Source organism: Cynocephalus volans, chromosome 14, assembly GCF_027409185.1.
Source record: "Cynocephalus volans isolate mCynVol1 chromosome 14, mCynVol1.pri, whole genome shotgun sequence".
NCBI classification, from domain to species: domain Eukaryota; kingdom Metazoa; phylum Chordata; class Mammalia; order Dermoptera; family Cynocephalidae; genus Cynocephalus; species Cynocephalus volans.
In genome coordinates this window covers 79,656,081-79,728,169 of record NC_084473.1, presented here as the reverse complement: position 1 = coordinate 79,728,169, position 72,089 = coordinate 79,656,081, and positions in this window count along the sequence as shown.

The window sequence follows — 72,089 nt, the reverse complement described above, 5'->3', positions numbered from 1 at the left end:
TATATGTGTGTGCATGTTTCATATGAATACACACATATACACAGACACACATTGCTTAGCCTAGTATTTGGATCATGCTAAAAATTTAATATATTTTAGATAGAATTGTTTTTCTTGTTATCATTGCATATGATATTAGTTCAAACAAGATTTCACTAAAATTTCAACATGACCCAGAATGTTATCTTACCAGAATAATTGGTGAATGCTTCAAGACAGAATTTTGGGGAAAACAAAATGAATTCACAAATATCAGAGATGGCATGCCAAGCAGATGGAGTCAAAATATATTAAAATAAATGTTGATGCAGAAAATGGTGAAGCTTCCAATTTGGAGAGATCACGCATTTGGCAAAGCAGAGTAAAGAAGTAGGAAATGAGATGTTTGTTATGGGAAATTTATGAAAGGACTTTGAATACAGGCTATGCTGTAGTCATTTTTGTGCTGAACAGTGAAATGCTGAAGTCCTTTCTTTTACAATCAGATACATAATAATGCAGCTATGAGTTGGAATAAATTAGTTACTAGCTGTCTGTGGTTGGGTTAGTGTTTAGGAAGAAAATAGATACAATGAATAAAATGTGGATTGAGTGTCAGATCTTTCAATGAAGGCTCTCAAAGAACAGGTTGCCCTGTTTAAGATAAGTTGGAGAATATGGTCCTAAGCCAAAGTCAGGACATCTTACTGTCTCATTGTGAATCAACATCTTGACACATACCTATGGGGATATCTAGGTTGTAATGCAGTCTTAATATACTTACCAGCCAGTAGCACAGATATTAGGATCTGCTTTACAGACCCTTGCTCTAGCATAGCAACGACTACAGACTTCTTAATGCAGTGAACCTGTCTTCTAGGAAACACGGTCCAAAGCATATGAAGGTCTTACTGTTTTCCTCAACTGCTAAGTTATCGCTCTCAGAAGAAACTATAAGAGTACAGAGGTACCTTGATTTTGTAAAAAAACAGAAGCTCCCACTTCTAGGGGAAAAGTCTAGTATGATAATATTACAGTTCTTCTTTCAAGCATTATAAAGCATCTACATTTAACATCGTTGTTGTTGAAATTCTGACCCATGTGGTTATGATAGAGAAACAAGAATAGAATACAATTATAATTATTTTACATGAAAAGACTTAGTAAAGTGATTGGAAGTGGCAGCATACAACGGAGTTATACAAAAAAGTGTGACTCTATGCCAGAAATCAGAAGATAGAAAATAAAATTGAATGAAATCCTATTCTCAACAGCAATAAGAAACATAAAGACATAAAAAATACCTAAAATATTATCCCAGTGAAATATGGGCAGACACTTTGTTGAGAGAAAACATGCATATTCAGATAAAAGGGGAGCCATACTGGTGTTGAATACTTGAACAGGTTGATTAAAAAGTTTAAATATGGAGTTTATTCAAATGTATTTATTTGTGGTTAATACTTTTATAATTACAGTTAAATTCATTTTATTCTAGAATAAGACAAAAGCAATGTATGGTTTGTCTGGAATAATTATCAAAAGAGCGTATGCACAGTACCATAGCATCGACTGTCCCATGGGAAATGGTTGCTAAACTTGAAGTTCAAACTAAATAGAATAATAAAGGGACTATTCAAGAGGTGTGGGCAAGATTAAGGGTGTTCACGTAAGGTAGAAGAGCCCCCAGAGATTAGCAAGAACAGAAAGCCACTTACTAGCCCTAGGCCTGAAAGGACAGGAGAGGAACTGGGTCATCGGAACCCAGAGAGAGCCCATTGCCTTGGAAGAGGCCTGGCCATGTGAGAGGATTTGTCTTGTACTATGATGCAGCCACTGTCAGAATAGTGGGGAAGAGGGCTGGGGAGGGGATGCCTACCTGATCTCTTTCTCCTCCTGTCCTTCTGACTACTGCTGCCTCCACCCACTGTTCAAGCCCCACAAATAACCACAGGGCAGAAGTGAGTGGGTTGGGCTGAAAAGTACGGATGGGAAAAGTTATGACTTAATGTATCTCCTCCAAAACTCAGGTGTTGACAACATGACAGGATTAAGATGTGGGGCCTTTATGAGGTAATTAGGCCATGAGGGCTGCTCCCTCATGAATAGGATTCAGGCCCTTATAATAGGATTCAGGGTTCACATAGCTTTCAGCTCAACTGCCCTTCTACCTTCTGCCATGTGAGGACACAACATTCCCCTTCTGAGGAGGATGCAGCCCTCACCACACAACAGAGCCTGCCAGCACCTTGATCTTGGGCATCCCAGCCTCCGGAACTGTGAAAAAATAAATTTCTTTCATTTATAAATGGCCCAGTCTCACATATTTTGTTATAGTAGCACAAACGGACTAAGACAGAAGGAGGTGGACAAAATAAAAAATTTACATACGTGTGTGTACATATGTGTGTGTGTATATATATTCCATATATATACACAGGTAACAGATATTTCTAAATATAAGAAAAATGGTTAACTTTAACATACGAATAATACATTTGTTGAAATAGTGGTATGTCTTTGTAATCTGAGACAAACAGAATATGTAAAATAATGTTTAGAAACATACTATCATAAATTAGTGGGCTTACATTAGGTTATGCAATCGAAAAAAAATGATACCAAAATTCTAATGGTTTGCAATGACAAAGGTTTATTTCTTGCTTTTATCACATGCACTTTGTGGATCAGATGTGGCTTTACTTGATGTCATCTTCACTATAGTCCTAGGCTGAGGAAACATCCCCCATCTGGAAGGACTTGTCTCTTGGCAGAAGAAAAAGGTACATGGATACTATATGCTTGCTTTTAAAGCTTTTAAAAAAGCTTCCATGAAATGAAAGAAAAAAAGAAAGAAAGAAAGAAAGAAAGAAAGAAAGAAAGAAAGAAAGAAAGAAAGAAAGAAAGAAAGAAAGAAAGAAAGAAAGAAGAGACTACAATAATATGTTGATCTTTCTGAAGGAGAGAACAAATCTGTGGTTACTAGAGATGGGGGTGGGGAGGGATTGGGTAAGGGGCATAAAGAATAACTACAATTTGTAATAATGATTGTGCTAATAGTATTGATTTAATCAACACATGTTATACAAAGGTTTTGGTAGTCAATATTGTAGCCTCAAAATTATGTATAATCAAACATGCTTCAATTAAAAAAAATATAAAAAGCTTCCACGTGGAAAGCACAAATGTTATCTCTGCTCACATTCAGTGGCTAAGAGAAGTCACATGGCCAAGCCCGATGTTACAATGGTAGGGGAGTATAAGCATTTTTAGGGTGGGAGAAGACCTTTGAACGTTTACATTCCTTTACATTCCTTTGTTTATGGGTTAACAAGATATCATATAAGAATAATATCATAATACATGAATCATAAATCTGTCTAACATTTGCTTACATAATTATATAAATATGGTGAGTTGAAGACATGAGAAAGAGGAAATAATGTGTCCAAGGTCATAGTACCTTGGTTTTAGCCAGATCCTTTCCCACACTGGTCCGTTCATGACCAGGCTTTGTGAGTGCTCTGTCAAGCAGGAAGGTACTCAGTGTCTGTGAACTTGACAGTACCTACTGAGGTTAGGGTCAATATGATCTCATTTTTAGGTATAAGGTATAATGCATTCACAGGGACCTGAAGAGGAATTTCTGTCAATTCATTTCTCCTCAAATCTCTCTTTCTTATTTGCTCCTACATGTAAGAGACTGAGTATGAGAGAGAAAGAGCACTTGGTCTTTGGTTAGGATAAAGAATGCAGGCACCAGATTCAGATTTTCAAAAGTCATATGCTTTTCCCATAAAATTGTCGTGATTAACTCTGGGTAAGCAAATAATTTCTGTGCCATGATTTTTTAAAATGGAGAATAATAAATAAGACAAAAATAAATGGGTCCATTTGTGTAGTGAGGGGGCCAAAATCTTTAACAAAGTTTTTAACCACTTGGTTATGGAAGTTGACTAGAAACCCATGGTTTCAGTCATACTGTAAAACCATGGAGAATGCGTTGACTGCCTTGGTTGAAGGGACAGGACAAATTACATCTCTAGAAAAGAAGTAACCGAAATGGCAGCCCTCCTTTCATCACCTGAGGGGGACAAACATGACACTAATTGTATACTGCCTTCATCCTTCACAAAGATGAGAATGCAGTTTTCAGATTAGACTCCTAGGAGTAACTACCCTTTATGAAATAATCAGATATGATGTGTTATTTATCAGGTGGATATTACCAGGTTTGAGAAGCTCATAACACAAAGTTGTAGGTTGTGTTCTAATTTATTAGCATTTTCTCATCTGACAAAACAAAAGTAACTCAAAAGTAACAGTAACCACTCTAATATTTGTGTGTCTGGGGTGTGTGTGTTTGTGTATATATGTAAACACATTTGGAACTTGCAAGTATACTTAAACTTGTAATGATTTCTTGAGTCTGTGACATTTATTCTTAGCTGCCCCTCATAAAAGAAGTCTCAAAACTGCCTCTAAACTCTGCCTCAGCTTGTGTGGCATTATCAAAATTTTGATAGAACAGAGGTTTCAGGATTTTAATGAGGTCATGCAGTTCAATAAACAATGATTAATTTATAGGAAGGTTACCTGGAAGGCACAGTGAACACAGTATTGTAATACAGCAAGAAAGATGATTCAAAAGAATGGATTTTTTGTTTGTTTTTGTTTTTTATTTTGCTTTCTTATTTTACTTGCTCAAGATCAATGAGGATTTTCTGTTTAATTACCACTAATTTGACAAGGCAAAGGGGATATTTTATTTACTGTCTTTAGATACAAGTTGGTTTCTACTGTGCTGGGACAATTAAAGTGAGACTAACTCATCTGAGCCCACTAGGGTGGCAGAATGTCATTTTTGCTTATTTTTGTGTTTATTTTTCACTCTTTAAATACTACCCGAATGCTGTTCTTAGAGAGAGGAAGGATTTGCTTGTGACTTGCCTGTGACTTTCTTGTTATCAAAATCCTGCCTGTGACCTTTGGTATTCTTTCTGTTGGGCCATATCAGCTCTTATACTTGTATGGGCACTCTTATGTCCTTTGAGAAAAACTCCACATCCAGTAGGAGCTCTCTACCAGATAGTGAAATATGTAAAACCAAACATGTGTCTTAATTCCTGACAGGCCTCACTGACATGCCTCCAACATTTTATGTGGTGGTTTTTAGGTCAGTAGGTGCTTGTCCAGAGATTGCAAACCAGCTTAAAAATGTAATGGGGGAGGGTGTAATACTAAAGAGAAACATGTTGTTAGACACAGCAAAAGTATTCATATGCTAAAAAGAAAACTGTTCTTTTATTATCCACTGTTTCTCTTTTTTAGATTTTAGTGTAATCCAATTGAGATTTGACTCCATTTATACAAAACATTTATCCTTTCCAGAGGACAATACTTTGCCTAAAATAACCCAGGAGAACATTTGGAAATGTCCCAAATTGTAGTTGCTACGTCAAATAAATCACATCTACTATTCTGTAATTTTAACTATTAAAATATATTAGGAAATATAGCCTGTCACTCTTTTGGAAGCAGCACATGATTAAGCAGCTTGGTGAATAGAATGAACAGGTGCTGGGATAAAAATCAGAAAGCCCATCCATCTTCGTGCTTCCAGAAGAAATTAAACCCTTGGGAGTTTCAACAAGTAGAACATTGTTTTCTTGTTTTGATAGTTTAATGTGTTTTGGGTTTTTCAGAGCTTTCTCTGATAATTTTACGTTAATTGATGTGGGAGACAATCACATACTGAATTGCTTACAGTGTGCTTGTTGCCTTATTATTAAATCATGCCAAGTGTCAGTGGGGCAGAGAGTTCCTTCCTACCATTTGGGCACTACTGAACTTTATCTATCATTTGTGGACTGAGTGATAAATTAGACTGTGGACTTTGAACGCAGAAGCACGTCTAAATCCTTAATATCACATGTTCCTTACATATAATAGTTATCAGAAATATTTGAATGATTAAATGGAACAACACAGTCAATTCAATTAGTATGTGTCATCCTCTCTCCCTGAAATGTCCTTTCTATCCCCTGTCCTGTACAATGGTCCGTGCCAATTCATCCTTTAAATTTTATATCAGACATCTCTTCTGAAAGGTTTCCTTCTCTAGCCCTACCCCCGACCAGAGGAAATCACTCTCTCCTCTGAGCTATCTTCATGTCAAGTACATGTTTTTTGCTTTGCATACATATACTTTTTAAATGTTTGTTTCTACTTGTCTTTTCTTCTGTAATCAGAGAGAATCTCTTTCAGGCATCGAGTACATAATTCTTTACTTCGATATGTTCTTTATCTAGCACAGGATATGTAATAAGCTTTTCATAATATTAGACAAATGCAAAGATGGTAGATGGGTTGAAGAAGATACGGTGCCCCTGCACCAAAATTCCTAGACAAATATCTTTAAATAAATAGGTTTTATTCTTAAAATATCAATTGAATGTGATATTTCAGCTATTAACTCACTCTCCAGTTGCTAAGGAAGAATTCATTGAAGATAAACTTTTTTTCCTGAAAAATGAATACAAGTGTGCTACATATATGAATAAAGAACAACATTTTGGGCAAATGTCATTGCAAATGCAAAGTTATGGAGCTGAAATTTGGTCTGATTTATCCAAAGTAATGGAAAGAAATTCAGTGTTTTACTAGTAGTGAGAAATGAGAATGGAAATGTAGACAGAAATAAGGCATAAAGGTTTTATCCCATGGCTGTGGAAAGTGAAAAGCCAAAAAGATGTATTCATTTGTTTCTTTATTTGCTTTTTAAGCAGAAGACTGATGTGATAAGCCTTTGATTTAAAAAATAATGGCAGCAACACGGCAGATGGACTGGAATGATCATAAACGCATTAGCATGGAGAGCAGTTAAAACTTTCAAAGGAAACACAACGAGAACCCCCAGATGAATAAGTGGCAGAATGGAGAGATTTTAAAAAATCAGACTTAAAGCTACATCAAAATTTTATAGACAGAATATGGTGACCATTTGTATAGGGTTGAGAGGCGTATTGGTGTCCATCAAGTATTTTTGTTTTTGCTTTTGTTTTTACTTTAAGGGATTTGTTGGGATGTGGTATGTGAGAATCAAGTCAGGAATGGAGCATGCATTGTAACACAGAGAGTAACCTCTGATGCAGCCATGTGAATACCACTGGATTTGCAGATGGAAATGTCCAGTTGGTGCTATGAATCATGTTTATTGCATGGGAGTATTATCAGATAAGAATTACAAGTTTTGTTCTTAATGACATAGATATACTCTTAGTAGTGGAAGAACTGGAAAGAAATAAGGTCACTCAGTGAATATGAAGTAGAGAACAAAAAAAAGATCAAGTTTGGAATTCTGGGGATGATGTACTCTTGAGGATTGAATAGGACACAAAATACCAGCAAATTCAAACAACTCCAGAATAAAAAAGAGATAAAAACCTTAATCAAAATGTGTTTGGCTGATAGCAGAATGTATGACACTGAGAAAGTGCTTACATCTTTACTAGGCTATGCTGTAGATTGGATGACCTCCAACGTCACTGAGGCTTAACCCCACTGTTAACTGTTGAGCATGGGAAATGCTATCACAGTAATTGGAAGGGGGGGACTTGAAGAAGTAATTAGATTGCAGGACCATGATGTAGTGAATGGATTAATAATGGTGGTCACGGGCATGGTTCTGAGAACTTTAAAAGGGAAGAATGAAGAGTCTGTCTCTCTCTCTGTTTTGCCATTTTCTGCCATGTGAGACCCTTGGGTCACTGTCACCACCACCAAGATCCTCACCAGATGTTTTCCCTAGACTTTGGACTTCCCAGCCTCAGAAACTGTAGGCAATAAATTTCATTTTCTTACAGATTACCCAGTTCCATACATTTTGATATAAGCAATAGAAACAGACTAATATAGTTTACAAGAGAGAGATGCTGAAAGAATGCTCCATGCAGAATTACTTTACTTTTTGCCATGAGCCATTTGCCCCAGGCCATAATCTGGTCTCTAGATAACTGTGTTTAATCATAGACTTTTCTCTGGATAGACCTAGATTTAGATCCATAAAAGCATGGTAAATCTATTTCTTGGTATGTTTGCTTGGGCTGGTACCTTTATTTAGAGTCTCCAGAATTTATTAATACAATGGTGAGAAAAGGGAAATATGATAAAATGCAAACCAAGGAAAATAATGGAGCACAAGAGAAGGTTTTTCCCAAAGGCCCAATGCAGGTCTTTTCAAATTAGCTAATCAAAGTATCTCCACTGGAGACATATAATCATAAAGTGGCTCAAGCAAATCTTACCATCCAGAAGATAGATCTAAAATAGGAATTCAAATTCCCATCAGAGAACATACCCCAAACACAATAAATTCCCTTGCCCTCATCCTTGGTCAGAGTGGAGTTGAGTACAATGTTGAGTTTCTCCTTAATGGCAGTATCAAAGAAGAACAATGGAATTGGACATGAAGAGGATAGTGTTGTAAGGAGTGAGATTCACTCAATAGTGACAATAAACACACACACACACACGCACACACACGCACACACACACACACGTACACAAATTACCAATGAGCAGTGATTACCAGTTTGGGATTAAGAAGTTAGGTAGTAACTGATGGCTTAAGAGGAGTTATACATTCACAGGAGATGTAAAGCAAAAATGAAAAAATGTTAATTGTTCATTTTAGGTTCTACAATGGTTCATTCTGACATGTGTGTGTATGTATGTGTGTATATATATATATTTATATATATATATACTTGCATATGTGTGTGTGTGTGTGTATGTGTGTATAGTTATGGTAGTCTTATAAATTTTATGTAGACTTTGGACATTGTCAAAATAAAACACTGGAGTGAAAAGGCAGGGATACTCGTTTCCTTACCTCAAGGAGGAGCCCCGAAGAGTGAAGAATGAAAGAGCACACAGGATCATAGTGTAGTGTGGTGTGGCCTCTTTATGATGTTAAGAAGAAGAAAATAAGTAATATAGACTTAAAAAACATGAATGGGAGGATGGTAAGTGTGAATTGATAATAAAACCATGTAGAATAACAAAAATGAATGATAGAATTAATCTTATAACAAGAGTTCAGGAAAAGCTAGAGGAAATTTATAGTTTAATAAGAAAAATAGGCAGAGATGTTGGATGGGTCATTACCTCTGAGAATTCCAGAAACATAAACTAGGAAAAATATCAGATTAGAGAAATCATAAAAATAGGTGACGGTGCATAAGATTTCTCCCTGAACAGAAAAATATTTCACTTACTCTTTAGTCATTTCTTTACATGAAACTTTCCGAATTTATTTTAGAAAGATTTTTAAATTGATATCCAAACAAAAGTGATGAATGGGAAACTCACTACATTTAGATATATTTTGTGTATCATTACTGATAAATGTTCTTTGAAGGGAAATTTAAAATTCCTCAAAGGTTTTCTTTGAATATATTTCCATAGAATATACTACAAAGATGAGCCTGCATAAAACTCATCCCTTTTACTATAAAATAAAACATCTTGGATGCAAATGTAATACAATTATGTTTTTGGCAAGTTAAACAAGTTTGCATCATAAGTCTGCCCAATTCAAGGTGCCTGGCTAATGTAGTAGGGGAGAGCTGTGCTATACTTAGAGAAGTCTCTCAATGTAAGGAGCATATCTTCAGCTAGATATCCAGCTGATTTATTTGTTTCTGTTGGTATTATAAGCACTTATACATTTTACAAACACTGATTCATCTAAGGTCAAATAATTCCTGCTGCCCAAAGGAGAAAAACAAACAAACACACAAAATAACATGAGCAAGGAACACAGTGTATTATAAGTAGAGATCTCTTTTAACCGTCCTCATTTTATGTATGAGCAAACTGAGGCCCCAAGTCACTTATTGAGTTGGTGGCAAAATTAGGATAAGAACACATGGCTTCACAGTCCTAGTCTACTATCTCTGCAGTATGAAATAGAAATAAAAAAAAAGGTATTGGAGGAATAAGTTCAAGACATCTATTGTACATCATGGTGACTATAGTTAATAGCAATATATTGTATTCTTGAAAATCGCTAAGAATAGACTTTGTGTTCTCACAAAAAAATTAAGTATGTGAGATAATGTGTAAGTTACTTAGCTCCATTTATCCATTCCACAGTGGATACATATATCAAAATATTGTGTTGTACACCATAACCACATACAATTTTTATTTGTCAATTAAAAAATAAATTTTAAAGAAGTAAAAGTGTTGAGAAAAACAAAAAAAAACAAGGGAGTTATCTCCTCCTCTTGGAGTCCTAAGGAAGAGTATCACGGTGGACTCCTACAAGATTAAATGAGCTCAGTTCCTGTAGTCTTTGAATCTTGTTGCATTAGCTTGATGTTGTGCGGCAACCTTAATGAGCAAGACAAGTCAGCCAGCACTTTCACCATGTTTTTGGTCTTTTATTCATCTTCGCAGTACCTTCTGTGTGTCAATAAATGCAGAAATAAATGAACAAACGAATCCCTACTTGCTAATTCAGTAGAACTGAGATAGAAAGAGCTCAGTTTCCATGGGTTTGGATGACAGGTCACTCTCCTGGGTCTTGGACCACTCCCTTGGGACTTGGGCCCCACCTCTGAGTCCTGAGCTGAGGTGGCCTGTGGCACCTGTTTTTGGTTCTGGCACATGGAGATTGAGGCCACAGGGGGCAGACTTGTGTAATCTCCATTGCTGAGCATGCCCTAAAAGGGACTAACTGAGCATGTGCTAGTCTAGGTTACATGGCTGGAAACCACCCCCTTAGTTAAATATCCACTTGATATCATGAATATGTATTAGATTACAAAACTATAAAAGTTGAAGGTGGGTTGTTGCTCATTTTCCTTGGGGCCAACCCACACTTTGCCTATGAGGTGTGTATACTTTACTTTTATAAACTTACTTCTAATTGACAGATTCTCACTCTCTAGAGCCAGACTATACTTTGTACTAAACTTTAAGTATGTATATCTTACTTTTGAGTTTAACTTGATGCTGCCCCTGCTCAGTCTCTGAAGCTAGGCCACACCACCTGTGAAGTCTGTAGCTCTTATTCATTACAGTAAACCTGTTTTCACTTTCTGTTGTGAATCAGCTCTTGAATCTTTCCTATTGATGGATCTTGGATGTGACTGGCACCATTTTACACACAGTGAGCACAAAATGGATGCCAGCCTTTCCCTTAGGAGAAACCTCGTGGTTTCTGGGAAATAGAAACTCCTCTACTTACTCATGGGTGCAACATTCCACCTAATTGCATCCGCCAGCCTTATCTTGCACACCAGCACCAAACCCCTTCCTGATTATGTCAGCCTCCCTTACAGCCTATATAAGCCCTCCCACCCTGATGCCGGCTGCTGTTCTCCATTTTTAGTGCAGCCCGGCAGATTCTTTTCCTTTTATAAAGCTTGATCAGTACCTGGCATTTCGGTTCACTTTCTTTCACCTATGTTGGAGTCAAGAACCTGGTAAAGGACGGGGTGTGTTGAGGCTGGCCATTGGTCTTCCCTAGATTCTGTCCTCCAGCACCAGAATGTTTCTGCTTAACCCTCCTACTCTTAAAACTGATTCCTTGTAAAATATTAGACTCATGTGCTCTAGTTGGTAGGCATTAGAATGTAGCCTGGATATGAAATAACATCTAGCATTAATTGATTCATCTATTATTTGAAATCATTAACTTAATGTCATTAGGACAAATAAGCTACGGCAATTGTACCAGCCAGTGTTAAAACTAAAAAAAGAGAATTTCCTCTACATATTTTAAACAGATGGAATTTAGTACAGGGCGTTGGTTAAAAATATGAGGGAATAGCCAAGAAGCCAAAAAGAGAAGGGTGTGATAACCCAAAAATTAGCAAAAGTAGGAAAACACTTTCACTCCTAGGGATGTAAAAACAAAGAGAGATTGTGATGTTCCTAAAACCCAGGGTCCAAAGGTCAACTGGTGAAGTATGGAACCTAGGTGAATTTCTCAGGTGAGAGCTGGAGCCATGGAGGAGACTATCCCCCATCATATAGTCTGACTGAGACCCAGCCTGAGATGAGGGAGGGGGACCCTGAATTTTCTCTTCTTTTCACTCTGTAATCTCCCATCAGTGTCTATAACATTAAGCAGAGCAGGGCCAGAATTCACGTAAAATAGGATGAAAACCAGAATAGCTGTATTTCTTAAAATGTAATCCAAATTAACTACTGCAGCCACTTAACAATTGTTGAAAACACAAATTTCTGGGACAGAAATAGGCTTCTTATTCACAACCCAGTGTTGGTTAAGTATAATTAAAACCTGTATATTTAATGAGTTAAAAAGTTCTTTTGAGGTCTAAAATCAGAAAACCCATAAACTATGGCTGACCAAAATCTGCTTAGAATCTCTTTTCTTTCCCTAAGTTATAGTTTCTAATAAGTCATGGAACCATACAAGTATCTTAATTAAAAATGAATATTTACTATTTTTTTTTAGCTATTCTGAAGTGAGCAAATAAAAAGAAAGACTGATATATGAATTTATTGTTAAATAGAGAAATTATAAATCTCCTAAACAGCTGTAAGATAATATTGCAAGTTTTTCAATCTTTAACTGCTGAAGATGATAAGAGCCTCGGTTTTGCACTACCACAAATATGGTGAATGGAGATAAAAGGAAGCAACATTTGCCAATTGTTTATTATGTGGCAGGAATAATACATATTCTGTGTCTTTCAATCATTAAAACCTTTCACAGAACTATTAAATCTCCAATTCCACAGTTACAGCAACTGAGGCACTGATAGTTGACATGTTATACTCCATGTCCCATGGCTGTGACTGGGTCAGGCCAAGATTTGAACTCATGCAGTTTATTCAGTTCCATAAAAAAACATGGAAACTTTTATCAGGTTGTATTTTTTTCTCTTTCTTTCCATTTTTTCCCCTTCTTTCTTTCTTTCACTAATTACACAAAGTCTATGAGAAAAGGTAAAAAAATTATAAGTGTATAGTTTGACGAATTTTGGTGAAGTGAACACACACATACATGAAAAAACAGAATATGACAAACATTCAAAAATCCCTCCTCATATCACTGTGCAGGCATTATCTACCCAAGGCAAAATAATCTATTATGAATACTACAATGATATATTTTGTCTGTTTTTGAATGTAAATGTTATTACATTATATATAGTCTCTTGTGTAGAGCTGCTTCTTTTCAGTGTTATTTTTGTGACTTTCATCCATTTTTCTTTATGTTGCAGTAGTTAGCTCATTCTCATTGTTGCTGCTCATTCATCATTTATCATGGTACATCCACAATATTTTTATGTTGGCTATTAAAATTTCACAAATTTATGATGAGTATATACCTAAGGGAAGAATTTCTGTGTTGCGAAAATTACTGCTGTGCTGGTTTGAATTGGAATCAAATGATATATATGTGTGTATACTACATATATAGTTTTATACATTTAGTTACACATATGTATATATTATATGTTACATATATATAATATGATGAACATAAGGTAGTGTTAGACATGTTGAGTATTAAAATATCTATGAACTACTACTTCGCACCTATTAGGACAGCAATAATAGAAAAATGGAAATTAGCAAGTATTGGTGAGGATATAGAGAAATGAAAACCCTCCTACATTGCTGGTGGGATTGTAAAATGGTGCAGTGGCTGTAGAAAACAGTTTGGTGTTTTCTCAAAAAATAAAACAGATTACCCCTAATAGTTCTTCTTCGAGGTATATAGCCAAAAGAATTGAAAAGAGGGACTCAAAGACATTTTTTAAAAAAAAATTTTAATGTCCATTGCAACATGATTAACAATAGTCAGTAGGTGGAAACAACCCAAGTATCTATAAATGGATGAGTGAATGAACAAATTATGGCATATCCATACCATGGAATATTATTCAGCCATAGAAGGAATGAGGTTCTGATGCATGCTAGAACACTGTTGAATCTTGAAAACATTACGCTAAGTGAAATAAGCTACGCAGAAAAGTACAAAATAATATAATTATACTTATATGAAACATCTAGATTAGCCAAATTCATAGAGATAGAATGTAGATTAGAAGTTATCAAGGGCTAGGGGAAGGGAAAATAGAGTTATTGCTTAATGGTTACAGAGGTTTTGTTGGTGGTGATAAAAAGGTTTTGGAAATTGACATGAAAATGGTTAAATGCATATTTTGTTACATATAGTTTACCACAATTTTTAAAAATGTATGAGAATAAAATCTTACTTCACAATTCTCCCATAGTGTACAGTGCGTGCACACTCACACAAGCAACAAATACACACAGATACATACCTACATTTCAGGTCAACAAGTCTTTTTTCATTATATGACCTTACTGAAATTGCTTATTAAATTTTGCCATCGTAGGTCTGTTCCACATTTTCTTTTGTCTGGTTTATTTAGTCTCTGAATTGAATCCCCTGTCTCCAGGCTTGAAGCCACTCTGAACAGATGTCTGATTGAAATTCTATTCATAGTATTCATCTACTTGAGACCTTCATCAGAACTCCATTGCCATTTTGTTTTGTCTACACTTTCAGGTTGTAGAATTTATTATAAGAAATATCTGGGTATGGCATACATCTGCACCTCTGGCCTTTTTCTCATTGTGCAGAGCTACAAATTGCTTACTTTTCCCATTAGAAATATATTTCCTTGAGCTTGTAGATACTGTTCCCTCTATCTGGAACACACTATATAATGTATTCCTTTAGAAAAAACAATTAACTTTTTTTCCCCTTTGAGCCATCCATACCATATTCAGTTAAAACAATTGCACTTAGAAAATACATAAATTTGCCCCAATTCTTTTCATATCTGTTTTCTAATGAACTATACAAACTTTGAGAATAAAGCAAGTCTCATTCGTCTTTGAAACCTTGATACAGAATAAACTTGTGTTGGATAAACGCATGAAAAAATTGATAGATAAAAGAAGGGGAAATTATTTTCAGCGAAAGGGAAAGACTTGGTAGAAAAAGACAACTTTTTTTCCAAAATCACATAATAATCAGATTGCTTAGGAGCTGTTTCCAAGGAGTGACCTTTTTAATGTATCTACAGGTGGCATCAGCAGCAGAATCTATCTGCATACAGATAGCTAATATGTTAGAGCCATTAGATACTTTTGTTCTCTTAAATAGGCTAAACATTTTCTCCAGAATCTTATCTACAAATGGGATCATTCATTATGTTTTCTTGCAATAAATTGTACACCAGACATTAATTCTTCAATATACTGAATCCTCACAAATTTGTGTATTTCAAATTGAGTTAACAACAGTGAGGGTCACACACTTCCCGAACAAATCAGATGAATTGCTACTATGGTGACATGTTCAACAAATGTAAAGCTAGTGAATCAGTGAAGCTAGATGCCTAAAATGAAGCCCAGAAATCAGTCTATAGCAATTGATTGGTAAATCATAGGTTTATGATTGATTGGTCTGTCTTGTTCTTTAACATTCAAAATAATCAACTGGTCAAATTTTTTAAATTATCATTCTTCAGAGAAGAAAGTGCAATTTGAAAGGCCCAACTAGAGGGCAGAAATAGCCTCAAACATAATCCTATTCCTAATTCTGTTAGCACAATTTATTTCCCAGGAGGAAAACTATTTGCTATGAAGTACAGCACATTCAGCTAAAAATCTCAAGCCACAAAACCCTGCTGAAATTCTTGAAATTTGTCATTAAAAAAGGCCAACATACTCATAATAAATTAACAGGAAACTATACAGACAATAAAGAAACAAGTTATTATATAGTACAGCAAAGCAGTTCTTAGAGTTTTTAAAAGGGAGCAGATGAACAGTTTCCCAAAAGTCATTAGTGAAATGGGAGATTATTGGGCAGCTGTAAAGACAGAGAGAAAGAGGGAGGGGCGGGAGAAGAAGACACAGAAAGTAAGAGAGCAAGTGAGAGAGAGAGAGAGAGAGAGAGAGAGAGAGAGAGAGAGAAAGAGAGAGAGAGAGATGAACAAAAGACCCAATTGGGTTGCATACACACTTCGGAATCTGTGATGAGGAATCTGCAGCCTGCATGCTAGAATAACACAGAGGCTGATTACAAAAAGAGAAGTAGCAATTACCATTCTATTTCCTTTTTTATCCAATCTCTGCTTATCTCTCTCCACAAGTTTTCTCAGGTTTCTTTATCGACACTGTGCATTATGAGAGAAAGCATGTAACTCCCTCTAAAGCTCAACTCTAGAAAGCCAGTCTGAATCAACAGCTTCCGAAATAATGCCTAGTATCCTACTTTATGTTTCAATAGAAGAGCACGCATAATTTATTATAACAAATATTAGAATAAGGCTTAGAATGAAGCATAGCAATTCCCTCCCAAAATCTACTAGAAGGTCAAATTCAGTTCACCCCCAAAATAATACACACAAATACACACAAAATCAATAGTCTGTTTACATTACCATGAGAGTGGACTACTGTGACCTTCTGAATCATGTTATGAACTAGGCTTACATTTTTTCTCAAGGATTTTTTCACCTGTAATTAATAATTGCCTCATTTTTAAAATTGAATTTCCCATATATTTATCATTATTTCATGCTCAACCTCTTTGAAAGAAGTCTAAATCAATTATCTACACATGCAAACACATAGGACAGTTAATCATCTCCAGTTTGTCATTGTTCTTTGGCCCTGGAGCCTGAGTACCCCAGCACTATTTTGGACTCACTACTCTCTAGATCTGCTGCAGAGCTGTGGGTCTACTGATTCAACTCACTCCACTTCTACATTTGGTTCTTTGTTTGGTACATCACACAAGTTCTTCCTTCTTGGTTTATTTCTTTGATTTTGAAGGACTACATCTAGCTTCCTACTTTTCCGAGAGAAAAAAACTCCAGGGTTTTGTTTTTGTTTTTGTGTATTTATGTGTTTACTAACATCTTTCCTTGCTCTCCTGTTTGATTTTTTAACTGGATATAGAATTTAAGATTCAAAATAATTTTCTCCCATAATGTTGAAGACATTGCACACATTGTGAGGTATTGATCAAAGTGTGAGGTTATTTTCATTTCTAATTTTTTTGTGTGTGACTTGTTTATATTTGGTAATTTCAAAGCAAGCCTTGTTTCAAGTTTTCAAGGATTTTCCTTGTTTGGTTGTTATTCTATAATCTGATTGAATTTTTTGAAAATAAGATTAACATATGCTTTCCGGTGGTGGCATAGTCAATGTCGAATTTTTCATGGACTTCCAGTTGATGTCAGAGGTAGGGTCTGGGGAACTAGATAGTCGGCCTCGACCCACCCAGTCCTCTTATCAGGTTTTTCACTACACCACAGGACAAAATTCAAGAGCAGAGTCACTGTGGAAAGTGAGAACAGGTTTATATAATGAATAAGAGATACGGATTTCACAGAGAGAGTAGAGCATAGCTCTAGAGACAGAGAAGGGCCCACACCAAATTTAACACAAAAGTAAATATATACTGAAAGGTCAGTACAGATTGCAGGCTGCCTCAAGAGAATGAGCAGCTCCTTGCTGAAAATAAGTTTCATACAAAAAGAAAGAAATACACACTCCACAGGCAGAGTGTGGGCTGGCTCCAGGACTGTGAGCAGCAATGCCATCTTCTGCTGGGATTCAGCTTTCATAGTTTTTCTACATAATGAATATTCAGTTCAGGGGGTGGTTCCCAGCTACGTAACATTCATTAATCTTGCACGTGATCAGTTGGTCTCTTCCCAGAGCATGTTCATTGGTCAAATGCTGTCACGGGCACTAGGCATATTCAAGAATATTCAGTGTTCTCTAGCACCCCTAGTGGAAGGTCATTCAGAGGATAAACTCCTCTTTACTGAGCATGCTAGGCTGCTAGGGTTATATAACCCTTCTCTACTGAGGTCCTCCAGCCACTGTATTTGCATAAGCCAGCCCCCTGAGGTCTCATTTCCCTTGTTGATGCTGAAAATAGCTCTCATCTAAGGAGGGCCCAGAAGAGGAGCCTGAGACCTTGGGGAGTGGCTTAAAACCCAGATGTGTGTCCTGAAACCCGAGCCCAGGGAAACTGAGCACATCCTATAGTACAGTCACTGAAGAAAATGCACTGGACAATTAAGAACATATTAGAAGCTGTTGTGATGGACTTATTGCTGGTTGCCTCTTTTCAGCATCAGGTGGGCTAAGGATATTCACTGCTTTGCTTTTACTACAGATAATGTCATTTATAAACTCATTTGTTTATGAAAAAATAAGGAAAACAAGGTTGTTTTCGTGTCTGTTTTCTGGTAGTTCTGATGCTTTGCTTTGGTTCTGATTTTTAATTTTTTTTTTTTTTTTTTTTTTTGTCGTCTAGACTAGTGACCTTCCTGATCATGTAATCCCATTTAGAGAACAAGAACCAGGGGAATAGTATAGTGCAACACAGCCTGTTTAACAGAGGCCTGACCCCATGGAATGGGTCTCATTAGAACTCTACACTTGCTTTAACTGTCTGAGTTTTTAGCAGTCACAGACCGAAAAGCCCTTATAAATACCATGAGTATGGTTCAGACTACAGGGGAGATAATAAAGCAGAACAAACCAAAACACACAAGCAAAGCAACACTCAGTGAACAACCTATCCCTGAAGCATCTGGCTCAGACATCTCAGGTGTGTGCAGCTCTCATCTTGCTCTGTGGCTGTCTCTGCGGACATAGCTTGTTCTTCCTGTGAGAGTCTTTTGCTTATGGGATTCTTCAGGAACCAGAGTTGCTGCTGTGCAGATGAGTAACTGAAACCCACCCCCGAATTTCTCTTCCAGATGTTAGGTAGGCTCCTAAGGGAAGGAGAGGCATAAGGGACAAACACACACAGTTTGGATGACTTCCCTCATTTGTGACAGAATGCCATCCCAAGGCACAAAACAGCTGCACAATTTTGTTTCTTAAAATCCATGTTTCTCCTAAGAGGGTATGTTGTTCTTCCTCCTCAAAATTTCTACATCAAAACTTCTTTAGTCTTTATTTTATGCCTATAAATGGATTCATCCATTCCCGAGTCATGCTTTTAATGAACACTCCTGTTATTTTTGTAAACATTATAACATCACAGCATCTCCAACTGTGAATGATAAGGGATACTCACTTTCTGCCAGACGAGTCCCCGCTGAGGCTGGGACCCAAGAATATTGCTGTGAAAATAATGCCCTCTGAACGATGACCTGTGGAGTTGGGCATGGGATCACACCAACTCCAAAATATCATATCAAATTTGAACATAAGAATTTCCTTGTTCTGTTATTAAAGATTCTCAGGTTTTTTCCCAAAGATTCATATTCACTTGGGCTGATAGTTCACTAACAAATTGTTTTTTAAGAATTGCACTAGGTGATATTTCATACAATTTTTTAAAAAATCAGGAAAAACTCCACTGGTACAAGAAAGCCAAGAGGTTGTACTGTCCAGGGCTATTTATATCATAGATAAAGGAGGTGGGTTGGCAGGAAGAGCCATACCCAAGACAGCCTTCCAGCCAGCCTGCCACAATGACTCCAGGTACTTAGCTTTGAGTCAGGAGGCACCTGTTACAACATGCTAATGCAGTAACCAGTGGAGGCCATATATTGATTTTTTTTGTCTTTATTCTAATGTGCCCTTGAGCATATTTTTCTCTTAGACTAGAAGTTATTTCTCTTTATATGGTTTGACACAAACATCCTTTTTATCAATATTATGAACTCCATGAGGCCCCTAATTGTCCCCAACATTACCTCACCCCCAGCAGAGCTGTTCCTCCATGTTCTCAGTCAGAAATCCATGTCTGTACTTTATTGTACGGTGCTACATTGTTTGTTTGAATGTGTGTCTCTACACGGATTGTGACTCTTAAGTGCTTTATATCCTCTCAATCTTTTCATAAACAAATAAAACTGTCATCATATATGGATATTTGAGTTCAAATAAGTTTATAAAATTCACTAGTTTTTGAACAGTACTCTGAAGGAATGGGCCTCAGGATATGAAAGATTTGGTAAGAAAGTGGCAGATCATGATATTCAATGATAGTTTTTCAACTTTATTATTATAGTTTGGCAGCATTATTTTTCTCAGTTAAAATTGATATCAAACCCTGCATATCAAATAGATGAAAGAAGAATGGGCAAGAGAATCGCCAACTGTTTGACCCTTTTACTTTTACCGTAGGAGCTGGGAATATCACTAAGTAACTCTAAGGTTATGCAATTCAGTTCTTGAACCATTGAACAAACTTGTACTAAAGATTCTAAGCTCATAGGACATCCAACCAGAGGAGTAGAAAACTTCAATGGCTCTCCTAACTCTCTTCCCACACACACTTAAATTGACATTGCTGAGGACTCTTAGCCCCTCTGCAAGTTCATATGTGCCCCCACTTTAGCAACTTACTCTTAAAATCTGCAGAAATGTAAAGGACCTGAGGCTCTTTGAGGCTCAACATTGTCAGTCTGTTAGCTAGTCCTACTGTGATCCTATGCCCTGGTTCTAATAACTGGGTTCTCATTTTAATTCTTGTTCTCACAACTTCATACTATTCTATGTGTCTAGGAAGGGGTAACCCTCTTGCACTTTATTCACGATTCAATACAGAAATTCTTCAGGGCTGTGCTTCTGCTCAGACCTCTACAGCATCATGCTGGAGTACAGATTGTGTAGTACTCTCATGCTGGGCCCCACTGGCTGTGCCAGTAACTGGTTTGCCTGATGGACTTGCTGTTCCACATGGAAGGCTCATCTCCTGGGATTCCTGACTATCATCCTATCCCCTGGATACTGCAGACGGGTTGCAGAATATGCGACCTCAAAATATGCCACTTTGTCATAAGGATTATTTTGAGGTATAAGAACTTGAAAAACAGCAGATGCAAGAAGGACATTCTAATCTCCCCTTTCTTCCTGAAAATAGAAGATTAAAAACTCCTGTATAAAAGATGTCTTTCCTATAACAGGAGAAAAAAAACGCTCTATGGCAATGGGAATCATATCTGAGACAATTCTGTACAAACAGACATTGTTAAAATAATCCTTATCTTCTTTTAGCATCCTAACATAATTTAGTTATTTTTTCACAATTGTCTGTCTTTATCCAACCTAATAGAAAAGTATTTAGGTTTTGCCACTTCTTTGGGTCTTCATTTTTTTATGAGAACTTTTATATCATGTAAAACTTATACTAAATTTGTATGTTTTTCTCCTGTCAATCTATTATATGTCAATTTAATTATTAGGCCTAGCTGGGGACCAGATAGGGTAGAGGTAAAGTTTTGCCCCCCTAACCCTACCTAGTCCCACTCTTGACACCTGCTTTGGTCCTTTCTATAAAACTGAAATTCAGACTGTTGGGTCAGGTTAGGGATACTAAAGAAGTAGGAAACTAACGTGTGAAATAAACTACGGTTGCCTATGCCAGTTTGGTTAGGATCAGCTCTGCTTACCTGAGTTCTTTAGTCTAGGAGCCAAAACTGTGGGTTCTCTTCCAATTCTTCTATGATGTAATATGTGGTCTTGATAGAATTATTTTCCTGGATACTAGGTTCTATATCTGTAAAATGGGCCAGCTGGACTAAAGATTTCTAATAAACTTCTAATGATCACTAACATACTTGATATTTTAGGGTTTCATTATTGTACTACAGAAAATGAGGACATTATGTTTTTCCCCTTTCTTCCATTTTTGCTACAAATGCTTTTTAAATGTTTCTTTACATATCTCCAGATTGTAGTCCTGTACCCACACACGTCTGTGAGACTGATTTTCTAGTGACACAGAGGAACGTATACTGCACAATCCATCCCTTACCTCAGAACTCCTAATTTATATGTTGAACAGTAAGTCTCTAAGGTCTTCATCATTCAAGCTTTACTCTTCAACAATTTCTAACTCTCCATCGAATTCAGGACAGGCACAGTCCTCCTGGAGGTCATTGCCACAGTAATTAAGAGTTAGTACAACTCAAGGATTAAGACATGCTATGCCTCACCTCTAAAATGTATGAACACATTTAATCTGCACAGGAATTTATGAGATAGTCTATTGTTTTCCTGCTTTTTTCAACTGGAGTATCTGAGACAGAGTTTAAGTACATAGATGAAGGTCACATAGCCAGCAAGAAGCTGAACTGGGTTTCAAAGCTGAACAACTTCTGTATCTGTCCTGCTAATTACTGTGCTCTGTTATTTCACTCATGGACAGAGGATTCCTTGTAAATAACTTCTAATGGGCACATCACACACACCACCCAATCCTTTCTCTGTTGCTTCCCTCCTAATTTCTCTTACTCTCCTTTCTTTTTTTTTTTTTTTTTTTTTTTTTTTTTTTGTCGTTTTTTCGTGACCGGCACTCAGCCAGTGAGTGCACTGGTCAGTCCTATATAGGATCCGAACCCGCGGCGGGAGCGTCGCCGCGCTGCCAGCGCAGCACTCTATCAAGTGCGCCACGGGCTCGGCCCTCTTACTCTCCTTTCTGAAGCTTTTCCCCCCATCAGTAAAATCTCCACCCTGTCGGGTTATTCGTTTGATTTTTGCAAAAATCCGTTTCTCAAAGAAACTCACCGAAGCAAAACTTAAATTCTAAATGTCATGGCTGCCAATTAGCAGTGTGACCTTTACCAAGTTACTCTCCCTCTCTGGGTCTCACTTTTGCTTTTCTACAGCCTTTAAGATTTGTTACAGCCCAGTGATTTTTTATGATGATTTGAGCAAAGGAGTTTGACTTTTAGCACTGAACAAGAAAGGTTTGAGTGTTAGCAGTGTATGAAATTGTTATAAATATTTTATTGTCTTCAAATAACTAAAGTTAGGCATGTAGAGAAGCATGAACTTGAATAAGTTTTAAACATGTGTAGTTGATATAACAATTATAGAGAAAATGTTTTCTTACTTAAGAAAGAATGAACGCATGCATTTTGATAGAATGTTGTGTTAATAAAGCAAGTGTTGTCAAGTTTAACAAAATCCCTGATTTTATAAAGTCATTATATCCTATTCTAAACAAAATTAGTGCAAGGACTCCTGGCATTGCACTCCAAGCAAGCCAGATTCTAATAGAGGATGTCCCTGCCACTAACTTCAACTTTCCCATCTACAGCTCTAAAGCAAGTGCTTTTTTAACTGGTTATTGCGGAAGATTTGGAAGAGCAGAGTTCTCTTTGCTGCCTATATCACATAATCTACAAGTTGTCCTTTATCTCAATTGATTCAGACAGAATGACTCTCCCAGAGTGTGCCCCTCTTGTCCCTGGAAGCACCCCTATTAAAGTAGTTGTCTTGCTGAATCATGATTATCTGTTATCCCTCTAGACAGTGAGCATGTTGATGTTCGGGATGTGTCTTGTTTCTTTCTCCTTCCACTTCTCACGCACTTCTCCTACCATGCCTGGTGTATATTAATCAAGAGAGAAATATTGCTTGAACTTTATAACAAAGAAGGCAATCGAGGTTGTAAAATGATAACTATACATGCTCCCCGTTCTGTTATGAATTACACACGTTTGAAAGCAATGAATGTTCTGGAGGCACGGTATTTTCTGAAGCGTGAGCTAGAATGCCACAAGGGAGACACCTCACCCCAGCGTCCCTTCTTCCAGATGTCCCTCTTTGCAATCGGCTTCACTCCTGAGGCTATCTCTTCCCAAGCAGCTGTCTGCTGTCAGAAAGTCACATACTTGGGAGCATAAAGTGGGTTCTGGAACTGCCTATCATTATCTTGGCCACATCCCTTTGCTACCTGTACACAATTATCCAAACTAAATTTTTACTACTACTTTCCCAGGGTCTTTGCATGCCTTACTTGCTGTTTCCACAACTACTATCTTAGTAGAATTTGAATCAGTACAAATTTGGGCCCTCCATTCTTTCCAAAGATAATTGCTTCCTTGCCAGGAGTATTAGAATTTGTTTGTCCTGTGTGTTACTAAGCTATATAATTCATATTCTGACTGTAAGTTATTTGCAAACTAATCGCAGAAATTAAGTTGGACATAGATTAGAATTTAAATTTTCTGTATTGTATCAAATAAAACTTGACAAGCGTAGTGTAATGATGCAGAAAGGCACTATGAAATAAGAGCCTGAAGAGAGAAAGAAACAGATGTGGAGGTGCTTCACTCTCTCCCGAATGAGCAGTCCTGCATACTCATGTTCAAAATCATCCAGAACTTCCATCACCATCACTGTGCTTCTTGCTTATAACCTCCAGAAGTTTATAAAGTTGCTGCTCAAAGTCTGGTCCATCAACCAATGGCATCAACAGCACCTGAGAACACACTAGAAATGCAGACATTTAGGCCACTCCAAACCTACTGAAGCTGTGTCTGCATTTTAACAAGACCCCTGATGATTGACACTATAGGTTGAGAAGCACAGCTCTGAAACTCCAGTGCTGTACAGTAGGGCTGGGAAACAATTTTGGGGCACAAATTTTGGGCATGTCTTAAAAAAAATGTATATGTATGTATATATACACACACACACACACACACACACACACACACTAAATTTATTTTTACTCTGTATTTAAAGTATTTGCTAGATACCCTGAGGAAACTATGCATATCTTTTACAGCCAAGGTATGAATTCATTCAGGTATGAATTTTTCAGAGGTGATTTTAAACTTCGTATGTTGATTACCAGCAAAGTCTTATTTGTAGTTGATATCTCAAACAGCATATCTCAATAGAAATAAAGTAGCATATATATATATATATATATATGTTACATATATAAGTAATATATACAAGTAACATATATATATGTTACAGCCAAGAGGCAGCATAGTGAAGTATTTAAAAGCCATGAATGGATTTAAATCCAGGCTCTATGAATCATGGTGTGAACCCAGGCAACTTATCTGTGCCTCAGTTTTCTCAACTATAAAATACTGATAATAGAACCCAACTCATAGGGTAATCAAGCAGATTCAGTTTGTTAAAATTTATGAAGTACTTAAAATCATATCTGGTACATCATGAGTACAATATAAGTGTTCGTAAAGTAATTAAAAATAATTAAGTGACTATGTAAATGAGAAAAATAGCAATGACATTTAGCCATAGAATATTGATATCTGGATATATTTTAGAAGTACGACAGAAGAAAAAATTAGAATTCGGAATACAGGTTTCTGTTGATTATCTCAGTTAACCTAAGCAAAAAAACTGCAAAAAAATAAGATTTATCACTACCTATGCTTTGAAGATGTGAAAACTGAGGCTAAGCGGGATAATGTAATTATTTAAGGTCATCAATGAGTTAACACAAGCTGAGACTAAAGTACATTGCTTTCATTCAGTCCAACATTTTCCATATATTATCTGCCAACCACTTACTAGGCCCTGGGATTACAGAGAAGGTGTTCTAAATTTAATTAAAGGAAAATATGTTTGAGAGATATTATTTAGAAAATAATGCCAGATGAAAAAAACAATGGGAGTGAAAAATAACAAATACATTTTGATGTATAGCTAAGGAAATATATCTATTCATGGGAAAAACAAAACAAAACAAAACAAAACAAAAACAGAACGACTATTTCTTAAAAGTGATGCTGGTAGTTTTAGTTTTAATTTTTTGAGGAAACTTATACTGTTTTCTGTACTCTCTGCACCATTCTGCATTTCAACAATAGTGTATATGGTTCCTAATTTCTCCATATTCTTGCCAATACTAACCTTTTTTTAAAAATAATATTAATCATCCTAAGAGATGTGAGGTAATACTCATTGTGGTTTTTTTCATCTGTTTTTCCCTGATGATTAGTGAGGTTGAAAAACTTTTTCTATACCTGGCAGCAATTTATATGTCTTCTTTGGAGAAATGCTTATTGAGGTCTTTTGCCCTTTTCTTAAATTGGATTATTTGTACATAGGTTACCTTTGCACTCTGTTGATTGTCTTTTTTGCTGTTTAGTTTGATGTAGTCCCACTTGTGCAAGTTTGCTTTTGTTCCCTGTGTTTTTAACATCCGATCAGATCAAAAATTATTACCAACTTTATTTATTTATTTATTTATTGGTCAGGATTGCTTTGGCTATGCGTGGTCTTTTGTTATTACACATAAATGTCTGGATAGATTTTTCCATTTCTGAGAAAAATGTCATTGGAATTTTGATGGGTATTGCATTGAATCTGTACATCACTTTTGGTAATATGGACATTTTCACAATGTTAATTATTCTGATCCAAAAGCATGATATATCTTTCCATCTTCTTGTGTCCTCTTTAATTTCTCTCAACAGTGGTTTGTAGTTCACTTCGTAGAGGTTTTTCACATCTTTAAACTATACTACAAGGCTATAATAACCAAAACAGCATGGTACTGGCATTAAAACAGACACAAGGATCAATGGAACAGAATAGTGAACTCAGAAATCAACCCATGCACCTACAGCCATCTGATCTTTGACAAAGACACCAAGTCTACACACTGGGGAAGAGACTGCTTCTTCAGAAAATGGTGCTGGGACAACTGGTTATTCATATGCAGGAGAATGAAACTAGACCCATGCCTCTCACCATATACCAAAATAATCTCAAAATGGATTATAGAATTAAATATACATCTTGAAACAATAAAACTCCTTAAAGAAAACATATGGGAAACACTCCCATACGAATAGGACCCAAAAAGCACAGGTAACTATTAGAAAAATAAACAAATGGGATTATATCAAACTAAAAAGCTTCTATACAGCAAAAGAAACAATCAACAGAGTGAAAAGATAACCAACAGAGTGGGAGAAAATATTTTCAAAATATACATCTGACAAAGGATTAATATCCAGAATATATAAGGAACTCAAACAACTTTACAGCAAAAAGCAAATAACCCAATTAAAAAATGGGCAAAGGAACTGAATAAGCATTTCTCAAAGGAAGATATATGAATGGCCAACATACACATGAAAAAATGCTCAACCTTACTCAGCATTGGAGAAATGCAAATCAAGACTACTTTGAGATACCATCTCATTCCAGTTAGGCTGGCTAACATCCAAAAGACTGAGAAGGATAAGTGCTGGAGAGGTTGCAGAGAAAAGGGAACTCTCATACACTGTTGGTGGGACTGCAAAATAGTGCAGTCTTTATGGAAAATGGTATGGAGGTTCCTCAAACAATTACAGAGAGATCTACCATGTGACCCAGCTGTTCCATTGCTGGAAATATACCCAGAGGAATGGAAATCATCAAGTTGAAGGTATACCTGTTCTCCAATGTTTATTGCAGCACTATTTACAATAGCCAAGAGTTGGAACCAGCCCGAATGTCCATCATCAGATGAGTGGACAAGGAAACTGTGGTATATCTGCACAATGGAATACTACTCTACTATAAAAAACAATGAAATATTACCATTCACAACAACATGGATGGACTTAGAGAAAATTATATTAAGTGAAACAAGTCAGGCACAGAAAGAGAAATACTACATGTTCTCACTTATTTGTGGGAGGTAAAAATAAATAAATAAATAAATATACAAACAAATAAGGGGGGGTGCAAGAAGACACAACAATCATAACAATTCCTTGAACTTGTAAAGATAAGTGAACAGATACATTGTAGTGAGGGAGGCGGGGAGAGGGAGGGCGGAAAGACGAACAGGCAAAGGGACATGAAAATCAACTACAATGTATATAGAGAAGTTAAAATAAAAAAAAAATTACCAAGACCAATGTCAAAAAACTTTTCTACTATTTTTTTTTTCTTTTATGGTTTCAGGTCTTACATTTAAGTGTTTAATCTACTTTAAGTTCATTTTTGTGTTTATTGTAATGTAAGAATCCAATTTAATTATTTTGCAAGGGGGTATTCAGTTTTCCTAACACCATTTGATGAAGAGACTGTTCCTTTTCCTCTGTGTAGTCTTGAAACCCTTCTTGAAGGTCAATTGGCTGTATATATGTGGATTTATTTCTGGGCTCTATATTCTGTCCCATTGGTCTAAATGTCTGTCTTTAAGCCAGTATCATATTGTTTTAAATACTATACCTTTTTAATATTTTGAAATCAAGAAGTGTGATATCTCTAGCTTTGAATTTCTCAAGATCACTTTTGATATATGGGGTCTTTTGTGGTTCCATTTCAATTTTAAGATTGTTTTTTCTCTTTCTGTGAAAAAATAATATTGGAATTTTGATAGGGATTGCACTGAATCTGTGATGTGTGGATTGCTTTGGGTAGTATGGTGATTTTAAAAACGTTAATTCATTTAATCTATGAGCATAGAATGTCTTTCCATTTACTTGTGTCTGTTTTATTTTCTTTCATCTATGTCTTACAGTTTTCAGTTTACAAGACTTTTACCTCCTTGGTCAAGTTTATTATGGAGTATTTTACTCTTTGTGATGAGCAATCCACTTCTGGGTATATATCCAAAGGAATGAAAATCAAAATCCTGAAGAAATAGCAGCATCCTCATGTATATTACAGCATTATTCACAATATTCAGGATATGGAAACAACTTAAATACCCACCAACAGACAAAGAAGTGTACTATATTCATGTAATGGCATATAATTCAGACTTAAAAATAAAGTCCTACCATTTGTGACAATGTGGTTGATAATAGAGGACATTATGCTAAGTGAAATAAGCCAGTCACAGAAGGACAAATATTGCATGATTCCACTTATATAAGGTATCCAAAATAGTCAAAGTCATAGAAGCAGAGAATAGAATGGTAGCTGCTAGGGGCTGGGGGAAAGAGGAAATAAGGGATTCTTGCTTATTGGGTATACAATCTCAGTTATGCAAGAAGAATAAGTTCTACAGATTTTCTGTACAACATAGTGCGTGTAGTTAACTATAAGATATTGTATATTGTAAAATATGTTAAGAGGATAGATCTCATTTGAAATATTCTTACTACAGACACACACACACACACACACACACACACACACACACACACAACAAGAACATAGAAATTTTTAGAGCTAATGGTTATACGTATTTCCAAACTCATCAATATATATATATATATAAAATATGTTCAATTATTTTGTATATCAATTATATCTCAATAAAGCTAAAAAAAGTGTTGCTGAGAGTGAGGAAGTGGAAGGGTGAGTAAAAATTATTTTTTTGTTAATTTTTTTGTTTTGTTTTTGTTGTATTGTTTTTTAACAGCTTTACTGAGATATAAATCATATACCATGAAGTTTATCTTATAAAGTATATGATTTCTTATAAAGTATGCAAATGGAGGGGTTTTTTTGTATATTCAAAGATTTGTGCAACCATCACTATTATGTATCTTTAGATATTTTCATAATCTCTTCAAAAAACAAACAAACAAACAAACAAACAAACCCAATACCCATTTGCAGTCATTTCTGACCCTATTTTCAGCCCATGGGAAACACTAATCTACTTTCTGTTTCTATGAATTTGCCTATCTGAACATTCTATATAAATAAAATTGTACAATATGTGGTCTTTTGTGTCTGGCTTCTTTCACTTAGCATAGTATTTTCAGGGTTTATTCATGTTTTACCACATATCAGAACAGAACTTCACTCCTTTTTATAGCAGAATAATATGCCATTACATAGCTAGGTCACATTTTATTTATTCTTTCATCAGTTTATGGACATTGGGTTGTTTCCACTTTTTTTATTATAAATAAAGCTATTATATACATTCATATAAAGTTTTGGCACACATATATTTTCAATTCTCTGGTATATATACCTAGGGGTGGAATTGCTGGGCCATGTGGTAACTCTCTAACTTTCTGAATAACTGGGAAACTCTTTTCCACAGCAGCTGAATCATTTTACATTCTCACCAGCAATGTAGAAAGGTTGCAGTTTTTCACCAACACTTGTTATTTTCCTTTTGTTATTTTTTTATTATAGCCATCCTAGTGAATGTGAGCTGGTTGTTTTTGATTTGTGGCTTTCATTTGCATTTACCTAATGACTAATGATGTTTTGCAAATTCCATGTAGTTATGTGACATTTTTGGGAAAAATGTGTTTCCAAATCATCTTTGTTTTTTAATTTCATGACTATCATTTTATTATTGAATTGTAAGAAATCTTTATGTAATCTGTATATAACCTTTTTCAGATATATGATTTGCAAATATTTTCTCCCATTTCATGGGCTGCCTTTTCACATTCTTGATGATGTCCTTCAAATCACAAAAGATTTTAATTTTAATAAAATCCAACTTACCTATTTATATTTGGTCACATGTGCATTTGATGTTGGGTCTAAGAAACTACTGCCTAATCCAAGGTCATGAAGATTTACTCCTACATATTCTTCTGAGTGCTTTATAATTTTATAACTTATATTTAGGTCTTTGATTCATTTTGTGTTAGTAACTTATATGTGATGTGAGAGATCTGACTTTATTATGTTTGTGTGAGTATCCAATTGTCCCAGTACCATTTAAAAAGGCTATCCTTCCCTGCTGAATTGACTTGCACCTTTGAATAAATAATTTAACCAAAAATGCAAAGGTTTATTTTTAAATTCTCAACTTTTCCCCCTTGATCTCCATGTATATCTACAAGTGCTCAGAGGCAGTACCACACTGACTTGATTGTTATGGCCAACGTCCGACGTGTAAAATAAATTTGCCCATGAGAACCGGGTGATAGGAAAAGGAAAAGAGTTTATTTCTGGCAGCCAGGGCTACGCAGGCCAATCGAGGAGCGCAGCCCCGAGTTGAACCTCTTGCAGCTTTTATTTTTAGCTGGACAGGAATTTTTCACACCTGACACAATCTAGCCAATGCAAGCAAGCCAGAGGTACATAAGCTAATTTTGCAGTCAGCCCTGTAGCCCCTCCCCACCCTGGCTTCCCCATAGGGACTTCCCAGCCTAAAATGGCAGAGCAGCCTAAAATGGCATTGGTTATGCTACTTTGTTTATTCCCCCATTTATTTTAGCGAGCGATTTGTACAGAAGCAGAATGCATATGTTAAGGTCAGTAGGGGTTGGGGCGTCCCTTAACATTCCCCCCTGTTGTTGTAGCTATAGCAAATCATTGCTATCTTAGGGGTTGAATTTTAAAAAGCATGTTAAAGTCTCTTTAGTCTAATCTTAGTTGGGCGGTCGGTGGTCTGGACGCTCCAGCAGTCGATGCTGGGGTTTGAGTTCGGTGCTGGTTTGACGTGAGTCCAGTGTATCCAAGCGTCCTTTCTGGCAACCTTTACAGCTGTGGGCATGCTGAGGATCAGTGGGTATGGCCCAGTCCAGCAGGGCTGGAGGGACGAGGCAGTTAACTTCTTTATGTACACCACGTCCCCGGGTTGAGGGATGGGTGCAGGTGGCCCCTCTTCGGAAGGGAAGCGTTAGCATTTAGTTTGTTTCTGATTTGTGAAAAATCTGTTGTGGGTTTGAAGTTCCCCCAAAATAGGGGCAGGCAGCTTTTGGGGGTCAGCCTCCATTGGCACCCTGGGTAATAGGGGCGGAGGGTGACCAAAAAGAATTTCATAAGGTGTATATCCCTGTTTATATTGGGAATTTCATACCCTTAATACTGCAAAGGGAAGGAGGTCTACCCAGTTTTCACCAGTTTCTAAATGAAGCTTAGTCAAGGTTTCTTTTAAAGTTCTGTTCATGCGCTCAACCTGTCCTGAACTTTGAGGGCAGTAGGCGCAATGTAACTTCCATTCTATTCCCAAGCATTTGGCCAACTGTTGGGATATTTGTGCCATAAAGGCAGGTCCATTATCTGACCCGAGGGTTGTGGGTAGCCAAAACTGGGGTAAAATTTAATTGATTAATTTTTTACTACTATAGAGGATGTTTCAGACATGGTAGGAAATGCCCTGACCCATCCAGAATATGTGTCTACTAATACAAGCAGGTATTTGTATCCATACCTTCCAGGCGTAACTTCAGTGAAATCAACTTCCCAATGTTCTCCTGGAGTATTACCTGTTTTTCGAACTCCAGACCATAGATGACTGATCTGTTTAGAGTTTACTTGAGTACATGCAAGGCATTGGTTGGTTAATGATTCAACAATTTTTGATGCTTTATTAAAATTAAATGATTGTCTAATTAATTCTAATAGCTTTGTTTTCCCTAAATGGGTAGCTTGGTGAATTTCATGAGCCAAGCATTGACCCATTTTTTCTGGTAGCCATACAGCTTTGTCCTTTGATTCATACCACCCAGTGGTTATGATTTTTTGGTATCCCAATGTTTCAGCCTTTTTTTTATCTTCTGGAGAGTACTCAGGTTTTAGTGGCAAATGAGGTTGTGGTAGCAAATGTGCTATGATTGATGTCCTGGTTGGTTGGAGTGCCACTGTTTTAGCAGTCTTATCAGTGAAGTTATTTCCTTGAGTTTCTACAGTTGTTCCCTTTTGGTGTGCCTTGTAATGAATAACTGCAACCTTGGTTGGAAGCCAAATAGCTTCTAACAGTGCCAGAATTTCAGGAACATTTTTAATTGTCTTTCCTTTTGAAGGGAGTAACCCTCTTTTTTTGTAGAGGGCCCCATGTACATGTACAGTAGCAAAGGCATATCTACTGTCAGTGTAGATATTTACAATCTTACCTTCACTAAGCTGAAGGGCCTTTGTGAGAGCGACAAGTTCTGCCCACTGGGCTGAGTTCTGGAACCTGAGAGCTTCTTCCCATAGTACTTGTTCAGGAGTAACCACCGCGGCACCTGCATACCTGACTCCGTCAACCATGTAGCTGCTGCCATCTGTGAAAAGATTTAGCTCCGCCTCCTTGAGAGGAGTGTCTTGTAACCCTGGTCAGGTGCCCTGGAAGGCGGCTAAGATTTCAGGCAATCGTGTGTGACTTTGCAGTGGTCAGGCTCACTGTCAGGGAGCAAGGTGGCTGGATTTAGGGCAACTGGGTTGGAGAATGTAATATGTTCGGGTCCAAGTAGTTGGGTCTGGTAATGAGTTAACCTTGCATCTGAAATCCATTTTCCTGGTGGGGTTTTTAGTATAGTCTCTACACCATGAGAGGTAACAATATTTAGGGGCTGGCCCAAGGTTAACTTATTAGTTTCTTTTACTAGGAGTGCAGTTGCAGCTGTAGCTCATAAGCATGTGGGCCAGCTGGTGGCCACTGGGTCCAGCTTGCATGACAGGTAAACCACCAGTCATTTCCATGGCCCTAGATCTTGGGTTAGCACCCCCTTTGCGATTCCCTTGTTTTCAGCTACAAATAAGGTAAAAGGCTTTTTTAGATTGGGCAGTGCCAGGGCTGGGGCCTGCATAAGAGCAGCCTTTATGTTGTTGAATGCCAATTGGAGTCTCTCAGTCCAAGTAATTTGATCCCCTGTTCCCTTAGTAGCCTCATAGAGGGGCTGGGCCATTTCAGCCAAGTTGAGAATCCATAAGCGACAGTATCCTGCGGCTCCTCAGAATTCTTGATTTTGCCTTTTAGTCTTTGGCTCTGGTATATTTAAGATGGCTGTTATGCGGTCAGGGGACAATTTCCTTTCCCCCGTGCTTAAGATATATCCCAAATATGTCACCATCAGGGAGCAAAATTGGGCCTTTTTAGCTGATACCCGGTATCCTAGGTATTGTAAGGTCTTTAATAAATCCCCTGTGGCTTGTTTACAAATCTCCAGGGTGGGTGCAGCCAATAGCAAGTCATTGACATATTGTAACAGTGTTATATTTGATCCCCACTTTACCTTGAGATCTTGGAGGTCTCAGCTCAGTGCTTCATCAAACAGCATAGGTGAGTCTTTAAATCCTTGGGGCAGTCTAGTCCATGTTAGTTGACCAGAGTAGCTTCCATATGGGGCTTCCCATTCGAAGGCAAACAGAGGCCGGCTGATTTTGGCTAGGGGCAGACTGAAGAAGGCATCCTTTAAATCCAACACTGTATAAACCTGATGGAGGGGATTAACCAGGCTCAACAACGTATAGGGATTTGGTACAGTTGCATGGATAGTTTCCACCCTCTTATTGACTTCCCGGAGGTCCTGGACAGGCCTGCAGTCATTTGTCCCTGGCTTTTGGACCAGTAACAGGAGAGTATTCCAGCTAGACTTGCAAGGCACTAGTATCCCTTCTTGTTTTAATTTATTGATGTGAGGTTCTATCCCTTGTCATGCCTTTAATGGAAGAGAGTATTGTTTCACTCTGATGGGGGTGGCAGTTGCCATGAGCTGGACCACTATTGGAGGTTGGTGCCTTGCTAGCCCAGGGGGATTAGACTCAGCCCACACCTGGGGCACAAGTTTCATGTAATAATCTAGCAATTCTTGGTGGTTGGAGGTTTTATCCTCCCGCAATTGTTCTGGCAAGAGCTTATATTCTTCGGACAAAGGCAGTGTTACCAAAAGGGTGGCAGGTTGCTCCAAGCTTAGTGGAGCAGCCTGTGACTTAAAAGTGATAGTTGCTCCCAGTTTGTGGAGTAAATCTCTGCCCAATAAAGGCACTGGGCAGTCAGGCATTAAAATGAACGAATGAGTGACTGTGTTCTTGCCTAAGTTGGTGAGTCGCCCTTCTGTCCATGAACAAAATTTAGTTTTTCCTGTGGCCCCTTGAATGGCAATGGGGGGCTTATTACTAGGAAATTCTGTTTTTTTCAGTACAGAGTAGGTACCCCCCATGTCCACCAGAAATGATACTGGTTTGCCCTCGTGTTGACTGCTCCTTTAGGGGCCTGAGGTTTCTTGGGTTGGCCTTGTATGGCCAGCAGAACCCTAGTTAGTCTTTTAAGCTACTTATCTTCAGGTGGGTCATGATTTGGGAAAACCTTTTGGGCTATTTCTACGAACTCTGAAAGAACCTTGCCCTCAAATCCCTCTAATCTCTGCAACTTCTGTTTTATATCGGGTGCAGACTGAGTTACAAAGGCCAAATTAATTGCCCTTTGATTTTCAGGTGCTTCCAGGTCTACGGGTGTATAGATCCGGTACACCTCTAGGAGGCGCTCTAAGAATTCACCTGGAGATTGGGCGGGCTGTTGGCTTACTTCACTAACCTAGATAGGTTTGTGGGTTTTCAGGCTGCAGCTCAAACCCCTTGTAACAGGACCTGGCGAAACTGATCGAGAGCCTCCTTACCTCTATTACTATTTGGGTCCCAATCGGGGAGAATAGCAGCCAATCTCTCAGGGTCATCCTTGGGGAGACCATTGGGGCCCAGGACAGCCCATTGGGCCTCTCGGCGGATTCGTTCACGTTCCTCAGAAGTGAACAGTCTGTAACAATTGTTGGCGATCATCCCAGTTGGGCTGGTGAATATAAAAGACAGACTCAGCAGAGAAATGAAACCGTGTGGATCGGCGGAAAAGGAAGGGTTCTGGTTTTTCCAGTTGTAAAGATCACTGGTGGTAAAGGGAACATATGCCATAAAAGGGCCATTTGCCCCTGCGGCCTCATGCAAGGGGAAACGTCCAGGAGGGGGACCAGTTGAGGAAGGTGAAGAAGGGGAAGCAGAGGAAGGAGGGGACACTGGTGGGGCAGGACTCTGGAAACAATAAGAGGCCCCAGAGCGGGTGTGGGGGAGAGATAAGCGGGTTAGACACTTGGGTGGGGTCCTCTGCATAAGCTGGAGGGCGGCAGGTCAGGTCTGGCTCCTCTGGAGCGGTTGATAAAACTTGCTTAGGGGCAGAATCAGGGCACATCTTTGTCAGGAGAATGGCAGTGGTCTCTCGGTGGTGAGCATTTTTCTTTAAACCTGGAAAACATCTTTTTAACCAAGGAGGAGAGTAAGACAGAATTTCAATCCAAATGAGAATATAAGGTATCTGATCGGGGTGTCCAGGTTTTCTGAAGATAACCCATCTGACAGCCTGAGCTAAGGGGGCCTAAGAGAGCCCTCTGATGGCCAGCGACATTGAAGGCCGGCCATCAATTTCACAAAGGACTCACAAGACTTTGGGGTCCACAGAGGCCCCAAAGTCTGCAGCCTTCTCTTGGAAGGTGTTAAAATTCATAAGAAAACATTGGAGGACAGTTGGTCTGGAGGATCCTTGTCCCAAGATGTCCTGTGGAGCTGAAATGGCCAAGCTACACTTCTAGCAGATGACACAAAACGAAACTAGACGAATAAAAGGACTTAAACACAGACCAAAACTAACAAACGATACGCATATAATAAAAGATTTTAAAATCAAAATGAAAGTCCCAATCACCTAAAAAAAGTCCCAACGGATCAGAACATCTCGTTTGATCCAGGAAAAGAGGCATCTCTGGCTGCGTCCAGCCGAGCCTTTTTCCCAACCAAGGAGTCAACTCACCAAATTTGATGGCGCCTGCCATGGGTTTGTCTCTCTGGGGCTGAAGAACGTCTTTTCAGGAATTCCCCCCTAGAGATCCAAAAAGTCGCAGAGCCAAAAGGACAGTTCTCGAGAGGCTTAAGGGATCCTGGATGAGCCCCCAAATGTTATGGCCAATGTCCGACGGGTAAAAGAAATTTGCCCACGAGAACCAGGTGATAGGAAAAGGAAAAGAGTTTATTTCTGGCAGCCAGGGCTACGCAGGCCAATCGAGAGGGCAGCCCTGAGTTGAAACCTCTCGCAGCTTTTATTTTTAGCTGGGTGGGAATTTTTCATGCCTGACACAATCTAGCCAATGCAAGCAAGCCAGCAGTACATAAGCTAATTTTGCAGTCAGCCCTGTAGCCCCTCCCTGTCCTGGCTTCCCCATAGGGACTTCCCAGCCTAAAATGGCAGAGCAGCCTAAAATGGCATTGGTTATGCTACTTTGTTTATTCCCCCATTTATTTTAGCAAGCAATTCGTACAGAAGCGGAATGCATATGTTTAGGTCAGTAGGGGGTGGGGTGTCCCTTAACAGGTTACTGTAGCTTTGTAGTAAATTTTGAAATCAAGAAGTATGAGTGCTCTAAATTTGTTCTTTATGAAGACTGCTTTATGTATTTTGGGTCCCTTGCGTTTCCACATGAAATTTAGAAACAGCCTGTCAATTTCTGCTAAAAATAGCAGCTGGGATTTTGAGAAGGATCACTTTGAATATCTAGGTAATTTGGGGGATTATTTCATTCTTAATGATATAAGTGTTTCAGCCCATAGGCATAGGTTAGATTTTCCATTTATTTAGGTCTAATGTCTTTCAACAACATTTTGTAGTTTTGCACTTAATGTGATAAAGTTATTCCTATTTTATTTGCTGTTATAATTTTATTTTTTAGTTTAATTAAAAAAAATTATTAAAACATTGATGGTACATATTTATGAGGTACAGAGTCGTATTTCAATACATGCATACAACGTGTATTGATCTATTTATATTTGCAGAAGATATTAATTTGAATACAGAAACCATAATTAATCCACCCAAAAAATTAACATTATTGAATGTTTTCAGCAAAATTGCAAGATATTTGATGAATTTACAAAAATCCATTGAAGATTCATACACAGGCAATGAGATGGGAAAGGAGAGAGGGGAGGAGAGATAGTAAAAGGCTGACTAATGGACACAAAAGTTCAATGAGATACAAAAATTAAGCCCTATGGGTGTACAAGTGACCCATAATTCTATAATCAATAATGTTTTACTGCATGTAAGCAAACATCTACAAGAGAGGACCTCAAATGTATACCTACTGAGATGATCATGTAGTTTTTGTAATTTACTCTATTAATATAGGATATTATGTTGATTTTTATAGTAAACCAACTTTGCATCCCTGGTATATATCCCATTTGGTCATAGTGTATAATCCTTTTTATATGCTGCTTTTATAGATTTAGTTTTCTTTTATTGAGAATTGTGTATATACTATTAAGGGATTTGCCTTTGTGAGAAAAATGGCATATTTTCCTGTCTTTAAGTGCTTTACAATTTCTTTTAAAATTTTATTTATTATTTATTTTTTGGTCAAAAACTGGGCATTTAAATATTGTAGTGTGGTAACTCTGGAATTCATATTTTCATACTTCCTCAAGGTTTGTCTCCCTCTTTTTTTTAAATTGTTGAAGCCTGTTTAGTGACTTTTCCCAATTATTTTTACAGAGACTATATTCCTTTTTGTGTGTTGTTGACGAAGTTTCTGCTCCTTAGGTTGTATTCAGGTAGTGTTTTGACACATATTACTTTGAATACTAGAAGCTAAATTAAATAAACAAAGAAACAACAACAAAAAAAACTCTTTGTCATTATATTTCAACAGTTTAACTATTTTGATTATGATGTGTTTCACTGTGGTTCTCTTTGAATTTATCTATTTGGATTTTACCGAGGTTCTTAAATGTGCAGATTTGTCTTTCATCAAATTTGGGAAGTTTTCAGGCATTATTTTTTCAAATATTTCTTTTTCTCCCCTTTTCTCTACCTTTCCTCTCTTTCTGAGACACCCATTTTGCATATGCTGCTATGCTTGGTGGTTCCTACAGGTCTCTGAGGCTTTGTTCATTTTTTCCACTTTTTTTGTTCTTAAGACTGAAATATTTAATGTTCAAGTTTACTTATTCTTTCATCTTCAAGTTTAAATCTGCTTCTAAAACCCACTATAGAATTTTTAAATTAAGTTACTGTAAATTTCCACTCCCGACTTTTATTTGGTTCTCTTTCTATAATCTTTACTTTTTTATTGGTATTCTCTATGTAGTGAGGCATCATCCTCATACTCTGTCATAATTCTGTAAACACTGCTTCATTTAGTTCATTGTACATATTTATAATTGCAGCTTTCATATCTTTGTCTAGTAAATTCAATGTCTGGGTCTCCTCAGGGATAGTTTCTAGTGACAATTTCCTCCCACCCCCACTCCCTTCTACATTAGCCATACTACCCTGTTTCTTTGAAATTATCATAAATTTTTGTTTAAATAATATATGCCAATCCTGGAAATCAGATCCCCAAGTTTTGTTGCTTCTGTTATTTGTTGTTGTTTGTTGCTGTTCAGTTGGTTAGTGACTTTAATGGACTAATCTGTACATTTTTATTTATTCTGCACAGCCACTAAAATCTCTACTTTGCATAACTTATTGGATTACCTAATGATTCCTTAAATATTTTGGAGAAATAATTTTCTCAGCCTGTGTGTGTGTGTTGTGGTACCTCTTCAATCCTTCTGCAGGCTGCTAAAATCTGTTTTGGTCTTCTCTTCCTGCTTGTGCAGAGACGTGAGACATTAGCACCTTTTTCAGTCTTTTTTGTACATATACATAACCCTGGACATGTATGTAGTCTCACCGATTTTCAAGAATATGTCAGTGCTATTTAAAGCCTTTTATGAATATTGTATTCTATAGATTTTCTTTTAAGTTTTTTGGTATGTCTTTTGCAGACACAATTGATATCATCATCCCAGGTAGCTGTAATCTTTAACTATTGCTGCTGATTGTTTTTGAAAAATGCTTGCATGATGGGGCTGTTTGAAAAGAGTGCATTCTGGGCCAGATGAAGTAAAGACAAGATCTGGGAAATGAGCTTTTCAGTTGTCTGTCAATCAGATCAAATAGTGAATAATTTCTGGTGATAGGGCTCCGAAGGAGGATCAGACCCATTCTGCCTCCTCCAGTGATTGTGAGTCTGTTGATTTTCAAGGGCACTAAAAAGCTGGGGAGAGGGTGATGAGATTAGGGCAAGTTAAAATTGTACAATGCTAGCTAACAGAGATACAGTGATTTTGTAAAAATAAAAATTCTTCACACATTTGTAAGCATTTATTAAATGTGTGCTCAGGATTCTATAAAAAGTTGATTTTGACAGTTTTTGCCATTATTCCCATTCTCCTTAAGAAAAATGGGGTTTTAGAGGATTTTACTCTGCCATTCCAGAAGTTCCCTCTGTTGTTGATGTTCTTTTAGCTCATACTTATTTTATAAAGTTTTCCTATTTAAGGAAATACTACTTGTATGCTAAAAAGATATATATTAGTATCTATATCTGCATATCTCTATATTATATATGCATATATATATATATATATACATCTATTTACAAAAGGGATAGAACATAGACTTGGGAATGAGAATTAATCATCATAATTAATCTAAACCTTTTGTTTACCATTCTGTGAGATTGCCAGATGGTTTAGCCAATATATTTAATCTTTCTGTATTTCATTTTAAATAAGCATCTCAGTATTGCTATATGATTTAAATGGTAAGATATATAAAATGTACTGATTATCATGCATGAGTAGTAATTTAATAAATATATATTATTAACTGACTTAAGTGTGCCATGCTATATTTAAGATCTGCTGGACATGGATTCAAAATATTTTCTTAAAGTACATTCTGCTGTTTTGTTTCTATAGGTCTTATTTCTTTTAGTGACAACAATGGGTGCCTATAGAATGGACAGCCTGTGATAAGTACAGTCAGGCTCAGAGTGGCTTCTGGTTCATTAAAATATAAGGAGACTTGAGGTGAGCAGAAATGCAATTATTATCAAGAGCCTTCAACTTCTAAAAACTGTCTATCAAATTGTAAAGAATGAAAGAAGGAATAACCAGAAGACCTGAACACATGGTCTTTAGCAGAAATGTCTGAGATGTGTGCAAGAGATCGTGTAGAGCCCTTCAGAAACTAAGACCACGTGTGCATATGCACAGGCACTCTCTTTCCCATGGGGCTCAGTGCATGCTGGCATGGCAGACCCAGTGCTGGAAAGGAGTCACGTATGCCTTGAGGTTGTATTCTCACAGATTTAAAGTAATTAGTTAATGGACACAAAGAATGATTACATTTTGTAGTGATAAATATGCTAATTATCCTGATTTGATCATTACATATTGTACACAAGTATTGATAGTCAATTCTGTACCCCACAAATACGTACAATTATTCATATTTTACTAAAAAATAATAATAAAATAAAATTATAAAAATAAAAAAATAAAGTATTTCAGGCAAATAAAAATAATGAAAATAAACAAAAAGAGTACACTTTAAATATATACATTTTTATTTATAAATTAACCTCAATAAAACTTAAAAACAAAACAAAACAAAACAGAGAACAAGACAATAAAACCTGTATATTTTGTGGGATGAATGAACATGGTGGTAAATGATGCACAAACAAAACAAAGCAAAAGTTTGAACTCCTCCCTTTGACTACTTGATCTTTACCTTGTGAACTTAATCCAGTGAGGCAGGGCAGGAGACAGGAGACGTGAAACATAAGTGGCTGACCATCAGAAGACAGGGAGGTGGCTTGAAGAAGACGTATGACACGTAAAGCAAAGCTGGGTTTCTTCTGAAATAACTATTTTAGAACATAAATTTCTCTTTCAATTCTAAATTTTATTTTCTAATCAATTCTGCTTGTTTCCTGCCTTTAAGTATCAGGCCATTGACTTTAAACCAGTGTACTAAACCTTGGAAATATAACAGATAACTTGAATAGATTGATAGTTAACAGTAAATCTAATCAATTGCTTCATAGATACACATAGAGGTTATGTCCTAAAAATTCTTTGTAGCAGTGTGAGAATCATGGGTTAACCAGAATAAATCTATTATTACATCTACATTTCAAACTCCTTACAGATTTGGTTCAACCAAAAAAGTGTTTTGCCTGCAATGCTTCCTGTACTTCTTTTTAGTCATTTAATCGTGAAAGTAATGTTTACTAAGGTTTGTTTGAATTCTTTTTTAAAAAATATAATTACCTAGAAAATAATATTTTTTATTATTGAATAAGGTTTAATTATTTTTAATATAAAGCAATAAAATGTGAATAATAAGCCTGGTCTAAACTCCACTGCAGGATTTAGAATGAATACCAAATTTGAAAGAAAATAAGACAAAATGGAGTTCCATGTACTATTAGAGCTAACAGATATAAAAAGTAAAGCTTAGGGGGGAAAAAAAGACCTTAAATCTATTTATAATCACATGTTTTGCACGGAAGCTAATGCCCCCAGGATATTCTTATATTGTCTAAACTACTTAGAATTTTCAAACTTTGGCACTACTTCTATTAAATATGCACATCTAGAATAAATGTTAGATGCCCAAGGTTATAAAACAGTTGGTGGCAAAGCCAAGATGCAGACAGGATTCCCCTGTCTCATTGACCAGGGCTTATTCGATCCAATTTCCTCCTGGGGCCCAGGGGGATTTATATACTTTTGCCTTCTCTAGAGAAGTTTACTCTTGTACACATACTCAGTTTTGTCCACAACATCCTTACTTTGTCAATGTCTTGCTATCAAAGGGAAAGAAAAATATGGTATTTTATTCTAATATAAAAATGATTAGAAACTTAATGTGTTAAGTTTGTCAGAATATTTTCAAATCGGACACTTGTTTTTCCTTGAGGGATAATGTCAACCCCAAAATATAGGCTCCTATGGCAACTTGTTGAGAATAATGTTACAAAATGATTCATTCCCAGTGCCAACAAAATTAACAAGGGACTTACTGCTTGCTTGTTTGATCTGAAGCATCACACTTGTTCATGAATAATGCAGTGCGAAAACTAATATGTGATCTACAACTTTCAGAGTGCTTCCAAATGAATTATCCCATTTAATCTTATGTCACAGGATATCACATATTCCATCCAGCCTGAAAAAACCAACAGAGGAAGGGTGTGGGGAAAAAAAAAAAAAAAAACAGTGGAATCAGACTGTTTTGACCAGTTTCGAAATATGTAAAGCAGGTTGTCTTACTGCTCAAATTTAGCTTATCATTATTAAGGTGACACATACCTACTGATTTTTCATACAGCTAAGTGAAGAATCCATCATATTATTCAAGATATACATGATGAATATAACTGTCTAAAGGCCTTGTTGCCCATTCTTATCCTCAGTCATGCACTCCAAAATTACAAATTGTACTGATGACTGACATGTACAACTCACCTGTGAAAACCCCTCAGGTTTAGTATAGCTTTGCATAAAACGACCCTTCAACTCATTAATGATGCCACTTACAAAAAAGATAAAGTAAATTTTCTCCTGGATTTTATTCAATTTTCCTTCTACATACAAGCTGGAATAGTAGTCTGATTCAGACTTTCTTCCATGGCCTCCCAACCCACAGGGCTAGAGCCATTTAGCAAACTACCTACACAAATGAATCACTTCTCTTCTTTCCCAAATTCTTTATTACTTTTCTAGTGCTGATTTTTTTGTCATTATTTGAGAAATAAAGCCATAGAACAAACAACAGCAAACAAACAAACAAACAAACAAACAAACCAACAAAGTATCTGGGTGTGTATCTGAGTTCTTTTTACATTTCTCCTGGCTTGAGCTTCTGTCTTGCTATCTTGATACTGTCTTTACTGCACAAAGAATGGACTATTGAAAATGCGTCCCAGAACCCATGACTCATTTCTCTAAACATTCAGCTAGAGAATATTTGTTATTGTTAAGATATTTGCCCATTCTTTGACACCAAATGGCAATCATATTGTAAACTCTGTCTTATTATAAAGAGAACATGTGGTAGTCATTACTCTACTATCAACTCCTAGATCTAAAAATAGAAGTTACAATGAATATTTGTTTAATTGTGGATGAATAATCAAGTAAATTAATAGAGAATGTCCTTGATTATTTAACCTGAAGTTCACATCTCCAATTATAGTTGTATGTATTCGTATATTATATAGGTATTTTTTTGATCAACTGATGACTGACATGTACAACTCACCTATGAAAATTCAGTTGAGATATTTTATGTAGTCTTGTCATCCTGAAATTTCTTTCTCTTTTTATGTCCTCAACAAATGTAGTTTGTGTCTAAGATGAAACATAAGATTAAGAAAATTGCCTTCCTTTAAATCATACCAAGTGGACTAAATTTATTTTTTGGTTTTTGGTAGAAATTAAGAAATTGAAAGTAAATGCACGATAAGTAAGTAAAAACTAAATTGCTTCCTGGGAAACTGAGTAACTTCAGCAAAGCAGTTGGCCAGATGATTATACTAGCTTGAATTTGCCTTTTATCTAAAACATTTATTCAGAGGTTACTTATGATAGATACTATGCATTTTACACACATAGAGTATGTTGTCTAAAAGTTTGAGATAGAAGTCAACAATAACAATTTTAAATAAGAATGCCTGATCTTCAAATCTCGAAATGATAGTAGTAGATATATGTATAATAAATTTGGAATGTATGGTTTAACCTGGTCTTTGTGAAGAATAATGTACTCCTCATAAGATAAGAAAGTTTCATTGAGAGGTTCTTAACCAGAAGTGAGCATAGACACACAACGTTCATTATGCACTGACCAGCAACTTATTTTGACTGGGCTAGATGCTCTTTTTTCCTAAAGTTTTCCATGTAAATCTGGTACACATCTGCAAAAGAGTAGGATGGATACTCAATGTCTATTCTGATAATGACAAGTAAAAAGCTGCATTAGTCTGGATAATAATGGAAAATGCTGAAATAACCATCCCACGAAATATCAGTGGCTTAGTCAATACAGGCTTCTTAGTTAAATCAAAATATATTATGGGTCATTCAGGAACAAGTATCCTTTTATGTAGTGGCTTCAAATATCTCCAGATCCTTCACTTAATACTATATGTCCAGGCTTAAGGGAAGAGAAGTCAGACTGGATGTAATTGAGATAGCAGAATAGAACTTTCCAGTGCTCATACCTCCCTGTCCCACAGAAACATCAATTCAAACAGCTATCCACGGGCAAAAAAATACCTTCAAAATAGCTATTGAAATACAGTTTCACTAGTGTAGCACAGAAATAAGAAAAGATGCATTAAAGAGGGTAGGAAGGAGAGTTTTATATCACCTGTGTTACCCATCCCCCACTCCAGACAGCACCATGTGGAGATCCACTTCTTGTGGGGGAATAAGTGGGAGTAAGCACAAGACCTTTCCCTGATACTGGGCCTACCCCAGTAAAACCCAGTGATGGGAAGGCCCCCACACCTCCAGACTGCAGGTCTTCTTCAGTGTCAGGTCCCATCCTGCAGCCCCAGGCCCCAGGCCTGCCCATTGGATTCAGTCTCTGGGCCCACCCCATTGTCAGGACAACCCCAGACACCCAGGCTCTGAACTGGCCCAGCACCTGGCTGACCCTGTGTCTCAGGGCTTTGGACTCACTCTAGCACCAGGTCACCCCCACAGACCCAGAATGCAGGCCTGCCTGACAATTTCAGGCCTGCCCAGGACCAGGCCGCCTGCAGCCCTATTCAACAGGCTGGCTGGCACCTGCGGAAGCAATCAACAGGTGAAGAGACAATCTCTAGAATAGGAGAAAATATTTGCAAATCATACATCTGATAAGAGATTATTATCCAATTTATATAGGAATTCAAACAACTCAATAACGAGGAAATAAATCACCTGATCAAAAATGGTCAAAGGACATGAATAGACATTCCTTGAAAGAAGACATACAAATGGACAACACGTAGATGAAAAATTGTTCAACATAACTAATCAGAGAAATGCAAACTAAAACTACAATAAGATTTTAGCTCACACCTGTTAGAATAGATATTATCAAAAGGCAAAAGACAACAAGAATTGGTAAGAATGTGAAGAAAAGCGAATCCCTGCACACTGTAGGTGGAAATGTAATTTAGTACAGTCATTACAGAAAAATAGTATGGAGATTACTCAAAAAATTAAAAATAGAACTACCGTATGATCCAGTAACCCCACTGAGTATACTGTGCATACATGTGAAGGAAATGAAATCAGTGTATTGAAGAGATATCTGCACTCCTATGTTTACTGCAGCATTACTAACAATAGCCAAGATAAGAATCAACATAAGTGTCTATCAATGCATTAATTGATAAAGGAAGCGTGGTGTATATATGTGTGTGTGTGTATACCATGTTTATCAACATAATGGAATATTATTCATGTGGGGTATACTAACATTTATAAAGCAAATGCATTTCACAGGGCCTAGTTTCCAAAGCCCTGTACTTTCAGGTATAACCTAACTTTTTAAAATTACATATAAAAATGTTAAGCTTGCAAAAGACAGGAAAATTTCCCCAGGCTAAAGTCTCTGATACAGATAAAGAATTGTAATACAGCAAAATTGTGGGCTAAAGGACAGATGTCCTTGGAGCAGGTTAACCTAAGGTTCTTTATTGTTATGTAAAAATACTGAGGAAACTGCTGTAGGAAAAGACAGTATTTGCTAAAAACAAGATTTTGTTGTTGGATTGACTTAACTTTTTGCAAACTGCATTATGGAATGTCACTTTGTTATTTCACTGATGTTACCAGCCTCTATTGTTAAACTATACTTAGCCATAACTCCACCTATGTTCCTTTTCTGTAACTTTCTGTCCTGGAGAATAAATACTGAGACAGAACCCCAGTTCAGGGTTAATTTCCCAAGGAGGAATGCCTCTCTCTTGAGGGTTCCAGGAAATTAACCCCTTCAGTGTTTCTCACTGCTCAGAAGAAATGGGCTTTGAGTAATCCTTTGCATCTCCATCACCCAGGGGAAGAGAGGTGACTAAGACAGTGCAACAATTCACCCATAAAAAATGAAATCCTGTGAATTATGACAACATGAAAGAACCTGGAGGACATTATGTTAAGTGACATAAGCCAGTCACAGAAAAACAAATATCACATGATCTCACTTATATGTGCAATCTAAAAAAGGTAAACTCATAAAAGCATATTAGAACGGTGGTTACCAGGGATGGGAGATAGGGGTTAGGAAGATGTCAGTCAGAAAATGAAAAATCTCAGTGTGATAGGAGGAATAAGGTCAGGAGATCAATTGTACAACGTGGTGACAATGGTTATTAAGAATGCATTGTGTTCTTGAAAATTGTAGATTTTAAATACTCTTACCACAAAAGATAGGTATGTGAGAGAATACATGTTAATTAGCCCAGTTTAGCCATTTCACAGTGTATACATATTTCAAAACATTATGTTGTACACCATAATTATATACAATTTTATTTGTCAATAAAATAATTAATTAAATTTAGAAAGAGAGAGGAAATGGCAGATCTGCTCTTAATCCTCTTATCCCAGAGGAATATTTCAATAAGGAGAACTAATTATATTGTCCCAACTAGATAGAAAGATGCAATAATGTCAATTAGCAATGTTCAAGGAGAAAAGGACAAGCTTTGATATTGGTTATGCCTAGTAAAGTATTAAATAGCCAATAAAGAAGATATAAAGATAAATGGAACACTAAAACATAATTTGTTACATTACATGATCCTCGATATCCTTATACCTAAATATTTCTTATTACAGAAATTTAATAGACTTATTTGCTTAATATTATAAAACAAATTTTGTATACTAGTTTGGCCCTATGTAACTTTTACTTAAGTATAAAAATAAAGAAATTAACCACTTCCTCATGAGTTCCAAAACAATTGTTTAATTAGTTCAACTCTTTTAAGATATCCACTTAGTTTCATTGAGTAAGAAAGCCAAATTTATTTTACATTGCACCAAACAATGGTTCTATTGTTATGTGGTCTTCTATTCCATGACTATTACAAAAAGTTGTTCCCAGTGTTGCCAGAAATATAGCGCTTCATAATAGGAAGTAGGATTTGTCTGTACATACTACTCTTTGGAAACTAAGGGTTTATTTTCTACCCTTAATATTTTTCTCATTTTCTTCCATGTAAGTCATTCCTCATACCCATCTTAAGAGCCCAAAATATGTTTCCATGCCAAGGAAGGAATCACTGACCTGTGGTTCTCAACCTGTACAATATGGAAATCTGAGGGTTAAAGGGAATATTTTCAGGGCCTGTAAGCTTTTGTGACTAATTTATAACTTCTATACCATAGACTGATTCTGCTTAGTTTGTGTTTTTTCAAGGATGATGTGAAGATAACATTACAAAATGTGGCTAAAACTAAAAAAAAAAAAAATCTAAAATCATACAAGCAGAAACAATATAGAATGTAAGCTTGACTCTGTAAATTTATTTATGAAGATGTGGTGAGGCTAATACAGAAGTTTCTTGGTCAATTTTTGCTGTAAGGATGAGTGTATACAAGATTAGTTTGATCCCTGCAGCTCACAGGACATTATGTGATCTGACATGGTGAGGAAGTAGAAGATATTTTTGATCAGGCAAATGAGGCATTATTTTACACTCATTCTGGTCTTTTCTTTCTGAGAAAGAGCTACTGTATACACTGAATTTTTGCTATTCTCAGTCACAAAGAATGTATGATAATTCTTAGAATATAGTTGGGGTCAATTCTACTCAATCTGGAACTGTGTATCATGATTTCAGACATTTTCTAAAATATCTTTTCAGAAAATAAAAGATTAAAGATATGTGAAACAAAATGAGGTATCCTATCAATATTAATTTAGGGTGTAGGCCTCTTAACATAACAAACAACTATCCAAATTTTAAGTGCTTATTGTTGAATGCAAGAGGTATGATAAAGTCCAAGAATCAATGCTATTAGACAATAAAGAAAGCTATCAGGAAGAAGTACAAGTTCTTCCAAGAAGTTAAAAAGGGGCATTTTGATTAAGCAATGCTGAAAAACTAACATATGAGTGGCCTTCAAAAAGTTCATGGAAAATGGGTATTATGAAAAAAACTATGCATAGATTGCAAAATGTTTTTGCACAAAAACTTGTGCTAACTCTTTATAAAATGTCTGAACAGAATCTAGTTTGAGGTACTAAGAAGGATTAGACACCAGTTTGCAAAGAGCCTCTATCAGAGCAACATGAATTCTGCTAACATTGAAGAAATAATAAACAACAAATTTATGGTGAAGCTTGGGTGGAAGAATGGTGATATTTTTGAGGCTTTATGAAAAGTTTATGTGACAATGCCCAAAGAAGTCAGCATTTTACAAATGCATACCTCGTGAAGAAGAGACAAGACAATGCTGAACATGAAGCCTGCAATGGCAGACCACCAACACCAATTTGAAAGAAAAAAAAAAAGAAATCTTGCTCATACCCTAATTGAAGAGGGACAGCAATTAACAGCTGAAACCCTAGCCAACACCATGGTCATCTCAACTGGTTCAGCTTACACAGTTCTGACCAAAGAACTACATTTGGGCAAACTTTCTCCTTCACGGGTGCCCAAACTGTTGTGCCAAGATCAGCTGCAAGCAAGAGCAGAGCTTTTGATGGAAATTTTAAGCAAGGGGGATCAAGATCCTGAAGCATTTTTTGTTGAAGAATTGTAACAGGAGATGAACCTTTACAAAGCACAATCAAAGCAATGGCTACCAAGAGGTGGAAGTGGTCTAGTCAACGCAAAAGCAGATTGGTCAAGAACAAAGGTCATAGCAACAGTTTTTTGAGATGCTCAGGGCATTTGGTTGTCTCTCTGGAGGGCCAAAGAATGATCACATTTGCTTATTATGAGAGTCTATAGAGAAAGTTAGCCAAAGCTTTACCACAAAAATTCCTAGCAAAGCTTCATCGGAGAACCCTATTCCACCACAACAATGTTCCTGCTCATTCCTCTCATCAAACAAGGGCAATTTTGTAAGAATTTTGACGGGCAATTACTAGGCATCCACCTTAAAATCCTGATTTGGCTCTTTCTGACTTCTTTTTGTTTCCTAATCTTAAAAAATCTTTAAAGGGCACCCATTTTTCTTCAGTTATTCATATAAAAAAGACTGTATTCACAAGCTTAAATCCCAACACCCTCAGTTCTTGAGGAATGTACTAAATGTCTGGTATCATTGCTTATAAAAGTGTCATGAAGTTGATGGAGCTCATGTCGAAAAATAAAATTTACATTTTTTATTTATATCTTTTAATTCTACTTTTCCACAAACTTTTTAAAGTCCCCTAGTACATGTTTAGCAATGTTGCAGGAAAAATGTGGGCTCTCCAATTCTAATTTGCATTTTCACATTTGGTAAGCCCAGTCATGTCTGTGGTTTCAATTATTGTCAGTAAGTTGATGACTCCCACATCATTATCACCAACTAAGAGCTCTCTCACTAACACATTAACAAACAACTTCATAAAATATATTTTGTTTATTCAATGGCAGGTTAAACTAATCATATTTAAAAAGTAACTCTTCATCTGTACCTGGCATCTCCTCCTGTATTTTCATTTTAAATGTCATAACCAAATTCATTCAACAACTTCCTCACCAGTGGAAACTAGTTATTGTCATTAACTTTGCTTTCATTCCCATGGTGATATCAGATTGATCTTTTCAAACTTCACATGTTTCTACTAAATAAAACTATTGTATGGTTATCTATAGATTAAAGTTTAAAACCTGTACTGCAAGAATTAGCAAACTATAACCCATGGGCCAAATCCAGCCCACCAATTACTTTTGTAAGCTCTGGAAGGTACGAATGATTTTTATGTTTTTTAAATGGCTACACTTCGGGTTTTATAATTACTTGGCTTGTAAAATCTAAAATATTTATTCTCCAGCCTTTACAGAAAAAGGCTACAGATCTCTTTTCTAGGGGCTTGTAAAAAGCCCATTCACATTGTTGTCCTTGTCAGCCTCATCGCTCACAACACCACTGAAACCGACTCGCCAACAAAAGACAATTTCCAGAATTACTGAAATTTTAGAAAGATAAATGTTTGTTCTCACCTTTGGGTCTTACCTAACACTCCAACAGCCTGGAGCATATTCACTTCTGCTATGTGAGTTATTAGGATAAACCCTTTCTTCCTTCAAATTCAACTAACATTTTCTAAAAAAAAACTTGGTTGTTCTGGTGTAGGTGATGGTTCTCCATTCTCTGGCAAACCCTCAGTTTTAAATCTGTATGGTACTTGTTCTACAATGCAGTATGTGATAGTTTGCATTTTCTCAAATGACTGTCACAATATTTCCCATCCCATAAGCTCTTCTGTACCATGACTTGTCACCTCTCTATAAAGAGGTGGAGTCCATATGTCTCTAACCCTTGAATCTGGGGAGGTCTTGTAGCTGACTTGATTAACAGACTATGACAGAGACATAAAGAACAATTACAATTTGTAATAATGATTATGCTAATAATATTGATTTGATCAATACATGTTGTACACAGGTGACAGTAGTCAATGCTATAGTGCAAAAATATGTATAATCAATTACGCTTCAATAAAAAAAAATAGAATATGACAGAAGTGACAGTATGCCAGTTATGAGAATACCTCTTCAGGCTTGTGGTAGCTTGCGATTCCTGCCACTTGTACACTGCCTCTACGTGAAAATTGTGATTACCCTGGCTGGGTCCATCATGTGGTAATAAGCCTAAGCTGTGTGGTAAGGGCATGGAGAGTGAGATACCAGGTGGGCAGAGGAAGAAGCCAAGGTTCAGTGAGATGCCAACCATGTGAATAAAAAAAATTATAGAAGTGGATCCTCCAGCCACAGTACTGCAGCTGATACCACCTGGACCAGGCACAAATTGCCCAGCTGAGTTCCTCCTGAATTTCAGACCTACAAAATATGAGCAAAATAAAATTATTGCTTTAAACCAATAGATTTTGAGGTGATTTTTCATAATGCAATATATAGCCAGAACAAAGTAATTGCCTTATTACTAATTTGTTTTCCTCATTTGCGTGTAAGGTTTAGATGATTGAATAGGGCTCTCTTACTGAGCTTGTTTCACAGAGGCTGGCATGTAGAAAATTAATGTTAAATGCTTATCAAATTAATCAATGAGTTTTCAAAGTTTAATGTATGATTGAATATGTAAATGAATCAAGTTCCAGTAATGTATGTACCCAGCAGATACTGTCTTCTATGGACAGAAGGAAGAAAAAAGGAAACTGATAGGAAATGGGAAGACAAAATGGAGAGGAGCTATGGTGTGCATTCAGAAGGAGATAAAAAGAAGAAAAGTATCGAGGAGAAGGAGGTAGTTTAAAGGTGTGTTGAGCTCCAGTTCCAGGTGTGATTACTCACTAGGAGGATTTGGCATATTGTCTTACTCATGACTATGATTTATTGCAGCAAATGGATATAAATCATCAAAGAAAAAAGGTTTAAGGGGTGATGTCCTCAGGAAAAAAAGTTACCTGTTTCCAAGGGTTCTCTCCCAATGAAATCACATAAGGCAAATTTAATTTCTCCAGCAATGAGTTGTGACATTTGTAAAATGTCACCAACTAGGGAAGCTCATTTAAGACTTAGAACCCAGGATTTTTGTTAGAGGCTGGTCATGTTGGCAGTTTCTGTTTGGTACATACAAAAATTCCAGACTGCTAGTAGGAAAGCAAATGTTCAGCCTAAATCATACTGTTTGTACAAATAATTTGATTTAGTGATCCACTCTAATCAGTTCTAAGAATAGTGGGAAATCTGAAATCTAAGTTCTAAGATACCAGTTAAGGGCCAACCTTAGAAGTAGGTCTTTCAAAGAATAGCAATGACACATTCTGTAACAACTTTTTTGACATAGAAGGGAAAGCTTATAGTCCTTAGAATCTATTCTCAACCCCTTAGACACTACCATCAAGAAGCCATTTGTGATTCTAAGGGATAAAAGCCTAACGAGCACTGTGTTAAACTATTATATAGATTTAATTTCAGTTAAAACAACCCCTCTACACAATTGTCCTTAACAGAACATTTAAAAAGTTACTTTTTAGTATAAAAGATAAATGGATTTTTTATTTTTTTTAAATTAAAATAGAATCTTTAATTTTTTAATGATGCAAATATTTATTGACTATCTGCCATGGGCAAAACACTGTGCTACAGTTGTCACCGATGATTGTGAAACAGAGACTTCCCAGTAGGATTTAAGGGAACAGTGTGGAAAACCTACTATTAGATAACTACTGTGTGATCTGGCAAGGGTTATAACAGAGACCTGTGTGGTTTGTTTCATATATACAAAGGAGATAGCTAGTACTGTTGGGCAGAATGCTGAGGAATGAATCTCCTTGAAGAGCTTGGTGAGTCAAAAGCTTAATTGTGAGTAAGACTTAGTAGGCCAGAAATAAGAAAAAAAAAATGCCTTTTCAGCACAGAGACTAATATAACCAAAGTCCTTACATTCTTTAGCATTTAAGGAAATGCAAGTAAAGTTTGTTAATGGTTTGTGGTCTTTGAGAGAAAAAACAGAGGTGAAAATAGAGAATCAGGTGAACTGCATCATCGAGTGGCTTGAGGGGCACCTTAACAGGTCTGAACTTCAAATAAAGGCAATCTGCTGAAGATCTTAAAGTGAAAAGACAGGGTTAGAGTATTTAAAAACATATTTTTAAAAATCCTGGTAGAAAGAGTGGATTAGAGCAGGTTTTTCCTGCAGTCATTCTTATTTGCTCTTTGGGTTTCTAAATCCTTCTGCTATTATAAGTTGTTTTCTTTATATGGACTTTAAACCAACTCTAAATTTTTACTATACAATAATGTCTGTGAAAAAATATATACTTATATTTAAGTATGCTTACATATAATTTATAAATATGCATGAATATACATACATACATAGATTGGTAGATTTTCTGCACCTATGATATCAGAAGTTTGACAGGATGTTGCTATATATATATATATATACACACACACACGTGTGTGTGCATTTTATGATGCATATTAAATTAAATATATAAATTATAGAACAAAAAATTCATTTATGTATGCTGAACATACTTTTGTACTATAAATGATAGAGACTACTGCAATAGTTTCTAAGATACAGCAAGGCTTGTTATGATTCTCTCCATAGAACAAACTAGCTATTTAAAGAAATCACTTCAAATAAAGCAACAAGTAAAATATGAGTATAAATTATTATTTAATAACTCTTATTTCCTCACTTAGTTGATGGCAAATAAAGAAACTCATGAGAGGCTAGAAACCTCCTACAAATGAGAGTCCTGAAGAGAAGCAGAGAATTCAAGTTGGCTTTTTCTTTGGGCTTATTTGCCGATCCCTAGTGGCCTATAGCCAGAGTTTGAATTGACACAAAAAGAAGGGCTCAGCAGGATGAGAGTTCAGATATAAGTGCCCCACATAAAGCCAAATCATTCAAGAATCAGTCTTCTCATTAGGAAAGTTGAAGGAAAATTCACGTGGATGGAAAAGGGAAGGGTGTCTGAGTTGAATGTCTTGGCCCCGAGTTAAAGAGAAGAATATGCATTCTCGAAGAGTTTATAAGTACCCACTTACACAGGTTTATGGCTTGAATTTACATTAGTCATATAACGCCCTCCTATCAAAAAAAAAAAAAAAAAAAACCCACCAGAAACCAAAACCCTAGATTTAGAACATCTCAAAGTTGGTAGAATCCACAGAAATTTAATAAAAGCAGATACAAATCTTCTAGAGATAGAGGTACCCTCAGTTATAATTTTTAATAATTCTGGAAACAGAAAAATACGAGGAATAGGTGCTCGTATTAAAAAATAACCCGAGGAAATGGGAAATGTGCTACTACAAAAGAAGTCATCAATGAAACAACAACAACAAAAAGAAAGAGACCCCAAAAAATCTGAACATTGGCATTATAGACTATAAAACTGGGTTTTATACTTTAAGGAAATAAAGGAGAAACTAAAGTTCTGATAAATGTACAGAAACTAAGTTATTTGTCTCACTGACACAAAAATAAACTGAGTTATTTTGAATTGAAAAATAAAATAATATAAAAATGAGACAGTGAGTTTAAACTTTAGATTTGTCACAGTTGAGGAGATTAGTGACCTGGCCATTTGTATGAAGAAATTATAAAGAATCAGGCAAAGAAACATAGAGTTAAAAATACAAAGATGCAGAGATTAAACATATGGAGAAAGTAAGAAGTTCCAATATACGTGTAATTTGAGCCTCATGAGGAGACAATAGAACAAACTGAGTAGAAGCAATATTTGAAGAAATAACAACTGAGAAATGTCTGGGTGAGTAAAATACAAAATTTTCATTTCAGTTAGTTTAATGCATCCAAAACTAAATACTAAATTCACACACATACACAGACACACAGACACACAGACACACACACACACACACACACACACACACACACACACACACACACCCCTTAATGTAACTCTAGAAAACCAAAGACATTAAGATAATTATGAAAATAGCATGAGATAAAAAATTAAATAATCTAAAAAGAATAATTACAATGAAAGCTGAATGCTCAGCATCAGAAAAGCCTATTGGAAGATAACATAATAATGTCCTCAAATAACAGAAGAAATATAATTAACATATTGTAATTCTATACTCTGTGAAATTATTTTCATTTTCTCTGGCTTTTTCTAGGCAAGCCAAGAGAGCCTGACTGCAATCTTATACATTTATTTCAAGAAAAAATAAAAATTATTCTGGAAAAAAAGGTCTGAAAATTTAGAAAGTCCATTGTTGTACCACTCCAGAGAAATGAGCTAGATTTCCACCCAAATTGGGTTAGGATATTAAGACTGATATTGCTACACACAAAAGAGGATACAAAGCGATTTTTACTCACATAGTGTGACTTTTTGGGTAGAGCAGGGCAGACTTTTCCAGCTGGCTCAAAAATAGGTCTAAAGAGCAGGGAAAAGGTATTGGTGGCTTAGGGTTTTTATGGTAATGAAGGGGTGAGGTCGTTTTGTGGGCAGAGTTGTGGTGCAAAAGCAGAGTCTTGCGTTCTTTGAACTTCTCTGAGCACTTGGATTTTCTTTTCAGCTTGCCGAGGTGTGGGCAGAAGAGGAAGAGCAAGGGGTGGGTCTTAAAATGTTTGGTAGATAAATGTTAAAAATGAAGTCTGACTCTTTATTACAGAAGCTAAGAAATGACAATGTTAAGAAACAACAAGAATTGCTTATTAGATTCCAGGATGGGTTCTGTGATTTAGCTTTCATTTTGGCTCTACCAGAATATGTAAGAAATGATATATTTTTGAAATATAAATCAGTGCATTAATTAATTACTGTGAGGACTGAGGTGAAAGGAGGATCATAGCTTGCAGAGCTAAAGAAAAGAATGTCATTTTAGGGATAATATAGGTTGGAAATTAAACTTGTGTTTGGTATTTTAAAGTATTTAAAGAAACTGATATTCTAAGGCCCACTAGGGGTCCTTGTTATTTCTTTACGGTACTAACTAGATGACAGAAAGTTTCAGAAACATTTCTTAAAATTTAATTTACCACCAGGAAGAAATTTGCACAATCAGATAAATTTTCTTAGTTTTTTTCTTTCTTTCTTCCTTATTCATTTACTCATTCAACTGTATTTTAAATTCCTCAAAGATCCTGCCAATGATGTCTGTCATTTTGGATATCATACAATATCCAGTGAAGTGAACAATTAATTTGGAACTAATAGGTAATCTGTTCATTCATTTAATGTGAGGGCAAAATGCCTCATCTGTGCCCAGCATTGTAGTAGTTGCTGGGTGGAAATAGTAATAAGGAGAAGGTATACTTGTACTTGGATCTAATGCCCCATGAGAGTAAGCATAGTGATTTTATTTTCTATAGCAGTGTCCTCTATCCTAATTACAAAATTAAAGTGGAAACAACAAGAACAAACAAAAAAGCACATTATAAGGAAGTATTCAAAATGAAACTAGCGAATACATCCTATAAGGACATGTGGTTTGAGTCAGGCTTTGAAGAAACTCATTGATTAGTAAAAATTAGAAGGAGGTGAATTTAAAGATTAGAATACAAGTATGGAGATGGCGAGGACATGTCCATAGAGTGAGAAGGAAAATTAGGTTAGAGTGGTGAAATTGCGAAGGGCACTTTGAGATCATCCCTAGGAACAAAGGCTGTTGGAGCTAACAGTAAAAATTAGGAATTATAATAAGAATAGCTCAATAGGATGCTTTATTATTTGCATTTCTTCTACTCACAAAATCATCTTCTCATCTTAAACTGTGCCTCAAGTCATCCCTAATGCAACAACGTAGTTTTTAATATACTCAATTGGCTCTAGTACAAATATTAATTTTCTGAGTTTTAAACAGTTTTTCCATGTTTCATCTTATTGCACTCTCTTTTGAAAAATCTATAAACCTCTTAATTGACTTTTGAATAAAATCCATATTTCCTTACACGCTTCTCATAATAATTATGATCTGGTTCCTAAGTACATGTCAATCTTTATTTCTTACAAAATCTTTTCATCTCTACCCCAGTTACATCAATTTCTTGTTTCTCTTAATGTTCCACATTTATACTTACCTTCATATTCATTATGATTCGTCTTCCACCTTTCTTATATTTTAATGTAATATTATATATATATATTTAATATATATATATATTTATATTTAATATATATATATATATAAATAAATATAAACATTTTGCCCACCTCCATACCACCTTATCTCTGCTAAGGAGGAGCTCTGATATGATTCAACTACCAGAGAAATATTGGGCATTATGGGCTAGACTTTGAGGGTGAAAGGTAAAATTCTTAAACATTATTTGTCTACAGAGCATACCTATATTATTTTAGAACCTGGTTTTTGAACTCTCACTTCCTAAAATGATGTAGTGGGTTTGTTGAATATGGTGTTTATTGTGTTGACATACTTTTATTCTATAGAAGACAAGGATGCCATCTATTGCCACTCCTATTTAACACAGTTTTAGAAGTGCTAGAAAGAGCAACAAGGCAAGAGAAAGAAATAAAGGGGATCCAGACTGGAAAAGAAGTCACACTGTTTGCAGATCCACAGAGGGGATGGGTGAGGAACATGGGAAAATATTGCAATTTCAAGTGGTGGATACCACTGCTGATGGTCAGCTCTTGCCCCATGACTATGTATAATCAATAATAATAATAAAATAATTATTATTTTAAAAATAAAATAAAATTATGTTGCAAATAGTGCTGCAGTGAACATGGGCGTGCTGGTGTCTTTTTGAAATTTACAATAACTGAGAGATGGAATCAACCTAATGTCTGTTGATGAATGAATGGATAAAAAAAACTGTGGCATATGTACACAATTGAATACTACTCAGTTATGTGTGTGTGTGTGTGTGTGTGTGTGTGTATAACATTATATCCTGTTATTTGCAACAACATGCATGCAACTGGAAACCATCATATTAAGAGAAGTAAGTCAGGCACAGAAAGACAATTATCACATGATTTCACTCATTTGTGAAATCCAAAAAAAATAAAATAAAAGAAAAATAAAAGAAAAGAATAAAAGTGGTTCTCATAGAGGTAGAAAGTAGAATAATGGTTATCAGAGGCCAGAGTGGGGGTAAGGGGGAAAAGTGGTGGACTAATGGGTACAAAACTATGCTATCTACCCTAGATGAATCACTGTGTAGTATATACATGTATTGAAACAACACTCTGTATTCCACAGACATGTACAAGTAAATGTTAAAATATTTTGAATAAAAAAATTAAAATAAAGATAAGAACATAAACAATCAAAACATTCTGTTGCCTTATTTTCATTCTCTGTCTAGGAACTTTGAGAGTGGTATAGAATGATGGGCTTGAGGCAACCTCAATCTCACTGCGAAGTATGTTTTATGTTGGAAAAGCTAAAATGATCCTAGAAGAATAGAGGAACTACCCAGGCCACTTAAGTGTGCCTTTGTCTAGGCCTACAGGGAACTCTCATTGTATGGTTGATCCAGTGTATTTACTTTATGTATGAGGCACCACACTTGTACTTGGATCTAGTGCCCCATGAGAGCAAGTAAAGTGATTTTATTTTCTATGGCAGTGTCCTCTATCCCAATTATAAAAGTGGTGTCTTTACCACAACCACTCCCCCATCTGAGAACACAATTTTCATGAGGCCTTCTACATGCTGTCTCTTTTACTGTTAGTATTGTAACATACTTGATTGTATATATCTGTGGGGTACAGAGTTGAATATCAATACCTGTGTGTTATATGTGATGCTCAAATCAGGATAATTAGTATATTCAACCTTACACAATGTAATTGTTTTTCATGGCCTTTTACCAATCCTTCCTTTACCCTCCCCCATCTGTCTTTTTCAGCAATGCATTTTTAGTTCAAGGAACAATGCCTTTCATGTATCAGGAATTTAATAATTATTTATTGAATGAGTGAGGTGAATAGAGAGGTAATGAACTTAAGAGCCTATGAATCCTTGACAAGTTCCTCATCATCACCAAGGTTCACACAGCAAAGCCTTGTTTAGGAGTTTGGGAAACAATTTAAAAGTTTTAAGGAGAAGAATAACAATAAAATATCTGTGTTTGTATGTCCCCTCTGGCTAGAAAATGGATAATAAATGTTAAGGACATGGAATTGGATGACAGAGGACCAGTAATACAGTTGTTACCATGTAAAAAGGTGTCAATGGTTAAGGAGAGAAGTGGACACATTCAAAATAGTTTATGAGATAGAATCAAAAGGGCTTTGTTATGAACTGTTTGTGAGCAAGGAGGAAATAAAAGTTTCAAGGATAATTCAGGTTTCCATTTGGGTAATTGGATGAATGTTAGTGTCATTTATGAATATGAGCAGGAAAGAGGAGAAGGAAATCATGGGGAAAAGCATGAATTTAGTTTGGGGACGCTTCATTTTGAAGTATTCTCAAAATGCCCAAGTGAAGTATTTTAGCAGATAATGTGTATAACTCTTTAGGTCAGAAAGAGGCTCAGGGAATAGCAATTTAGAAATCCTTTGTATTAAGTATCTGTACTATAGGCATAGACAAGATAGAGCAGGGAGGAAGAGGAAGGAGAAAAGAAAAGGGAATCCCAGAAATGAGCCTTAGAAGTTCCATCATTCAGTGTCTTAGTAGAGAATAATGAAATTTAAGGGACTAAGAATAAGCCTCCAGAACAGAAGAAAGCTACAGTATCATGGAAACAAAGACAACAAAATAAATAAATAAATAAATAAATAAATAAGTTGATAATAGAAGGTATTTGAGGAAATTCTGAAAAATAAAGTTAAGAAAATGCAAATGTATGTCCCATGGGATTGGCAGCATGTAATTAACCGGTGACCTTAGCAAGAGTACTTGTGTTAATCCTGAATGGGTATAGAGGCCGTTATGGTAGATTGAGTAAAGAGTAGAAGGTAGAAGATAAAAAAATAAATAAAGGCTAAATGTAGAAAAATAATTTTTTGACAATTTTGGCTCTAAAAGGAGGGGAGAGAACAATATAATTTCCAACCCTACTGCCGCCACCCCAAAAATGAAGAGCAGGGGAAGTAACATGTGTATTTGATTGTTTCACTGTTTGCTTGTTTATACTTGTTTGAAGGTGGGGAATACTTAAACATGTTTAAATATTTACAGCGAGCACCTATTTGTGAAAGAGACAGGATGGAAGACGCCTTGGACACATCTACTGGCCATCTCTAGGTGCCTTACAGGCCCAGACACAAAGTCTAAGATGCAGTCGTCTCTAAGCAAACATTTGTTGATAGGGATTCACTCAAGACAAACTGGACATTGTGAATCTGTCTGCTGCTTCCTGCTGGGCTGGGAGTCAAAGGATGCTCCTACTCCTGTTCTCCTGTCTCCACCACAGTGCTAAAAGCAGCGTAGAACACTCAATCGATGGGACCAAGCACATCCTCCCTGTTCTTCACTCTGCTTTCCTGAGTATAGTTTATGGTATGGAGGGTGCTTGGTGCAACTATTTGTTGTTTGAGTAGATAAATAAATGAATGTATAAAAGAATAAATCCAATAAGACAGATCCTCAAGAAGCCTCTGCCAGCTGTTTTCTTAATTCTATAATGGCAGAGAGTGTGAAGGCCATGGGACTGGTGTTCCAAATATTGTATTTTTCTGGAAATTTCTCTGATACTCAAAGAGGACCACATAGATAACAAAATCACACATTCCTCTTCCATGTTCAGTCTGTTTGGTAAGTCTTGATAGAATACAAGTCTAATGGCTTTGATTACCTCAATGGATACTTTTTATAGGCATTTTTGCATTTTTCGCTCAACTCTGTTTTCATGCAGATACCTCTGGGCAAGGACGTCCACACAGCACTAGCTGTTATTTATACCTTTAAATTAAATACTGAAAGTGCACTTCAGATGAATTTAATGTCATTTTCTTTTGAAAATGTATTTTTCTCTCCTTTTCTCTTCTTTCCTTTTATTGACTATATATTAGATGTGCAAGAATGCTTCCCATCAGTGTATTTTAAAATATAACAGCAAACTGGTAAAGCGAAATAACAGTATACGAAATCTATTTGAAAATATAGTTTTCTGAGGAAAATTAGTTAAAGCTAGTACTGGATGTAGAAGTTCTCGTTGCAGCCAGGTGTGTTCCTGGTTGTAGGAAACAATATTTGGCAGCTTTCTTTCTTGCTTTTTGAAAATAAATGTAAAAATGTATTTTTTTCCTGAGTGGAAAATATCTTCTCTTCTTTAGCTGGGTTTCCTTAGGTCTGTAGATGTTGCGCTGACTTCATTGTGGTATGTGGTAGAATAGTATTTCCCTCCTTGTCCCTGAAACAGAGAGGAAACCTGAACCATCAGCTTTGCACATCATTGTAATGATAACAAAGAGATCCATCCTACAGCTCTAAAAGAGATGCTCATGGGAAGAAAAAGAAAATAGGATGAATTCAGCAATTCAATAATAGTAATGGTTGTTGTGACATCCAACTTATAAAAACTCTTACTTCCTGGCTCGATTGTATCATTTTAAATTCATGACCATGACTCAGAGATACCAAAAATAACAGAAACATGAAACTTGTTGTAAATTTGATTTCATTTAGAGATAATCATTGCTTCAATTATTTCTTGTCTCAAAAGTCAATTATTTCTTGTCTCAAAAGTCAATTATTTCTTGTATAAAGTGTGATGAACTTACAGATTTATTAAGATATGTTATATGTTCTGTATTTATGGTATTTATGTTATTATGTTCTATATTTCTCTGCATAGAAATGTTGTTATGTTCTGTATATGAATGTTGTTATGTTCTATATATGACAAATGTTATGTATGTGTTATTATGTTCTGTATATGACTTTTCACAAGGGAAGCAATGTATTGTGCTTGTTTAAAACACTGAATAGTGCAAGAGGGCTTATGATGAAAAACAACAATTCCAGCTTCAGATGTCTCCACTATGTGACAGCTGTTTCTCTCGGTAGTTACATATGTAGTATCAACTATGTATTATCTGTTGATTTAACCATTTAAATAACATACATAAGCTTTCTACTAAGACACTGACTTCTTCACTTACACTTCTCCTATAGTTCTCAAATATTTGTATCTCAAGTACCAACTTTACTTTAACTCTTCTGACTTTCTTTTTGGACATAATAGTTTAAATATCCAATAGCCCTAGATTGTTCCTTTTCTAGAGAATTATATTATTTTTGTATGAATGCAGTAATTTTATAATTCTTTCTGAAGATATTTATTAGAATCTTTTCAAAATTGATCCTCTCAAATCATTTCTGTTTCCTCCAGGAAAATCAATATTTTTTTTCTTCCTCTTGATTTCTAATGTTTGTTCTTCATGATTTCCTAAAAGATACTTTATTTTGTTTTCTAATTTGATGTGCATGATTTGAGTGTGTGTCCATGTTTGTGCATATGTGTGCATGTGTGTGTTTCAAAATAAAGCTGTTAGTAGATGACAGAGGTCTCTAGAGCTTGTTGAATGGAAAATTTGACCTCAGGTTTGCTTATTCTGAAGCCCACATGGGTGAAGAAAAAGATTGGTTAAGGTTCAACCATTTAATACCCAGGCATTCAATTAACCTCCCTCCTTTCAACTCCAGGTCTCAGGCTCACCTGCCTGGGACCTGGCACTCCAGAGCTTGCCAGATTCCTGCTAGTCCGATTGCCTCTTTCATGGGCTCTTATCCTTCATGTCACATGCTCAAGGATGTAGCATCTTCTGCTTTGATTTATCAAATATTCCTTTTTTTATACTGTCTTGTTGTGGAAATTTGTTGAATCTCTTAGCAGCTAATGACCCCCATCCTGTTTTCATATGTTTTTGGATTTATAAATTTTAATTTTTTAATATAATTTTAATGTAATCAGAAAAAGGAGAAGAATTAGAAGAAAAATGAGATGAATTTGCATGACCATGTCAACATCTATAACAAAGAGTTTCATATGACTTTGAGGTTAAGTTTATTTTCATTAGCTTAAACTGTGTGGGCATCTTAGGGTAGGGATGGCAACTACATATAATCCAAATGCAGCTGGCTGTTGTAAGAAACTAGGTGCCAAGCTGCTTGTGTCGCACTAAACTCAAGTCCTGGCAAGATGCATTCTCTTTTAAAACATAGTGTGGACAGACAGAAACTGTCAATGGAACTTATAACTGCTTCTAGTTCATAGACTTTCATTAAGGACAATAATCAATATAATGTTTATTGATTGCAAGACCTAACAAGAGTACAATAGGTAATTTATATCATGCACTATATTCATACACATTCTTCGAGGATTTTATGCTCCTGCCTCTTATAATGTAAAAAAGATTTAAATATGACATGAACTCATTAAAATACAGTAAAATGTAACATCCATAGCTCTTTTCAATATATAACTGTATTTAGGTTTTTAAGGCTAACAAAATGCTGTGGAGTAGACAGAATAATGGAACTGGAAATGTTGTATCTTAAGTTTAGAGAAATAAATATTTGAATTTAAGATTAAATTAATTGAGGTCATACAATGGAGGGGCCAAATTTAAATATGTTTTAATGTCTCTTCCAATGATTTGTCTGTCCTGCTCCCTTGTCTTCTAAATTTAGAGATACATAGCTCCTATGAGGTACTTATATGAACATTTGGAATAATTTAATAAATTCTAGGCAGTCTTAGAGTACAAGCTCAGTAAAGTTTAAGTGTATTCTGCCTGCAAAATTGTTTTCACTTACTAATTATGATTTAAGTTCCACCATTAAATTTTAATCTTACTAACTTAATCCAGGTAAGTATTTTGTTCACCTTACAATAGGTAGGGTTTTCGGGACATGAAGCTTTAAATGTGCTCAAGCTGCTACAGAACATATTCATTCCAGAGTCAAAACAGTTTTGAAAAGAGAGAAGACGGAAGAAGACAGCTAGTTACTATCCCCCATAATGCATTGTAGTTATCATTATCATTCTTATTATTTGCCAATATTTGTATAAAGGGAAGACTTGGGGCACAAAAGGAAAATAAAATGTTGTTTCATAAATTTGGTTGGGATTAATCCATTCTGAAGACATATAAGTAGACCTATCTTTACCATGCGTTCACTAGCCAGTTGTTCTAGCAATCCAACTTACCATATGAATAGGAAAGGATAAATGATTTCTTCCCAAATAGCTCTCGAATGTCTGTCTTTTTCACTAAACCCTCCTCTTTCTGACTATTTTAAAGTGAAACTGGATTCATGTACAGTAATTAGTGAGAACAGCAGGCATATCTACATAACTAACAGGATTGATTCTTTGCAGGTCAGTGAGTGAGCAATTGAACAGATCATTGCACAATCAATTCAATCCCACAAGCAATCAAAAGAGCCATCCGTCTCATATCAGTGGTGTTAAGCACATCATAGGGGTTCTGGGATGCTTATATAAATGTTCTAACAAATCAATAGTATTTTCATTTCCTTATTCTAGTGACAGAGACATAAAAGAAAGAGAACTAAACTAAGACTCAAGAGGCTATTTTAGGTCCCAATACTTCTATTAATTAGTCCCATGAAATTTGGACGATACAATGAACATGATCAGGAAAGCAAAGGGTAAGCGAGATAAAAGGCTTTGACCTGAGGTGCCTCCTTTCAGAGGAGTGGGACTCACTAAATTTAAAGCAATGCTTCCAAACACCAGCTATGGAGTTTAAGCACTCTAATGTACAGATGTTTCTTGAGTAGCTGTGGATCTCAACCTCATGCACAAAAAGTTTAGGACACTGCTGTTGATTCATGAAAGCAATGTGTGAAGGCTTTGTGATAAGTCAACTTGTCTAGGCTGAAATATATTCCCCAGAATTCTCTTTCTAGTGCTTTTTAGTGAAGGTGGACTATGGGGCGATTCCCTCAAAAAACTTGGCAGGCAGAGGAAGGCAGCAGGCATTTTCTAGCATACACATACCTTCTCGTAGCTATTCAATCAAATACTAGTGTATGTGCTTTCTTGGAGGAATTTTGCATATGTGATTAAAGTCCCTTATCAATTGATATTGAGCTTATCAAAAGGGAGATTCTCCTGGTGCTTCTGACTTAATTAAGTTGAAGCTCTTTAAGTTAAAGGGACTGAGACCCTCTACATGAGATGTAGAGACTCCAGAATACATAGAGGAAAGAAAACTATAGAATCTTTCTGGATTCTGGGACCTCCATACTGACCTTGTTGCTACTGATCTACTGATTCACCTTATTGGTGTGAAGTGGCAAGTGGGCTTACAATTGCTCTACCTTCCCCTTGAAACTTTCTTCAGTTTCTATGACTCTTGTTTGGGGCAGGAGAGAGAGAGAGAGAGTGTGTGTGTGTGTGTGTGTGTGTGTGTGTGTGTGTGTGTGTTCAGCTCTGTGACTGATCTGCAGGATACTTTGCTAAGTCAGAGACAACATTAATTGGCATTGTTTTCAATCCATCCTGTTAGGTTTCTGGTCATGCACATAGGATTCCAGGCTGTACATGATTTTCCCTTTGGCCTGCTTGTGGACTTCAGGCTACAGCATTAGATGTAAGGATGCCATGTGATTAGCCAGCCCCAACAATTCCCCATAAATAGATATTTTATATATTATAATTATATAAATCAAATAAATTTGCACACTACATATTAAATTTTATATATTATAAATATATAAGTAAATATAAATCTTTACATATATTTAAGATATAGGCTGATTCACAGATACTATATGAGATATAGAGAGAAATGACAGGAACTCAGATACTTACCATTGTATTTCACCCTTCTGAAAGTACAACAGAGAAATGTACACAGAAGCCTAAAGCAAGAACTATGTTATCCCTAAATTAGATTGGAGCCCTAAATCTAAGTAAACAACTTAAATGGACACAAAGAATTAATACTATTTGTAATGGTACTGATTTGATCATCCCATATTGTACACGAATACTGATAGTCAACTCTGTACCCCATAAAATGTATAATCAATTATGTTTCAAGTGTAAAAAAAAAAGGAAAACAAATTAAAGAATAGATGTGGAAAAAAAAAACTAAAACAAACAAACAAAAAACCAAAAAAAAAACCACCCCAAAACTATATACCGAGGGTTCTCACACTGGGTACGTATTAAAATAACCTAAAGATCTTTTTATAAAAATATACCCATGCTTGGGTTCCACCCCCATAAATTCTGATTTGATTGGCTTTGGTAGCACTCTATTCCCACTGGAGCCTGGAATAGATATTTTTGGTAGAGCTCCCTATGTGTCTCATATGCTGACCAATTTGAAATCTGCCATGCAGATTAGGTATAGGACTCATTTTGCCCCGTTTAGAGGCAGGATGAGGTGCTAGCTTTGACTTTTGCCTAGTTATTCTTGGATCTAAATTATGATCCTCTGCAACTTACCATCTTACAGTAAGAAAAGACTAGGCCATTGAAATGAAAGTAAATAATTCAGTATGAGGAAACATAATTTTATGAAGGCATCAAACAAATTCACTCACCTTGGGCATTTTCAGGTTGAGATATTTCCCAAACAGGAACCTCCCTCCCAGTCCATACCTTGAAAGTTATGCAAGAGAGCAACTCATTAAGAGGGAGTGAAAAACTCATTCAGACTAAGACAAGAATCACTTTAACTCTTTTACTCAAATGTGTACACACGCACTGTCTCAATAGACTCTCCTTGCCCTTAATCATTCCTAAAGCTTATGGAGATATGAAGATGGAAGTGCAGAATTTCAGAGACTACCTACCCTAGACACAAAGGTTGTACATCTAATTATGAATCAAGAGAAGCATACCTAACCAATTAGATTTTTTAGTTAAGTGGGAACATAATGACTATAATATTCAAGACATTTTTGTGCCACTTGGATATGAAATTGGTCCAGTCTTTTACAGACTAGTTTCTGACCTTATTGATTTTAGGTTTGTTTCTTCAAGCCTGTTTCCATGTTTTCAAAGTCCTCTCATGACTTGTAGTACTTTCTGTTCAACCAAACCTAAATTGTGCCTTTCTTCTAAGAGACAAAATTCATATTGCTACCTGACTCTTGGAACTTTTCCTCATACATATACAGATTTTCTGAGCAATGCCATATCCCAGAAATAAGTGGGCACTTGCCAAAGAGAGGGCTCCAAGTAAGCACGAGTAAAATATTGGGGTTTGGGGAAGGGTCATAAGCTAAAAAATAAAGTCTGAAATCAGTGACATTTCGAGGACAGTCTAGGAAGGCAGGAGCATCCAGGGGAACCAAACTGTTGGAAGTGTAGAATGAGAAGGATATAGCCACTTGGTCTGCAGGCATAAAGATAATCTAAGCTGACTGATACTCTAAGTCAGAGACCTAAAGTAGGTCTCAGAGCTTACTTTAAGTCAGCTGGACCACAGGAACCTGGGAGCTGAAGATCAGATAATTCCAAACCCCACTGACCTAATAGAGTGAACAACAGACATCCTACCAATTAGGGTTTCATTAGGTTTGAGTCTGAGTGAAACTAAATGCACAGGTAATTTGTGATTGCCAAAAGCACCTGATGACATGGACTTGGCAGGTATTTGTGATCTCCAGCTGAATGTTGGAGACATTTTGCATGGCCACAGGCCATTCTTTACATTCCAAACTGATCTCTGCATCTTTATATTTGATAAACATGTTTCTTTTCCTTTATAATATAATGTAATTTACAGTCTTCCAAGTTATAGAGTTTGGAAGTTGTCTTAACTGATCCTGCTCCCTCCCCCACACTCATATTCAATATTTAATTATTTAAGTGTTCACTTCCTAAGTCATTGGCAGACAGCTTTGTTAGTTTACATCCTACAAAGACTTATTCCAGGCATTGTCTTCTTTATTCTAAAGTTTTGAAAAATATCTTCACTGATCAACAAATTTTGGTTGTCTCTTGAAAGTAGCCCTAGTGTTGTGTACTTGAAACACAAACAGATATCACAGTCACAGATCTACCACTATTTACTGAATATTCCTTGGGAAATAATACAAATCCGCTGAATATCATATTCTTCTTTTGAAAACATGGAGGCGATATTAACTTTTATTATAGGTCGCACAGCATGTGAGCAACCTATAATAGGAGCATCTAGAGCATATGGACATTTTATTATAGGAGCGTCTAGAGCATATGGACATTCCAAAAGTTGTAGTGGAATCCGGACTCTTCCTTTTACTCTTCGAGGACACGACTTTGATCTATCAGTTGTCCAATTAGAAGCTCAAATTTTACCAAGTCAATTATAATATTTAAGGCTTGTTCCCAAACTTCCTTACCACATCATCAATTACTCACTATTGAACTTTAAACCAGATTTAATGAGACTTTTAACACTTTAAGATGCAGGAAATGACACACAATTAAAAGACTGGTATTCTAGTACCCATCTCAAGCTGAGGAAGATAAGAACCTGTCTTTATGATCAGGCAAGACAGGCACTAATGTGCGGGGAAGGGAAATGTTAGGGAAAAGGTGAAGTCACTCTTTTCAATTGAAATTCACAAAGAGCACATGTCCCCAGAAGAACAGGAGTGGGAGCATGTCAGAACTCCAGTTCCAGAGGAACTCAGATGGTAGTCGTATGTATTCAGCTCACCTAACTCTGTGCCAGGAAGTTGTGTTCAGGGATGTTTATTGCATGAAAGGTTGGTTGAGTTTCAGTGAGGTCTTATCATATCATGTTCTCTGTGATAAATGTTTAGTTTCTATCTCATCTTTTAGAGCCTGCTCTAAGGCCAGGGTAGCTTATATTTAAATTCCTCCATGGTCCTTAATATATCAGGAAGGACACACGCTCCCTGATATTGATCTCTTTCTGATATCAATCTGGGTACAGACTATTTCTCCAAATTCTCTTTATTTGTGGTCCAGTACTGAGAAAAGTTTGATTCTCTCTATGTATCTACTTATCTATCTACCTACTGTAAATGTAGAAAAACACCCACACCCATGTATACCCTATAGAACTAACTTTGGCTTCCCTTTGTAGCTAGCTCTTAATGATTAACTAAGCTTGTCTTATGAACAGCTGATTGTCACATACTGTCTCCCCCAATACATCTCTCAAAGACCGCAGCATAGAATGGAAACCAGACAAGACCTTAGTGCCATAGATAATGGCAGAAAACAGCTGTCTGTCATGCTTGAAGACTTTACAACCTGTCTCCTCAGTACATCTACCTATATAAACCCCAGCCATGCATGGATTGGGGAGGCAGTTGGGACTTTACCCTTTGTCTCCCAATTGATGTCTTCCAAAATAAAAACCATTTCCTTTAAGTTCTATCTGGCCAGTTTGATTGGAGATCCTATAGCTGCAAGCACTAGGACTAACATAGGTCAGGGATTCCCCCAACTAAGTCAGCCTCTCATATGTTGGCTGATGGTGAAGGGGAATCCTAAGGGACTCATATGTCACCACCACCTACCTCTGTTTAACCACCTACCTATCTGTTTACCTACCTATTTATCTACAAATAACTGATTAACAAGTTGTATAGTAAAACAGCTTATCTTTGCTATATTTTTAGGCCAAATGTTTATAGGTAATATCCTGGCCAAGTGTTCATTTCTTCATATGTATGTGATATGGAGAGAAATATGCTTTCTATTTTCTTCAAATGGCCTTTCACCACACCTTCTCATGGAGGGTGACAGTGACAGGAGAAAAGGTGAGGAGTTCTGGTGGATATAGAAAATCCTTTTCTTCTTATTGCATCTCATGGTAACAAAATGATCATTCTTATGAACTCAGAGCACTGAGATCAGATAATGGGGATTTTTAATAGGAAACAATGCTTATAAATCATAGCAATCTCAAAAAAATATCAATTCTCCTTTTGATTGAGCTCTACTTATATGGCATGTTCTTTCACTGGACTTGTGTCTGCTATTGTGAGGATCTCTGATCTCATAGATCTTTTCACTCAATGCCCCTGATATTCTTTCAGTACCTCACAACTATCTATGATTTCCACTTGCCACATATATCAACTGTCTTTATTTCAAGTAAGCTCAGCTATGGTTACAGTTGTATTGAATCCAAACCATTGCAATTTAACTCAAAATTAAATGAAATATCACATGACATGATCTCAATAATTACAGGGATAGTTAAATGTACTGCATGATGAAAATAAGTCAATATTCATTCTTTGAGAATTTTTATAACTGCAAGAGGACTTAGATACAATGTAAATATAGAACATTTTTATCACTACAAATATCCTTCATGTTGCCCTTTTTTAGCCATATCCACTCTTCCCACAACCTTTGTCAGCATCCTGCAGTCACTCACTTATACAATATGCTTGAAATGACAAAATCATACAGTATGTAGCCTTTTTGGACTGGCTTTTTTCACTTAGCCTACTTATATGGAGATTCATACCAGATGTGCACGTATCATTAGTATTACCTTGATTGTATTTATTCATGCCTTTTGTCTCTTTTCTAATTGACTGTGTGTTAGGGTTCTGTAGAGAAAAAGAACCCTACATGCAAATACCTATACAGATACATACACACAGACAGACACACACACACACAAGTATGTATACATATAAAGGGAAATTTATTATTAGGAATTGGCTCACATGATTATGGAGGTTGAGAAGTCCTATAATCTGCCATTTAAAAGCTGGAGACACAGGAAATCTGATGGTGAAATTCAGTCCAACTCTGATGGTCTGAGAAACAGTAGCACATAGGAAATAGGTTCCAGTTAAAGGGAAAGGAAAGATGATATGAAATGTTCCTGCTCAACCAATGAGGTATGAAAAGAAGGGGCAAATTTCTCCATCCTTCATCTTTTGTTCTATTCAAGCCCTCAATGGATTGGATGACACAAAAGCACATGGGGAGGGCAATCTACTTTACTGAGTCCACCATTCAAATTCTTATCTCATCCAGAAACACCCTCAAAGACACATCCAGGAGCAATGTTTAATCTGGGAACCCTGTGACCCACTCAAATTCACATGTAAAGTTAACCATCACAGCTGTTTCTTTGCTTTTCACTTTCTGTCCTGAGAACATTTTATGCATTCTGCACATATCTTTTAATTAATTAATTAATTTATTTATTTATTCATTCATTCATTTATTTATTTATTTGTCTTCTCACTTTGGGTTTAATTTGTTCTATTTTTTTCTAGGTTCTTGAGGTAGGGGACTAGATTATTGAACTGAGGTGCTTTTTCTATTCTAGTGTATACATCTAGTACTATAAATTTCACTTCTAGCATGTTGTGGTTGGGTCCAGCTAATTTTAACATGTTCTCTTTTCATTTTTGTTCAGTTCAACATAAATCTTTATTTCCCTTGAGACTTCCTCTTTGGCCCATGGATTATTTAGAATCGTGTAGGTTAGTTAACAAGGATTTAGAGACTTTCCTGTTATTTTGTCATTGTTGTTACTGATTTCTACTTTAATTCCATGTGTTTGGAGAGAACAATCTGTATAATTTCAATTATTTTCAAATTATCAATGCTTGTTTTATGGTACAGGACATGGCTTATCTTGATAAATAGTCTGTGAGGATTTGGAATGAATGTGTAGTCTCATTTTGTGTGGAATGTTCCATTAAAGTTGGTTAGATCCTGTTGGTTGATGTTGTGTTAATTTGTGAATATCCCTGGTAATTTTCTAGTAGTTTTATTTATTTTTGAAAAAGGATGTTGAGAGGAGCCAAGGGCAGCTCCCTCCACCTGAAGCAGACAGGCAGCAGAGCACACCCATGGTCTTAAGCAGGAGATGAGAGAACCCCCCGTGCCTAGAAGCCTGCAGTCAGTGGAGCATGCCTGAGGTCCTAGGCTGAAGCAAGGGCAGCCAACTCTGCCCAGAAATAGGCAAGTGATGGAGCATGCCTGAAGTCTTAGGCAGGAACTGACGGTAGCATCCCCTGCCCAGAAGCAGGCAAGGAGCATGCCATAAACACTGCTTCCACATGAATGGTTCACCTCAATCACCACCACAGTCATGGCTGCTGCAAAAGTGGCTTAACACCACAGTAGTAGCCACTGCTACTGTGCAGGTGGTCTGCCAGACACTTGATTGCATTGACACAGGAAAATCACCAGTGGAGACCAGAGAAAGAAGAGGATGCCTCTCTCCTAAAAGTCCACTCCAGAGTAATAGAAGAAGCAACTGCTTTACAAAATGACCAGACATC